Here is a 72,089-nt window from a genome sequence, read left to right on the forward strand (position 1 = left end):
TAGCAAAGGACACCTGTAGGCTAAAAATTTTGGCGTGGCAAAGCCCTCTATTTGGTTTAATATACAAATCTCCAAAACCACTTAAGCTACAATAACCCTCATGATAAATCCCTTCAGAACCCCTATCGACAGTGTGAAAATGGATGAAAATGGATGAAATCGGATGATAACCCCGACCACTCCCCATATCACGGAACTTATACCGGATACCCCTAAGTGTTTCTCTGTAGTAACTCATTGTCAAGAGAAAAAGTAAATTTAGATCCTCGACAAATTAATGAAAAAATATGTAATTCAAAATAATAATTAGCTTATGCTTTAAATGTTTTAGAATAAAAATTTGGTATATATCGTCGTTTTAACGTTCTGAAAATCTTGTCGCCCCAGGCCGGGGCTCACGGTTCACGGCACTAAATTTTGGTTGTTGTTCGATCTCGCTGTTTTGCAGTACCTTCTCATGATGCCGTAAAACACGTGTACCAAGTTTCTGCAACACATCTTAATTTTCCAACAAGTTTGTGCGTCTATCCGTGCAACAGACATTATATTCGTCTCGTCCCCGTGAACATTTATAAATTCATAAGTATATAAATATGTGCGTAACTGTATATCTATCTCGATTAGTTTAACTGCCGTCCCTAAATAAAGGTGACAGCGGCAAATTACTGCCAAAAACTCCCATGTCCATAGATTTTGTAAGGCGTACCTAATAAATGCGGCAGTAACGCTGAGCGTTTAAAAATTCGATTTTTATACCGCTTTATATAGCTGCAAAAGCTAAGAAATTTTAATTTTTTTGAAAAATATCTTGTTGCGTGAAGTTTAATGTTTTTAAAGCAGATATACGAATTATTAATAAATAAAATCATTTTGCATTTCATATCTTTTGTACTAGTTTTAGAATTTATGTGAGAATTTGACGTAAAGTCGCCACATAATTAAGGCCAGTAAGGTGACACAGATAACAGTTAGGTGAGCAAAAGTAATGTTGGGAAAATATAACTACAAGTAGGTGAAGTTAATATGGGGTACAGTAAAGCTGGGATGTAATGAGGTATAGTCATGCTTCTGGGTAAGTAGTTACAGTCGTAGCGATTCCCGATTGAAGCCTGGAGTCACGGCTAAAACAGAGGGAGCTTCAGCGGAGCCACTCCGACATATTCGGTTTAAGGGTTCGCTGAATTCTCATTGCTTCGTCTGTTCACCAGAGATGCGGCTGCGAGCGGGCGTCGATTATAAATTCGTGTAAAACTTGAAGCTACTCGCTTAGCATGGTTGTGCCCTGGGTTTAGAACCCGCCACGTAGAAACTATTCCCAATGAAAAATAAACAAAAACCTCGGATTAAAGACCCCACTTTTGAAGATCGACGGTTGGTGCCAGTGTGAAGAAATGGGAAACAGGACCCTTATACGACCATATTGACCTCCCCGACTCATACCGAATGGTATATAACTGTCTGTAATGTCTCGAAAAGAAGATGGAAAAGAGACTCGATCTGAAGCAGTATCTCGTTTAGAAATTAAACGACTATCTCGAAAAGGGTTAGGAAATAGCAAAAGGAGGCAAGTCTTTGTTCATTCTAATATTCACAATTAAGAACGTCAACAGAAATAAATTGAAAACGTGTGGGATGTAGCAACTAAGGTATGTGGCACAAGTCTGATCATTGATGGGTGTCCTAATGAGATTTGAGTGAACGACCACAGGATATTTGTGGACATATTCTTTAATTACTTCACGAAATTAGGGTGATTGTGGACGATGAGGACAAAATGATTCGACGTCCGCTTCATCCAATGTGAAGGCGGGGTCTAGATGTAAAACTGGCTGTCGAATTCTAAATGAGTTTTGCAAACTCATGAAGCATTTGTTCGCGTTCTTATACTGACGTGAATAAGAACGCGAACAAATGCTTCATGGAGTCAGGATCTGAACTTTAAATTTTTTCGGTATATCGTGGTTACCCACCAGTAACGAACTAAATGATGACCATCTTCCACCCTTTGAGTTTGTTCGGGCTTGTTCTTATCAAAGCTAAGATATTATTACTTGCTTGAGACGAACCTGTACCCTGTACACGATATAGAACGCTCGGCATGGTGGCAGTAGCACAACTGATGCTAGCATATTACCATGTGCGGCTGTTGTCTTTCTACGTAAAAGTATTGGCGACAAAGTTCATTGCTGTCTCAATGTCTTCAAGACACTAGTTCCTCCGTTAAAGCCACTGTCGGTGCCGAGGCTTGAGCTGATGGCAGCCATTTTAGGACTTCAGCTAGCTAAGTTCTAAGGGCTGGAACTCTGCATACAAATTAATCGTCGGAACTTCTGGTACGATTTGAAGAACGTACTTTATTGGATTAGGTCCGACGTCAGAAAATTCAACCAGTTCTTAGCTGTACGCACTGACGAAATTCTAGAAGAACGTAGATGACGACGGTATGAAATATCACAACAATATCGAATTTAACAGCTCTGGAAGATGGAGACATGAAGTCTATCAGAAACTTTATATCCAACATTCGAATTGCGAACCCAACACTCCAAAAATATTGTAATAATTGTTGATGAAAACACGAAGAGGAAGACCTGGACAAAAGGGATGGTTTTTGATGTCATAAACGATGGCGATGAACAAACAAAAAGCGTTGTAATCAGAACTTCAAACGGCTTAATTACAGGGCCAGTAATGAAACTTGCGCGCCGAAATCTGAAAGTGAATTCCACGTCAGAGCATAGAGTTCACGGAGAGGTGAATGTTAGTGCGCAAAAACTCTAATTTTATAAAATAGTTAAACTTAAAGAATGTACAAAAAAATACAAGTACAACACTATTGATTTATTAAATTATGATTAAAATGTAACAATATCCCGCTATTTGTCTGTGCTAGCTCATCTGTGGCTTAGCATTTGCGTTGGCCCTTTCTCTTTTGAGTCGCTGGCGGAGTGGTAAATACACTTACAAGGAGCACAATTATTTTAGCGAACGATCGAACGTATTGTCTAGTAAACGAAACTACTGAAGTGAAATAAAGTTCGAGTCGGCTGAAATAAGTGTTTTACATTACCACCCGCCAACACCATGTCAAAAAATTACTATTTTTAAATAAAAACAAGTACGGTGTGTATCAGAATATTTTATACGCTTGCAGCTTGCAAGTATCAAATGCTTTCAGATACTGGCAAAGCTTTACGTTAAAAAATATTGCGTTAAAAATTTTGCATTAAATTGTGAAAAAAATACATGTATCTTCTTGACTTATGTTGAAGATTATTAACTTAGACTTCATTTTTTCCTATATTTCATTTCGCTTCAGCTAAAATTATATCAAATGACGTATATCTCATTTAGTATATATACATAGTATGTATGTATGCATGTGATACCAACTCAACCGAAGTGGTTAAATTTATTTATTAAAAAAAAAAATACATTAACCAGAAGATTGAAATTCATTATACTAGGGATAAGCGGTTTAGACCTTGATCAATTCCATTTTAATTCAACGCTACCACATAATTTTTAATCAAAAATTCATCCATTTAATTTCATTAAAATATTAAATTTGGACCTGGACGGTTTAAAGTCAGGTGGAAAGACGGAAATCATAATATTACTATATATGTTACTGTTATATACATACTCTGTTGTAAAGTACATACATACTATTATCAAGAAAGGATTCACACGTTGACCGTTATTTTCGGTAAAAAAAAAGTCCACTATAGGCACTGGATTGAGCAGTTTTGGTTCGATTTGGACAATTTTTGGTCGAAAGATAGGTCACTTTAAAGCGACTATTCGTGCAAAGTTTCAGCCCACTATATTAACTGGTGCTTTATTTGCACCATATACTGGAATGTGATCGAATCAGGTGACATTTAAAATTGTGTTATATGGGAAGTACGCGTGGTTTAAGTCCGTTTTCCGCCATTTGAGCACTGCGTGTTTCATCAAGGTAGTTTAATTTTTAGTCAACCGGATTTAAATTTGTCTCATTACTCTGATCATTTATATATATGTACATATATATTCTATATTTATCCCGATTAGTTTCTAGCGAAACGTATTTTAGTTATAAAATTCTTGAACTCTTATTATATTAGTAAATGTGTATTTTTATAACTCGTCAACTCTCAGTTTATACTACTGTGATCAAGTTGAAAGGTAATTTATACTTCGCGTGTTTTTCGAATCGGTAAATTTTTTTCTGTAAGTTGATATTACTATTAGTAAAAATCTATGTTAAATTGCACGTCAAAATATTCATTAGTATTTGAGATACGCGTCGTTTTGTGAGACTCTAAAAGTGAATACTACGATTTTTACTACATCAGAATTTATTGAACAAAGAAGTGCGATAATGCACCATTGCATTGGCTATTCGTGATCATTTCTCCACATTTGCAACTAATATCGTGCCGCAATTACCGTATTCGCCTGATTTACTTTCGCGAAACTTTTGGCTATTCAGCAAATTCACAATTGAAGATATATAATCTGAATCGAAGAAGGCTCTGATGGCCATCACGACAGAGGACTTTTCCAAATGCTATGATGACTGGAAAATTCGTTGGTATAAGTGTATTGCAGCGGAAGGGGATTACTTTGAAGGAGATCACAGTAGTACATACAGTCACATGAAAAATTGTATATTTAAATTTTTATTTTATTTAATATCTTACAACCGGACATTTCTGTCACTTGTTCTCTTTACCAGTGACCGTTTATACAAAGATGAGGAAATCAGAAAACAATAACAAAGTTGCGTATGTTTTTAACAAAAACATCGGAAACATATATATTGTACCGGAGAAGGAGTTCCAGCCTGGGGTCGAATCGTTACATCCGTGAACGTATCACTCGTCACGTAAAAGCCTGTATTTCGTAACATGACATACGTGATCGTAACGCTTCTATCGTAATCATGAGGACATACGTGAACGAGTATATAAACTTATCCGTTCGTTCGAATCGTCATTCGAACGCAAACTACCAATCGTAATAGACAAATATATATACAAATATGAGCAAATTTTTAAAATTTTTTAGTAATAAAGAACATCAACAAGAAACCAATAAATGGAATATCTCATTGAAAATTAAAAAAACAAAAATTTATTTATATGAACAAAATTATTGTATTTTAATTGACATTAAAAATAATATTATTTACAAGGTTAAGGACATATACATTTTTGAATTAAATTTATTAAAGAATACTTTATTTGAAGAATCGCAATGTTGAGGGTAGTAACTTATTGTAATTTTTATGCAGATGTTATGTAATGACTCACAAACGTTAGCAAATCTTCTACTTTTGTCGGGTGATACCTTCCTCTCTTGCCATATCCTAAAATTCTCCAGCGTGTTTTGAAGATTCCGATGCTTTGTTCAATGATACATCTACAAAGAAAATTTTGTTAATGAGGATTCATAATTTTTTTTTTTTTATACCTACGCTATTGCTACGATTTCTAAGCTATCTCCGCACTATTTTTTATCCCCATCACTTTCATTAGAGCTCAAATAAAAAAACAAAGTTGGATCCATTTTGATATTTTTATTTAGCTTTTGTTAGTTTATTGAAAATCTTGCAACAGTTTTGACAGTTCCACATCTAATGTGACCGAAAATACGATCCAAAGCAATGTGGAATTTAAAAACTATTGTGAATTGAAAATACAGTACGATCCGTTTGCTGTCGTATGTCATAATGCCAATCACCGTATACGATTGACGTATCACGTAATTTTCTGTCGTATGTTTGCACGGATGTAACGATTCGACCCCTGATTAGTTTTATGTGATACAATCAACCATTTGGTGAACAAACTTATTATACTCTAAAAATTCTAAAAGTTGTCGCTTTTGCTTTACAATATCTAGCTTTATCAGACATTAACATGTAAGCTCAATCGTATATACATATTATAATACTCATTCGATTATATACGATTGCTTCTGCAATCAAGTTTTGTATTATATGGTTTCAGGTCATGTAGTTGCCCAAACACAATAAAAAAGTGTTGATGAAACAGATTGAGAGAATTTATAACAATGTTGAGATTACTGCAAAACACATTCTTGCGGAATCAATTACAAGCCAATTAGATATTGGTCACATTGAGTTGTAATCACACACATGTATTGATATGAACAATGTCCACTCGCAATACAAGAATATAAAAGATCACACATTCACATCTGTGCATACATAACTGCATAATTGTGCATTCGTGTAAAATGTGGCATCTGTTGTGTTGACCTTTGAGCGTGTTAAACTGATTGTGAAGTGACTGTGATAATTGGTAATTACAATATACACAAACACCTTTGAACATATAAATGTCCGCATATTGTGAGTTCGTATGTGTGCAGGTACGTATGTATGTTCATGCGAAAGTAAGTATTGCACATTGAATAAATCACTTGCAAAAGCCATAAACGTAAATGACCCATAAAATGTAGTGTTTTAAATTTAAATGCGCAAGTAATGTAACGTGATAACCTTGAGGTCAAAGAATAAACCTCCACACACACACCCCTACATACTTATACATCCGTGTAAGTCTAGTATTTGAAACTGTTGTAACATACAATGAATGTTGCTGGCCACACGAACAAATCACTTGAATAAATTCAATAGAAAATTGCGTGTTCGAATAAATCGAATTTGAAATATTATACATAATTGAATTTTGGTCTAACGAACACACGCATGCATGTGTGACATGATTCAGTGTCATCACCTACGAGCCAATGAGCGCTCGATGTCAAGTCTACAAAGCAGGCGAACTTTCGAAGAGTCCACCGGCCAAACGGCGATCGAGTGAGTCGACTGTCATCTTCAATTTCAAATTCAATTATAAAACAAATTGGGAAATCAACCCAAATAAACCGCGGCATGTGGGCAAAGTGTGCAGTGTCCAAATGCAACAAGGGGATTTAAAAATGCGTAGGTTGGGTATGGCCTCCATATGAAATTGAATTCAAATGAAATGTTAACATGCAACACCGCAAGGCGAAAACAACAAAAACTGCAAACAAATGCGAAGTCAGAACCGGTGCTTACAGTGAGCAGAACAACAGGTCAAGCAAAACCACAGAGAAACGCGACCGCAGCATGTATCCCATGCCGCCAAAGAGTTGCTGGCTGCCGATCACGCTGCTCGGGTTGTCACCTTCATTGGTAATCCTTGTGGTAATACGACCACTTGTAGGTAAGTTACACTGTGCATGTCAGTGTTGCCAATTGCTCTTACCTCCCACCGCCACTTTGTTTCCCCAATTGCGTTATCGAATTAGTTTAATGCGATTCATTGCGGTACTTCCTTCCTTACCAACGCTGCAATAATCGACCCTCATACATATCTGCAAAAGAGATCATTGTATATGAGTACCATTTGCTGGCTCATGCATGAAACACATAGATGGCTACAAGCAACAAGCAGTACCTGTCAGAAATGAAAATACACACGTTCTTATGGCAACAGTTATTTAGACGAAAGTACGACTCCACGGCAGAGGACTTACAGTTGTCGCTGTCGCTAACTTAACACCGACGACAATGGGCAGCTGTAGTGTTGTCAAAGTTTTAACAAGTCTAACGAAGGGAAGCATAAACTTGCTCTGAAATATCATTTAAAACAAACGAATCGTCCTAGATTTAAATTTCTTTTAAGAGAACAGTTTTAGTACGGCAATAAAGAAGTTACGTACATCAGCTGCTTAATATGTCGCTGGCGTCTTCAAAATGTTCAAGAAGCTGCCTTCAAGACGACATTTGCAGACAAAATATGTCGCTATCGCGCAGTTGTCCTTGTGTTCAAAGTATCATACGCGTATATTGAGAACAAACAGAGTTTCTGCTGCTGATTATGTATTGCGGCGGAGGGTTGTTAAAATGTATTGTATTGGCTCTACGCAGAAATGATTGAATGTTCATCAGTTGGTGAGAAGCGGTTATTTTCCGCTCTTATACGGTAGACAGGAGTAGAATTGACAACGTTGCAAAACAGATGTTTTATCCTCAGCATTGACTGCTAGTTCGAACGCAGTTAGAGACTACTCGTCCGTAAATCTCACTGCCACATACGGTGGTCCCTTCAACTTACCAACAATTTTTCAATTCCAGGGGGTAAAAAAAGTAAAAAATTTCAAAAATTATAAACTGACGAAGTGAGGGGTCTCTAAAAATTTCCACGTGACCACACCCATGATTTCAACCCTCCTAGTTATCTGAAACCAAAAAAAATAAAGATGATTAATCTAGTATAATGTCGCGATGGCCGAAACTACGGAAAAGTGGGAAATATTTGTTTTCACAAAATGGCGACTGCCTGAAAAAAAAAGTTTTTTTGGATCACTTTTTCTGAATATTTCGAATTTATTAAAAATAATAAAAATAAAATTTGGGGATGGGGCTAGTTCCAACCATAGACAAGCCTATAAAGAAGACTCTATAAAAATTTCAAGTAAATCGGTCCAGTAGAACCTGAGAAATCGTGGGTATCGTTCCGAAAATGTCAGTTTTTAGAAAAACGCGTTTAAAGTTTAGGAGACAATTCTAGTGAACACGGACGCCACGTCACAAAATCGGCTGTCTCTCCGAAAATAAGTCTAATTTTGAAAAATCCTTCCAAGGTCATATTTTTGAAAGTCTAAACTTTCAAGATACGCAAAAAAAAAATCGAAAAATCAAAATCCTAGACAAGAATACCCCCTTCAGTATTTCTCTTCATACAATCCCACTCGCCTTTACAGTATGAAAAATGGCAACTGGCATTGATTTCACAGAGTGCGAACAGTTTCGATTTATTTTCTATGAATTCACCCTCAAGTCGAATGTCACTAACTGACCTTAGGGGATTTGGCAGAAAATCAGCACAACGTTAAGGTGCCAATTAAGGGCTTTTTAGTATCAATTACAAAGCAACATTTTGACACACCTCAGGGCACATAAACGGGCTGATGAGGCGGTGAAGCTGGTAGAGAAGTGCGGAAGAAAATGTGACAGATTTCATTCTCAGTACACACAAGCCCTATAATATACCATTGTGATACTCGTATACACGAGTGAGTATAGTGTGGTCAATAAGCGAGCAAGGGATCAGAAAATCGTTATTGTTTTAGCTGTTGGCATTTAGCGGTGATTCATTAACAGCGAAAAGTGTTGGTGAGATAATGTGTCTAAGGATATAAAAACAAATGGATGACGAATGTTCACATATGTGTATGCATACATGTATATGTGTATGTAAGTTTAAGTTGGTGCTGCTATTTATAAAACAAATTTGCGGATAGTAATCGAAAGTAATTGGAAATTTTGAAAACTAATACTTTGCAGTGCAGAAATCCACAACTACTAACTTAGAAATCAATTATTTTTAGTTTCAGAATCAACCATTCACATTATATAATAGTGTATCACCATAGCCTGCGAGTCTACAACTTCAACTTGCTTGGAGCTAATTTGCCCATTAAGGCTAATATTACATAATGACAGTTTAGACAGTACACCGAGATGCTTATGTATCTATGTACATACCCTTGTGTATTTACGTAATAAGAAACACATGTGACATTTCACTTTCAAAAGTTATCATTAGCATTACAAATAGATTTCCACAGGCTGTCAAAATCACACACACACACACACACACATATGACCGCTGAGTCGCATTTCTTGCCACACTCACATACGCCTGCAACTCAACCCGCGTTCACACCACACCGTAGCTAAAATGCCACCCAATTTGGTGTCCAATTACAAATTAAAATTCCCCGCCACCACACAAGAGCAACGGGGGAGGAGTACAATGGAAGCATGCAAGAATCAGAAGAGCGAACAGAATAAATTGTCGCTGGGCGTAGTGTTTGGTTGCAAGTATACTGTTACGCATATTACACCAATAGATCGGGCATGCGTGTGTGTGTGTTTCTAAGTGCGTCTGAAAGTGGCTTCATCGATGAATCTGCGAAGAATTTCAACCAGGGTGTGTGTGTGTGTCAATAATTGTGAGGTAGGCTGCACGAAGGCATGCACCTTTTTATGGGTCACTGCTTCGCCCCTTAAGGGAGTCGGTGTTGATTGTTGACAGTTCAGGCGCAAGGTTTCCAGATAAATTTAATTTAATGCGCCCTTTACCGTTAGTGAGTGAAAGGATTTCGCAGCATCTTGCTACTGACACAGTGATGATGGATTTTTGTTTTAATTCGAGTACAAGGCGGACGACAACTAACGCCTCAGAACAAATGTGTACCATCGCGTCAGCGTTTTACAATTCCCTGAATGGTTTCCTGCAATTTGTAAGAATATCGACGACCTTATGATTTATTTGCCACATTAACAGGAATTTAAAATTAAGTATGTACACAGAGTTGTACATTTGTACATACAATGTACACATATACATATATACACAATAGTCGCTCATGAGATCTGCTGTTTAAAGCATTTGTCTTTGAGAAGTGTCAGCATTAGTACCGTTAGGCTCTGCTTCTGTGGTGATGTTGCCGCTACCGGTGGTAGACGCGGCATTTAGTGATTAATTGCTGGTAATTATTGTGATTAATTGCCTTATTAGTGCCAAGTAGTTCCGCTGATGAGAATGCTTTATTGGTATCAAAATGTGTTTGGAATTATCGCTGGCTTTGGTTGGGGTAATAAATAATTTTATGTTGTTATGAGGCGCGTGATAGGTGTATGATTTGAATCTAATTTTGAAATATGGGAAGACAATATTGAATACATACATACGTACAAAGTTCTTTTATGAGCTACAGATCGGAAAACACGTAATTTATATATCTATGAAAATAGCCCTCAGTGACCCGGCCATATATGCCAATTTTAAGAAATGTATTTTTAAGAATTTATTTTTTCCTTTTAACAGAACTTAAAATTGCATTTGATTATTTCACTTTCCCGTATACAAAATAAAAAGTTATTAATATCACGAGATAAAACTTTGCCCGAATAGTGATTTTTTCATTATCAAACATATCTCTTCTAATTATATGTGCATAGAAAGCGGTTTGGATATGACTTCTCACCATTCAGCAATATATTTAACACTACACGAAAGTGTTGTTACGTACTAAGGTACCACCACTTAAGTTAGCAAATAAAAACACTGACTCGGAATAGTTTAAGGAAATGCTATCTAATGTTAACAATCACTCAAAAATAAGTTGTAATTCCGAGCTAGATAACGAAATCATGATTTCACAAACACAATTCAATATGTAGCCTGGAGTAGTACACCAATTAAAAGAAACGTCACAGCAGGTTATAAGTATACCAAAGAAATTATATAAATGGTAGCAGAAAAACGTCGATTTCGTCAAAAGTGACAACAAACAGGATGTCCATCTGACTAAAGTTGTCTTAATAAAGTGTGTAAAAACTTACCAATAAGATAAAGGCATTTAAAAAAATATAACTCTTAGCAATTATCTGAAAAGTTTATCTAATGATCATAGGAATGATTATTGACTTTAGAAATGTACAAAATAATTTTCTCGACGCGTAACTCAGCATCATCTCATTAGAAAAGCAGACCAGACATGGACCAAGAGCGATATAGAGAAAGCAAATGTTTTTTCAGAATACCTTGAAGGTGTCTTTAAACCATATGTCACATCCAAAACAGCAGAAAAGGAACCTCATTCTTACGAAAATTACACCGAAATTCCACAAATTACTAACGATGCGGTATGTGCAGAAAAGAAAAAAACTGAAATCTAAGAAATCCCCTGGGTTTGTCCTTATTATAAGCAAAATACTAAAACAGCTTCCTCAAAACGGTTTAAATTACTGCTATAATGAACGCTACTATTAATCTACAATACGTATCTATTTATTGGAAAACTGCAGAGGTAAGCCAGCGCATAACATTACTTTGTATCAGCCCATATCTCTCCGTTCAATACTTTCAAAGCTTTTGGAAAAACTGCTTGCTATGCGTCTTTACAACATAATTGAAGAGACGAATCTGATACGGGTGCATCAGTTTGGCTTTCGCAAAAATCACTCCACTATTGTCGAAGTACATAGAATAACTCGAGTCGTTGAAAATGGCATTGAAGAAAAAAAGTTTGCTCGACCGTTTTCCTCGACGTTTCCAGTCTTTCATAAAGTTTGCCATGGTGGGCTCCTAAACAAAATTAAGATGCTTTTACCAAAAAATATTACAAAATTTTAAAATCATACCTTTCGGACCGTTTTTTTTGAATTAAACATGGAGATATGTACTCTAATTTAAAAGAAATATAAGCTGGTATTCTTCAGGGTAGTGCGTTAGGCCCTTACTTTACCTAGCCTTTACATGTGATCTACCACACGATGACAATTGTATTACAGCAGCATTTGCAGATGAAACTGCGCTTTTGTCTATCGGCAAAACAAAAACTGCATGACCCTGGACACAAAACTTAGATGGAGTGCACATGACAAAAAGAAAAAAGAAGAATTAGAAATAAAATTCAGAAACATGTATTGGCTATTGGGTAGAAACTCTGCTCTATCCACATATAACAAAATTCTTGTCTACAAGCAGGTGTTCAGAACAGATTGGATACAATTTTGGAGTTGCTCAAGCTCTAGCACTGTTGTACAAATCCAGCGATTCCAAAACAAAGTTTCAAGATGCGCCGTCAATGCGCCTGGGTATGATCGCAGTCACGATCTTGAACGCAATCTCGGAATTGACTCAGTTGCCGCATCAATCAATCAATATGCAAAGTTTCATATGCAAGGACTTTCTGACCATGTGAACACTGAAGCCAGAGCTCTTGTCGCTCAAAGTGAAAAGAAAGAAATACTTAAGCGCAAAAAAACCGTTTCCCCTTATACAGTAGCCAGACTCTCTGCAATTTATACGCAGAGCACCATTAATTATTTTGTTTTATACAATATATAAAACAAATTGTTTCTTAGTTTATTTCATGTTAACTAGTTGCAATGACAATGGAATAAAAAAACATATGAATAATGCCTTTGAAGTATGCTACCTTTTGACTAAAAATTCCCCAAATCGAACCAATATGTTTCAAACCCCTGGGTACTATTTGGACACAAGTACTATACCTTTAGTTGACTTTTTACCGAAAATATCGGTCAGGGTTTATTTTAATGTAGGAGATAATTCTTTCTGTCTGTGTTTCAAAAATGACTTCAATTCGGTCAAAACTTCCCTTAGCCGCCATTTACATAATATTAAAATTTTCTAACTTCCGAGTGACTCTATAGCGTATACGTCTGACAATATGTGAGTTATGTCAATTAGACCCAAGTCTTATCCAGTGATGAATCAACGCAAAAAATCCACTCCTTTTTAAAACGCTCCATCCGAATGTGTTTTAGTTCCACTGTTAGCGAATGCGGCACCCATTGTGCACACCCAACCCATTTTTAAAACCCAACATTTCACTTTAAATATGGCTCACACTGCCTAATGAGATGTGCAAAGCCTCTACTAAATCTCTCTCAGTCAATCGTCGATCTTACAAAACCATATCCTTTATTTTCTCTGTTGATGCGCTTTTTGGACGTCCTTCACGTGGACCGTCTCCAAGGCTTGTATGACCGCGTTTAAATTCAGCAACCCTACATTCGTTCGTGAATTTTTTTTTGATGCTACACCTTCCAAAAATAAGAATTTTTTCGCTGCACGATATTAAATTTTTTCCATTGTAAAAAAATACTGTGACACGGCGACACTACAAGTATATGGCATGTAAACAAAGAGTGAACGTTCATATGAAGAGTGTCTTAAGAGCACAAAAAAAATTTTTGGGCTCTTACCGAACGACAAAACTTATTGAACAACCTTGTATTTAAGGTTCCTGAGTGAAGTGGAGCCTAAGTGGATCTACACTTCATATAAGATTGTTGAGCTTTCAATAGAATTACTCGCCTTCGCTCCTCTACAAAGGGTAGGTACATAGTTAGTTACCGTCCATATCAAGATATTTAAACGGTTCGAAGTCGTTAATTGCGCACAGTAATTTATCCTTCGTCATGATATACTAGGTAGGGAAGAAATCTACGCTTCACCAAGTCTGCTAGTGATTCCTTACAGCATCCAGTCCACTCTTCACATATTTTGCATAGTAACCTAGGGTTAGTCGGTAGTTGGGTACTTGGATAGTTATTTCCCTAGCTTAGCTACCTATGTATGTGTCCTTTTCTAACTTGCGGCAGAAACTCTTCCATGACTCCCTCTATCTTTTACGTATTTTTTTATGCTATTTAGGCGCATCTTTATATTTCCTTCAGCAGGACCCTTCATGGGCCATCTTGGCCCGTTTGAAAAGTTCCTTAACACTACGCCTAAGTGATCCGAGATGCTTGCAGTCTAATGTATGTACTAGATATGTATGTATTGTGACATTAGAATTTTTGATATATCGCTATTACACACATTGAAAATCAATAAATTAAATCATAATGAGTCCAATAATTCACTCAATATTAATCCACACCTTGACTTTACCTTTTGGTACCCTTAAATAGTTGTAAATAATAAATGGGGGAAACCTTTACGTTTTATTAAGAAATGTATATCTTAATGTCACTTAAAAAACTATTGATTCTGTTTTTTATTACTCTATCGAATAACTAAGGAAATAAATGCAGAAAGCGGTACCAAGAATGCCGGAATAAAGTTTAGTAGTTTATAATCAATAAAACAAATTTGATTTTTATCCAGTATACAGTTAATGGAGTACTAGCATGTAGAAATTCAGCGAAGACACAACTCCCGTAGCGTGCATAAAACAAGCGTTTGCTACATACACACACATTTAAATACATGTGTGCCTGAATCTGTTGTAATATATGTATGTACATACATGTCCTCATGCCATTTAACCCAATTTCTGCAATAAAATTAACTCCAAGCTATGATCCTCGCTATCTAGTAGTTACTTGTATATTGCATTGCAACTCTCCCCTGCCAAGGCGACTGTAAAACCATACCATTGCAAATCCAGTGCCAAGTGTTTCGGAAATTAATGGTTTAAGTCGAAAGTGTTTAGCAAAAGTGCTTAAAATATAAAAGTATAGACCCAGAGTTTGCAGGAAAGGGGAGGGGTATCAACGAAACCAGTTTAAGACCATGAACTGCTCAAGCACGCCGCCAGCCGCCCAGCACCCAACCAAGAAGAAATTTTACTTGACTCCACTGCTGCTGACCACCCATCTATTATACCTCCTCTAAAACGTATACATACGACTGCAAATGTGTGCCACTGCATCGACGACCCTTCGAGAAAGTGACCGTAAATTATGCAGCTTTTATGTTGGCAATTTGTACGATTATCCAAATGCGATGCTGTGATGTCTGGCAGGCGCAGGGAAACCCAACACCATGGATGGCACCGTTTTGTAAATGATGGCGCACAAGTGGACCGCATATGTATTTTAGCAGCAATGTGTGTGTAGTAAAATAGTCTTTTCGTATATATGCATGTGTGAGTGTAGGTATGGATTTGTGTGAATTCGCTATAACGGCCTGTTGTCGTGTAAGCAGTCGAAATACGTATTAGCCGCTTTCGTTTACTGGTTGGCTGGCTACTCAAGCAGCAGTGACTACTACCACGCTTCTGTGCAATTTGTAAAAAGGGATATGCTGTGCTTAAGAAGGCGTGTAATTGAAACATTCAAAAGACAATTTCCAAGTCTTAGCACAGACACACTTAATGGCTGGCGTAAATGATGACAACAGGGGGCTTAAAAAGGACGAACTTCCGAAGCTAGCATTGGCATCCACAAACTAAAAACAGAAGAGATGTGCATTTTCGAAACAGTTCCTCTCACATCAGAGGCAGTGGAAGGAATTGTCGTAAGCATTTGTACTGTTGTTGCTGTACAAATGTATTGAGAAGCAACAGAAACCAATCAACCAAAAGGACTATAAAACACGGATCACCACTTGCAACTGCACCGGATATCGGAAAGTGACCATAAACTGTAGTAGACTTTTTTGATTCACAACGGTGACTTGTTATATAAATACTTCAGTATGTTATATGAAAATTGTTATACTATCTATAATAGAATGCCATTTATGTATATGTCGTCACCTAAAATGCAAAATAACGTAACTTAAGTTTCCATAAGTTTTCAGGAGAAGAAATAGACGGCATAAAACAGAAAGTCTTCTTATTGAAAAAAAAAACAAGAAATTTGGTTACAACTTCCATCTGAATTTCAATACGATATATCAAAGATTGACCAATATTTCCAGTTAAAAGTCAGCTATGAGATCCTGATACTTGGTATTCCGAAAAGATTCCTGGAATATCGAAATTTAAAGTTGAAACCCTCATTATTTGTACGAAAACTTGTTCACTTAATTTTATTAAAATATCAAAAACGTTGACTGACATAAACAGTTTAAAGTAACGTGGGACTCGGAAATCACTCTATCGGGTATAATGGAGGTAAGAGAAGGTCTGGACTGATTGAGTTAACTTTTTATATTACTCAGTTATACTCGAGAACATGTCTGATGACATTTTATGAATGTAACTCACATTAGCATTTGCTCATCTTACATACAAGTATTTACTGATATACACCTTCGTTTGAAAGTTTGAAACTCTCATATTATATATATGAGGGCTAATGAAAGGTTTGATCCTATTTTAACAAGTTTTAATATTGCGACATATCATTATCATAAAAAGATGACCTATGACTTTCAGGAAGATACCACAAGTTGTTGATTAATATATGAAGGCTAAAGTCCCCAATCGATGACGATGGAGCAGACATTCCATTGTCCGACCATGAAGAAGTTCGAATAGCAATTACTCGTCTGAAGAACAACAAAGCAGTGGGGGCCGATGGATTACCGGCCGAGCTATTCAAACACGGGGGCGAAGAACTGATAAGGAGCATGCATCAGCTTCTTTGCAAAATATGGTCGAAAGCATGCCCAACGATTGGAATTTAAGTGTGCCCTGCTCAATCCACAAAAAGGGAGACCCCACAATCTGCGCCAACTACCGTGGGATAAGCCTCCTTAACATCGCGTATAAGGTTCTATCGAGCGTATTGTGTGAAAGATTAAAGCCCACCGTCATCAAACTGATTGGACCTTATCAGTGTAGCTTCAGACCTGGAAAATCAACAACAGACCAGATATTCACCATGCGCCAAATTTTGCAAAAGACCCGTGAAAGGAGAATCGACACACCCCACCTCTTCGTCGATTTCAAAGCTGCTTTCGACAGCACGAAAAGGAGCTGCCTTTATGCCGCGATGTCTGAATTTGGTATCCCCGCAAAACTAATGCGGCTGTGTAAACTGACGTTGAGCAACACCAAAAGCTCCGTCAGGATCGGGAAGAACCTCCCCGAGCCGTTCGATACTAAACGAGGTTTCAGACAAGGCGACACCCTATCGTGGCTTCAACCTGCTGCTGGAAAAAATAATTCGAGCTGCAGAACTTAATCGAGCAGGTACAATCTTTTATAAGAGTGTACAGCTGCTGGCGTATGTCGATGATATTGACCAGGTGGAGAAAGATCTGGCTTCGCTTGGAATATCCAATTGGCGCCGCGTAGCGAAAAGAAGAAACGACTGGCGCTGTTGTTAACTCGGCTATAATCGCGTAAGCGTTGTCTACGTCAATTAAGAAGAAGAAAGTCAACAGGATATTTGAAAATCGTTATAATAGGTATATAGGGGTTTACCGAAATATTGCCCGGATTTTTTCCATTTTAAGAATACAAAATTACTCAATTGCAAGTACATATGTGCGTATATATACGATGTAATGTTAATTACATCCGAACTGAGAGTTTTAACTAACTTGAGAGTATTCTTAACAAAATTACCTGAACAATTTTAAAAAGCTATACATTTGTTATTGATATCTCGATATATTGTCGAGACCGTATATTCCTTATATAATGAATCCTGCCCCCCTCGTTGAGTTTTCTCTCATGTTATATTATTATACGTATTAAATAACTTCTGAGTAGTTGAATTTACATATATCGCCAAGAATACTTCACTTAGCCAATTTTTCTTTCAGTAACAGAAATTTTGGATGTCGTTTGTCCCTCGTCACTGACATTATGAATATAGTGATATGTGTTAGTTAGGCCCATTTGACATAGAGCAAAATGGAGGAAATAAGTTAAAGGAGCCCAAGACATATTGTAAATGTTAATGGAATACCAAATGTGTCTTTAATCCATTCGTTAATAAGATATAGCATTTTTCTGAAGCAACTTGTGTTAGTTTACAAAAAAATGGATCATAAAGCATTTCGTGTAATAATAAAGCATTGCTTTTTGGGGAACCGAGGACAATGATGCTCTAAAGAGGAGAAAGTGGTTGTACAAAGTGGTTGCCTCGCAAGTTCATAATCCAACAGAACAACGAATAACTGATTCTGAGTGTTTGAAATAAAACCGAATTTTTGCGTCAGTGTGTGACAATAGAAACATAGCTCCATCATTTCTCACTGGAGTTCAACCGACAGTCATTCTAGTGGACTGCACATGGTGAACCGGTTTTCAGGCGTGGAAAGAAGAAAAAATCGGCTGGATTACTGAGCCAGTTATAATCTATTTCACTGCGTATTTGGTTGCAGTTCTTTTCTACTATTCCAAATACTTAGCAATTGTATTAGTTTTGAGGAAGAATCTGTTTAAAATTGTACGCATATATTCAAGGGAAGGGGGATGATTTGAAATACAATCTTTGTATTTATGAGTTGAATTAAATTTTGACAAAAAGAGATAAAATGTATCCTATGTCCTTACCCTGGTTCTAAGCTACCTTCCCACCAATTTTCAGTTAAATCTATTCAGCCGTTCTTGAGTTATAAATGGTGTAACTAACACAACTTTCTTATATATATATGTATATAGCCGGAATAAAAAAAGCATGCGTCCGAAATTGAATGATTCAAATATTTGACAAATAAAAATACTGAAAAACAAAACAAACAAAAATTGAAAAAAAAAATTGTATGGAAAAATGTTACTTTTTGGTAATTTTCAAATTTCCCTTAACATTTAGGAGGATGAAAAATAGATGTTGTCCGATTCTCCACCCTAGCCGATATGCACGCTAAGGTTCACGAAGATCGGTCGAGCGGTTTCAGAGGAGTTCAATAACGTACACCGTGACACGAGAATTTTATAAGTATGTATATTAGATATCAAAATTATCACGATGGCGCGACGTGTTCGTCTCTGTCTATATATGTCCGAAAATATTGACGTTGCAGATGGATTAGCATTTTTTATTAGTTGTCTTGAACGATGTAACAAATCCCTCCGTTTACTTTTTTTTTAAGATTGCAATCTAACCATCCCTCGTTTCTTATTGCTAAACGTCAAAACCTCCTGATCTTTGACCATCGATCTATGTAGTTCAGTAGGCACTTAGCAATTGCTCTCTCACTTCCAATGAAAGATGAATTGGGCATATCTTTATCTCTGCATTCAACCATATTAGACATTTTACGGACCTTAATTATTAACGAAATTAACATTTTATTTTTAGTTTGTACAAAAATATTAAAATCTTAAGAAATCTTGAATTTAAAGCGACTCTCTTAGTCTGCGACTGCACTAAAGCTTCTAAATACTAATTTAATCATTCTATTTCAAAGAGCAAAAACATAGATAGTACTGAAGAGTACCGTCGGACGACCATGGGTTAAAGTAGTATTACATGGAAGGAGACCTGTTTGTTGTCCGATTTCGCCCATTTTATACACAGTTTAGTTATGGCACGATATGAGTTTTCGTGCCAGTGGTCCGATTACGCTATATATGTAGCAAGTTTCTTCAAGATTTACTCACATTATCATCTGCTTGCGCAGACAGAAGTTACGAATATATATATGTACATACCGTTGGAGCTGATAAAAGCGTTATAATACGACGAACTCAATTAACTAAACAGGTTCAGTTGAATCCGAACATTGAAGCTGCATTTTGTATTCTGTCGAGGCTGCGACTGTTAACTTACATACAGGGTTTGTCCGGAAAGTAATTGGACTGAGTCGATTTAAAAAATTATTGAACCAATCGTTACAATACGTTTGTAGGGCATCTGCGGAAGGATTGGGATGCTGGCCTTAGTTAGGTAGTTGTTCAGAAGAAAGGCGGTGTGAGCCGGGGTGTTGTCGTGGTGCAACTTCCAATCGGTCGCGATGTCTTGTCGGACCCGATTGACCCTTAGTTTTAATCTCTTGAGGACTTCCACATAAAACTTGGCGTTGATGGTTTGTCCAGGAAGAACAAATTCATGGAGGATGATGTCTTTGATGTCAATGAGTTTCACTCGTTTTCACTTTGAATTTGCTCATTAATCAGCGACCTTTTCCCGGCCCTCCAAAAAAGCCTGGTGCCACCGAAACACACCACTTCTTGCTAAAGCAGCATCTGGGGAAGCCTGCTTGATCGTATCAAACGTCTGTCGCAGATTTACCGAGTTTCACACAAAATTTAATCGCGTACCTCTGCTTTAACGAAAGCTGCATTTTCGGCTTGCACTACTCTCCAGGTGCTCAAAGGCAACTGACCAGCCGCTCTTTCGTTAGATAGGAACGCCCTCTACCGAAGCCAGTCTGTTCGCACACACTGTGAAGTACAGTCGCGGCGGAAGAAAATCACTCCTATTATTTTCCGGACAAACCCTGTACATACATGCAATCGTGCCTACTCGAAATATACATATGTATGTAGAATGTAGTACGTTGTATGCTTACCCCGCTGGAAATCGTGTTAGTTCAAAGCTCAAACAGAACTGTCTCATTAGCAAGTGGTACTGGCCTGCCTATTCTGTATGTTCTACTAACATTATTTTAGAAAGTACATTTTACTGATCTGATCACCATCAGCGTGCATCATTTCTATTTGCATTAAATTAAAAATCAACATGCTATATGAAGTAGACACTGTACATTTTCTCGCCGGTCTGGTACTTTGTTTTTCTAAACACTTTCAAACGAGAAATAAATTTTAGGAACAGTTATATGAAAAATGTAAAACTACCGAGTATAAGTATATTTACTACCAGCTCAAAAATGCTCAGATAATTACATAAGAACAAGAGCTAATAATAATCTTAATTCACAATCCACTAAATAAAAAAAAAAGTTTAATTAAATTCAGTAGAAAAATAATTATGTTATGCACCTTTTAAATGGAAAATACAATAAGTATACATACATACATGTACATATGTATGTACATACGATTTACCTAAAAATGTAAATATCAAGAGGGGGTTTTCTTGCATCCCTTCCCACAAAACATGATGTATGAGTGACTAAGTGTGTACAGTTCCCGCAATCGCAGTCGCAGTCACTTGTAATGTCACATACTGGGAAATAAATACGACAAATCGCGCTCTACTTTGTTCAGTTGAAAGTCGTGGTTACACATTAAGTGATCGAAATGAAAATACAGATCTGCCATATAATTGGCATTGCCTTCGTTGCAGCCTCCTTAAATTGCGCTTTTGCAATTCAAGTGAACACTTCATTGGGCAAAATACTGGGTACAACGCTTAAATCCCGTTTGGGAGCAGACTTCTATGCCTTCCGAGGTATACGCTATGCGCAATCACCTGTAGGAGAATTACGCTTTCAGAACCCTAAACCATACCCGGCTTGGAAGCCAACAGTTCTCGATGCGACTGAAGATGGTCCCATGTGTCCACAAGTAACGGAAAATATAACCGATTTGTCGGAGGATTGTCTACGCTTGAATATTTATACTAAGGATTTATACGCCAAGAAACCGGTTGTAGTATATTTGCACCCAGGAGGATTTTATGGTGTATCAGCGCAGAGTAAAAACTTTGCTGGTCCGGAGAATTTTATGGATCGCGATATTGTATTGGTAACTCTAAACTATCGCTTAGGGACATTAGGATTTTTGGCTTTGGGCACTGCTGAAGCGCCCGGCAATGCTGGTTTGAAAGATCAAGTTGAAGCACTACGTTGGATTCAGAGTCATATTAGTAACTTCGGGGGGGATCCAAATTCAGTAACACTTTTCGGCTACAGCGCCGGTAGTTTTAGTATTGGTTTACATTTGATGTCCCCCATGTCAAAAGGATTATTCCACCGCGGCATTATGATGAGTGCATCGCCATTGGGACAATTTAACTACGAAACACGACAGAAAAGATTGAGTGATAGACAAGCGGAATTGTTGAATTGCCCGAAAGAGCCTTCATCCGACTTGGTAAAATGTCTAAAAAAGGTAAACTTAAATAAATATTCTGTAAGAATTGTGCTAACACTGTAAATAACCTTGAGTAGTAGCAACCGTTAATGCATTTAAAATAAATTATTAATGCATTGTTTTTTGTTTAACTAATTAGAAACCAATGATGGATTTTGTGAATACTTCGGCTCTAATGTTTGATTTCAATTGGAACCCTGTTTTGAACTGGATGCCAGTGATCGAAGAAGATTTCGGACAAGAACGCTTCTTACTGGAGAACCCTTACAAAACTATACAAAGTTCCAATTTCCAGAGAGTACCAATTATAATTGGTATAACGGAACATGAGTTTGTCGGCGGAGCCTATTGTAAGCAATATTGAAAAATATTTAAACAAAACATTCATCACTTACTATTGTGTAATACATAGATATACAAAAAAATGAAACCACGAGAAGATGGTTGAATGAGGAGTTTGAAAAATATGCACCCATTGTACTAATGTATGAACGAGACACATTACGTTCCAGGAGTATAAGTAAGACAATGCGATCTAAATATTTGGCGAATGCCACCTTGGAGTTGCCAAACACTTTAGACTCTTTCGGGAAACTCTACTCTGACGGCATTATTGGCTTCGAATATCACCGATTTTTGGATCTTATCTCTCGTCTGACGACCGTCTACACATACCTCTTTACTTATAAGGGTCGCTACAGTCATTTTACTTTAAATAACGAGGTTTATGGTAAGTTGCATCGACCCAATCTCTTATACAATATCCGTAGATCTCTATCTAATAAATATACATATATTAAAGGCGCCGTACACCATGATGAATTATTATACCTCTTGCATGTACCCGTTAAGACACCGCTCTTCAAGAAAACAGATCCCGAAAATGTAGTTATTGAAAATTTAACTCGCATGTGGGCGGAATTTGCCAAAAGCGGGTAAGATATTTTAAAAATTCACAAAAATCGGATCAGTCTCAAAACTTAAATATCAAATAAGGTAAAGAATCTGATAGTTTAAATAATGAAGATGACAGTGATTGCATCCAACTCAAAAAAGGAGAGTAGATACGAAACATTTTGTAAATATATTGTATTTATTTTTAGAGATCCGAATAGTGCAACCGATGAGTATTTGAAAGATATCAAATGGCCCCCTTATACTGAGGATAAGAAGTCTTACTTAGTAATTGGGAAGGACTTGGATATTGGGGAGGGTGGAATTTTCACACAGCGATTCCAAATTTGGGACGAGCTATTTCCGGTGCCTAAATTCGCCTAAAGTACACTAATAATGTACATAGTTATGTACATTGAGAGTGAAAATATATTAAATTAAAATTTCTATGAGCAAATTTGGAGTGTATAATTCTGTACGTATATTCACATTAGGGCTCTTAAAATTATTCGAATAACCTGAACACCGATTATTCGAATATCCGGTTGTTGTATAGTTGCTCTTCTGCGAGTATTTGAATAAATTAAAATTGTCTATATACTGCAAAGTTTCTATAAACTTCTATGTGTACGTATAAAAAATGTGTAGAAGTTGAACGCTTACTATTAGAATAGCCAACAAAGAACAGCTAACCGGATAGTTGAAAATGAGCGGTGAATCGAATAGTCTAAAAATGTGCTACTTGCACAGGGTAAAGAGTTCTCAAAATTCCTAATTTACATCAGATATAATCAAATACTAAAATGGTTGTCTGCCGGCATTGTAATCAATATTTCTGTTCTGTTCAAATTGTTTTGAGGAATGACTGTAGTGTTGAGAATACGGTTTTATTACTGTATGTTATTAAAAGAATAATATCTAATTAGTATCTAATAGAAAATGTGAAATTTTGCAAAAGTGAAACAAAGTTAGAACGAACGGCCTCAAAAATTTATAATATATTCTTCACCATCTCTTATCCAATATACACATTTCTTACATTTTTAAATATATTTTTTTACGTTTTTTTTAGAAAGTTATCCAGTTATTGAAAGCTCTCGATAAAACACTTCCGAAAGTAATTTTAAAACTTAATTTAAATTTAAAATCGACCCTATTTATTAGGAAATATTATGTTCTACAAGAAACCGCGATAAAAAAAATATTCTAAACGATTCAAAAGTGATGGCACTTTTATTGAAAAACAAGATTAAATGCTAACTTCTGTTGCACCGAAGCAACATACTAAATATTCTATGCAATAACTTGATTTCCATCCGCGTTGTCAGCAGAACTTCTATCAGGATCATCTGAAATAAAAAATACGTGTTTTAGTAAAGAAAATAAGCTAGATATTGGACGAAGAAAAAAAATTAAAATAGGATTTTTGGCAGACGTTTTTTAAAAAAAATGCAAATTTCGATGAAAATTTCTCGACATTTTTTTTTTTTAAACAGTTGTAACTAAAAAAAAAATCCTTCGTTCAAGACCTTGTAAATGATATCTCGAAGACCTTCAATTTCATCAAGATCGGTTAAGTAGTTCGCGAGAAATCTTGACAACCGACTTTGAAAACACAGTTTTGAGAAAAACGCGTTCAAAGACGGCAAACTTAGTCTGACTAGCCCCGAGGACACAAGTTCTCAAGGCTGTATCTCCGAAACTATTAGTTGGATCAACTTGAAAGTTTAGGACAATATTCTAGAGATATTATAGAATTTAATAAGACAAAAAAAACTGAAACTGTGGAACCCATGTAACCCCATAAGATAGCTAAATGCTATAATGGTGGTTCGATAGCGATTTCGACAAATAAGCTACTTCTTACAGAGAGCAATGGACTTGTGCAAAATTTCAGATCGCCACCTTTTAAAAATATACTAAAAATCCTGTCTTGCAAGAATATTTTTTCTCTGTAAATAGCCTAATTTTTAGTCATAAATTCGATAGGTTTGTCTTATTTGTATCATCCTCATATACTCGCATAGATGCAAATTTGTATCCGATGTGTTGGGTTCGACACTCGCAATACTAATCGATTGCAACGAACTCGATTTCTGGCAAATTCTGCAAATATTTGTGTGATTTAATCGAAATTAGCGTCGCAAAATGTCAGAGGGACAGGCAGCCGAAAGATTGATCATCGGTTGATGGCAAAACAATTGTTTGATGGCAACAGAAGTGGCTGCAAAATTGATAGGACATTAGCCTGTGGTGAGTGTCCTGCACATATGTGAGTACACCAAATACGCGCAAGTAACAGCCACGTGTGTTCAACCATTTCGTTATCACCAGCGTGACACACTCGACCCAGCTTCTTCACCCACACTGTGTATTCAACAAACTAAAAGTTCAAATTTATAAAAGAAAATAAGAAATCGTCAGGATAATCGCTGTCCAACAACTTTTGCATGTAGCGGAAACATACATTCGCATGCAACGAATTGTGGCCACCAGTGTGGGCTAATGGATTTTTGATTCCAGCATTTTCATCAATACAAGTCACAGTTGATGGCGAATTCTCGCACAATCCTCCAGTTTGCGCATAAGGCGCAAATGACCGTTAAATATGTGTATATACTATACATATGTATATGAAAAGTGTGTGCGAGTGGTTGCATTTTTTATCACTTATGTAAACAAGCAATCAACAGTCGCAGCATTTGACGCTGACACTTATTGCTCTCATTGGTTTTATGGTATGGTTTTTGCGATCGGTGTAGGAAAGTTATTGCCAAGCACTGCGGTCAAAAGAAGACGGCTGCTTGTGCCAATATTTGCATTTATGATAGATTTACGAGCTTGCAACATTTGGTCATTTACCCTATTTTTATTTCCAGGGCTGTGTATTAAGTTACAATAACAATACAAATGGATTTTTAAGTGGTAATAAGAAAAGGCTTTGCAGAAGCTATACTTGATATAATATTTATAATTATTAGATAACAAACTTAAGAATTTGTTATTGTATATTTGGACAATTAGACATTGTCACGCCCATAAACTCACTTTTTCCGTAAAAACATAAAGTGATGGGACTCAGTGGCCGATTAAGGCACGTAACGCAGGTTTAGAGAGTCACTGTTTATAGAATCACTGTTGAGAGGGATATGTGTGATTGTAAAAGAGTAAAATATGTGGTGGTGGTCCTATCCTCAAATAAATTTAATGTAAATTAGAACTCAAAGAGTACTAAAACTAAAACTATATATTATAAATACGATAACTGTGATGAATGTGAGAAATGAGGGATTAATTTAAAATCTGAATAGCAGACTTTAACAGAACTTCGTTCTCATATTGGCATTGTATCATCTTGACACAGTATAGAAATGGAAGAGATCTGGCTACAATCACATCCACTTCTCTCATGTTAGCTTCTGCAAAAATGATTTCGAGGAGAGGTCGAAAAATAGATTCGAAAAACGAGGCTTGGGACCAACTTAATTTTTTATTAATATTTTGAAACTTTCAGAAAACATAAATAAAAATTCCGGGCAACTGTCACTTTTACGTTTTGAGAGGGCAACACTTTGACAGGCCGAAGATAAGACAGCATTGCAACATTTATGTGAGAAAAGAAAACTCTATAGCTAAATATAGCGTTAGAAGTTGTGTGGTATGTATGTACATTATGCTATCTGTTCTCTTTTGACCCGAACTGAAAAAAAAAAATCACGTATTTTAATGTCATCTTCAAAATATGCTTCTGAGTCAATACAAGTATACCAACGCCGTATCAAAATTTCCATACACTTGGTATACGCCTTGGATTGGACAGTCTGGACGTCATATTCATAACCCACCACCAGACACATCATTACTGTTTTTTTATATAAGGTCCTCAGCTTCTGTTCCATATAATACTTTTCCCAAATTTACTCGACGTCGTTTTGCAGGATTCAGATATTTTGATACGAAGGTAGCATTGGCGCGGTTTATATACAAAACATTAACCAAAATACGCTCAGATAAAGCTAGACGGCTTCAAGCTAGAAATACATATTTTCTTTTCTAACCCAAATGCGTCTAACCCATACAACGCTAATTCATATTCATAAAGAGAGTACGGGATCTTTACATTTAAAGCAAATCATGAAAAATTCTTTTCGGGAAAAATTCGAAATGCAACCTTTACTAATATTTAGAGGTTAGTACACAATATGAATACTTTCGAAATTCCGGTTGATTTTATATCGTATCTAGCAGTCAATATGTGCGATATCTTAATGAGATTCAGAAAGAGTCTCTTCCTAATAGCATTGTGTACTTCTGCCTAAAAAGCATAAAATCAGATGAATACTTCCCCTAGCTCACATACGAGTATACCTAATACAGTGAAATCGCTATAATTCGTACCCCGTTAATTCGTAAATTAATTAAAAATATTAGAGGGCGGGGCTATGCCCACCTATTCAAAATTTTTTAACCACAGGTGTCCCTTGCTACTGCGATCCCCTGTGCAAATTACAGTTTAAAATCGTAATTTAGTGCTTATTTATGGCACTTTATATGTTTTCGGTTAATGGCGATTTGTGGGCGTGGCAGTGGTGCCATTACGCCCATCTAGAACTCAATTTTTTTTGTACTAAGGTACCTGCATACCAAGTTTTATCAAGATATCTCAATTTTTCATTTGTTTATATTATGTTTCAAATAATTTGGAAAGTTTTGCATAAATAATAATAAATGAATTATTCATATTTTTTTAAGTATTTTGAGTATAGTTGATTAATTTTTGTGTGAACCCATCCAATAAGTGTGCAAAGAAATTTAAAAACCGTGCTGAAAGAAATGTTTATACTCTTGCAACCAGTTGCTACAAAGTATTATAGTTTTGTTCACCTAACGGTTGTACGTATGACCTAAAACTAATCGAACATCCGGGCAACAAAAGGTTATATACATACATATGTATGTACATATATACATATGTATATGTATATGATCAGGGTGACGAGAAAAGTTGAAATCCGATTGACCTTCTGTCTGTCCGTCCGTCCGTGCAAGCTGTAACAAGAATCAAAATTGAGATATCTTAATAAAATTCTGTATGCAGGTTTCTTAGTACAAAGAAAAGTAAGAGTACGTAGATGGCCGTAATCGGACCATTGCCACAAATAATTTGGCATAGGTGATTGCAGTATTCAGGGGCGCCAGTGGGCAAAAAATTATGAAAAAGTCCGTTCTCTAATAAGTTTAATGCATATATCTCCTAAACCACAAAAGCTAAAACCACCAAATTTGCTGTACCGAATATAAAGATTTCCGAACATCCGACAGACTTTACTCTATATGATTAGTTTTTTAGTATGTTAGTATGACATGTTAATAGTATGTGGTATTGGGAAAAATAGATAAAATCTGGTCGATACTAACCCAACTTCCATATATTACATAGTTTTCTAACAAATCTTATGTGTCTGTCAGTTTAGAAGTTATATATAGTATATGTACTACTCAAATTGAGAGGTGGAGTTTTTCGAATCGGTAAATTTTTTTCTGTAAGTTAGCTCAGATAACCATCACGACGACGATTTTTCCAAGTGCTATGATGACTGGCAAATGCGTTGGCATAAGTGTATTTGCAATTGACAAAATTCACCTTTCCATTTGATCACAGAGCATCTTTATGTTCTCTGAATCAACCTTCTTGTGCTGAGCGCATAGATAGCGACAGACTTCAAGCGACATTTGTCAAATATTAAAATACACACGTTCTTATGGACACAGTTATGTAGTCGTGCAGTTGTCTAAATAAGTGTTTCCTTAAGAACGTGTGTTTTTTAATATTTGTCAGATGTCGCTTGAAGTCAGTCGCTCTCTATGTGTTCAGCACATCTCTGTTAACATTCTCATTTTTCAAGTTCACATTTAATAATTCGTCTGATTGAACACACCCATTAAGTTAAGTGCAATTCATTCGTGTCACCCTGTTTGAAATGAATACAATGAGGCATAGTTTGAGGGGCAAGAGTTTTTCCACGCTCAGAGTGACCCAAATGCCTATCTATTAAGATGCCAAGAAGTTTTACTATTTTTCTAAAAGTTTCGGTTCCAAAACTTTCATAATTCTACCTGTGGGTTCGAAAAATGTATTAAAGATGAAATATTTTATCCTGAAGTTTTATAAGCATCTCTCTCTCAACTCTGGATAGTTTTAAGCTTTTGTAATTTTTCCAATAATCCTCTTTTTGAAATGATTTCATGATTCTGAGCAGCCAACTTGTATCTGTCTCACCGATGGAAAATCCAAAAAATATAAAGCTGGTAAAATATGTTATGGTATTCCGTTAGTAAACCACACCGCCACCACAAATGTGGCAAAAATAGTCCGTAGAATTTTGAAAAGCTTGCGAGGTTCTATAGGTATAAAATAAACAAGTAAGGAAGGGCTAAGTTCTTGTTGCAATACGCTTATGCCAACGAGCCTTTTAGAGCCTCCCAAAACGGCGCGTATCTCAAATACTAATGAATATTTTGATGTGAAATTTGGCATGTCATTAACAGTATCTACTACCAACTTACAGAAAAAAAATTTACCGATTCGAAAAACACGCGAAGTATAAATTAAAATCAAATATTTTTCCTAAGTTGAAATCGTTTCACAGATTTTTTATTATTTTTATAAACCTTTTTATATTAATTATTTGATTAATATAATTAATTCAACTTTCATTATCATTTCTCTCATTATTTACACTTTCCTCAAGTAAGGCAATTAATTTATTTTCGGTATTTTAATTATCCCTAATTTATCAAATTTCACCCCTTCAACAAAACCCGAGTGTTCATCCGTGTATATATGCATGTATATGTATATGTATATAGCAATAAAATATCAGCAAAATTGTTTTTATTTTTTTCGTGTAAATATCAGCAAATATATTTGTGTCGTTTCGGTTCAACTAATTGCTCTTATTGTTTAAATGTACGTGTGTATGTATTGATGAACTCAGTATGTGCGGAAGTAGTGCATATGTACATACATATATGCAAGCCTTCCAAGTCGACAGTGTAAAAGTGAGTATTAATTGTTTTTTATGATGTTTTTTTTAATTTTCATAAGCACAGTGTGTCCGTTTCATAATTGCTTGGCTCAAAAGTAAACTACACAACTAACGACTACTTTGTTCAACATGCAAATTTCATGTATGTTATTGGTTTTATTAGCAATATCATTTAATTATTAAATTATTATTGAAACGCTTCAATCAGCACTTAGAACAAGACCATTGTAGCTACATAATTAAAAATTATCCATTAAAAAGAAATACAAAATAATTAAAAAGAAAGTACATATAAATAATTTACCGGCGATATGAGGTCTGGAAGAGGAAGGGTATGGACGTGCTTGAATTTTTTTGGCTTAAATACGGTTTATCTCGATTTGTATACTAACAAGTTGTGCAAAGCAACTGTTCTGAATCGTTTAGTGGTTTCTTTTATTGTATTTTCTGAGAAATTTGTAGAAATTTATGAGAAAGTAGAGAAGATCCTACTGTTTTTTTTAATATTGATACTCTTACTGACAAGTTAAAGAGCAAAAAATACTAATTTCTATTAGAAAGGTAAAAAAGGAAATGAATCGTGTAAAAAAAAACAAAAAGGAATTTATCAATTGCGAATACTTTTAAAGACAAGCGAATTATGCCAAAAAGTGATACCGTATCCTTTAAAATTAAAAAATCTATTCTATACAATAAAACAATAATATTAAATTGTCGGTTTTGGTGTGCATATATTTAGACTTGAGGATTTTTATTGAAAATTAAGATTTTAATTTAAGTAAAGGGGGAAAAAATATGGTACTTTAAATAAAAGAAAATACACTGTGTTTGGGAATTTTCTTTTACCTACCAAATTTCGTAAACGAAAACACATTTTTGTACATAAATTTTGAAAGTACAAAATTTTTGTTCTTTTCTTTACTTACAACTTTGTATTTAATTTTTTTGTGTGATTAGTTTTATCGATAATCGTGAAAACCTTTTTTAAGCATTTAAAAATTCAACCACGTCCATCCCTTTTTCCGTCCCGACCTCAGATCGACGTGCATTATTTTTCATTTCATTTTTGTTACTTTATGTTTCTTTTTGAATCAGGTTCAACATAATATGTATTCTTAACTTTTTACCCTTTTCAAAGGCTGTACTGGCCTATTATTCAACTTTCGTTTGGTAAATATCGAATAAAAGCAAAGATAAAACTTCCATATTTTTTATACTCAAGAAATCTTCCCAAATATAACATAATACAAAAGAACCTAATTATGGACCTAAAACATAAATATACAATTTTTATTACAAAGAATTTACATCATATAAGAAACAATACTCGTAATGCAATGTGTTCAAATGCCGCTAGTTTTATAAAAATACTGTATTTTGTTAAGTAAAAGGAGAGCTAATACAAAATAGGGTTTTTAATAACAATAATTCTGCATTTCATCACGCTTCTAATAAAAAAAAATACTCTAAAGTTTAATTTCAGTTTTTTTTTACATAAAACATTTTTCCGCTTAAATCTTTTATTACTTTAAGAATAATATTTTGCTTTAGTTGCATTGCTGATTTAAGTGCTTTCTGAGAATTGCATAACATAAATTAACATTACTTAATAATTATTATATTTATAAACGAGTTTAACTGTAGCATGCACAATGTACGTATTCACTAAAATTATAATAATTCAAGAACGCATTAAAACAAAGAAATTGAAATTAAATAATTGCGTTTATATAACTCGAAACTGCGGCGTAAGAAACTTACTCAACTCATGAAAGTGCGTTATCACAAAACAAGTTACAATGCATATGAATATATATTAAAAAAATATATAAATTTATATAAGTATGTATGTATATAACGTACAAGTGCGTTGCGTTGTCAATACTGCAAAATTCCTCAATTGTTAATTTTTGGGGCATGCTCCCATCAAAGTCATTATTGTGTTGACCTAACGCACTTTGTCCAGTTCAAAATGTGTTCATATCTTGTACTATATGTATATATATTACTTAAGAACTATAAAATATTCCCTTTTATTTAATATTTCCCTTTACAGTGCAATCAGCTTGGTAGCGCATTGATGCTCCGCCCATAGCTCCTGCAATTGAGCGCGACTATTTTGTCGTTCCGATGGCGGCGTGTAGTCAGCTGATGTTGGTGACAATACACCAGTCTGTGGAGAAAAAGAAACATTAGCGAAAAATATTTATAAGGTCCCTTGACATTTTCGGACAAGGCCACCAACCTTTGACGCAATTTTACGAGGATCCAAATTCAAGCCAATATTTTGCATACCTTTGGCCAATTTGGACAAAGGACTAACCACTATTGTGCGCGATAACGGGCTTGCCAATTGCATTAATTTACTGGAATCGGCCGGGGTACTACTCAGCGGTAGGTTGAGGTCTTTGGCTGCTGCACTGTTAGTACGAAATCAAATGTGTTTGGTATTTAGTAAACTTTATTTTTAACTTTCGTTTTTAGGTTTACCACTTCTTAATAACCGGAATATAGTACATACATACGTTTACATAATGTATGTGTAATAATTACAACTGAAGGGAAGGCACTAAATATGTAAATGTCTTAACAAAGCGACTTCATGCAATTGTTTACATACATAAATACAAGGCATGAAAAAAATAAATAAATTATTAATTTCACTATTTCATTTATATGCATAAAAATGTCACGTTTTGTCCGGAGTAAACTCCTAAGATACTGGACTGATTTTACAAAAATACAGCACTCTGTGTTCAGGGTAATCCAACTTAAAAAGTCAAAACAATTTATAAATAAAAATATTATACATATTTTCAAGCATAATCAGTTGTTCAAAATTAAAAAAAAAATATAATAACTATCATTTTCAGTAAAGCGCCAAATGGAAAATACTTTATTCTTTTATTGAAAAATATCAATAAATATTTGTATCTTTTTCAAAATTAAACCTCAATTACAATCCCTTGGATTATACGTTTTAATAACGAATTCGTATTAGTATAAAGATAAAAATAGTCTAGTGGGTAATATTATAGAATGTTATTATTACTAATGTTTTCCTTTCGCTAAATTTAAATTGTACATGTTATTCTGTACAAAATACGCCCACTGGAGAGGGAGAGATTAAATTAAAATTTGGTAGTTTGGTCACAAAAAATTCATAGTCACATACAAGTTAAAGTGCCCACACACGAGCATACAAGTGCGTTCGATCGGTATGTGTGCGCTTGCGGTTTATCGTGTATGGGCTTGTTTGAGCCTTATCACACGAGGCAACTTTTGTTGCGGAGAGGGGAATCGCGCCGAGTTTCCAGTGTTCAGCAACTCGCTTTGTGTTCTTATTCGTAGCAGTTCGCTGCGACGTTTTTCGGCATTCGTGTTCTTTCTTTCGTAGTACATAGTTGCATTTGCGTATATTTTTTTGTAATTAATATTTTGAATATATTTAAAAAATTTAATTTCATCTTTTGGTAAGTAATTTGCAAATATGTATACAAATATTCATAATATAATATAAATATTTTAGAAAATGGAGTATGAGGAAAAAATCGAATTAATTAAAGATATTGTGAAATGTATGGAGGAAGCCATACTTATTGATTCAGACGATAGTAAAAAGGGTGATATATGTTTGTTTTAATAAATAAAATGTATTTCTTAATTGACAGAGCTAATTAATATATGTGATAGAGTGGCCCAAATACCTATAAGGAAAAAGAAACGACAATGGGTTAAAGTAAAGAGTAGACAATGGGTTAAAGTAAAGTGAAAGGGAATGAGAAAAAAACTCGAGCAGAGTTGCGCAACACAAGTTGCTCGTGTGAAGGTAATGGGCGACAGCAAAAGAGAATCGCCCGAGAATTAGCAACTAAAGTTGCCTCATGTAATCGCAAACTTTGCGTACCGGTCCATGTTTGCGAAAATGTTTGATTTTTTACGATCGGTGCGCGAACATGTTTATCGTGTATGGCGTTGTCGGCGCACAAAATCTCATTTCTCTCGTGTCGCCGAACAGTGAAGATAGCGGATAATGGCAAGTGTTAAGGGGAGAGCCTGCTTTCGAGGCTTCAAAAAATCAATTTTTTGAGGATTTTTTTTGGGAGGGAAAGAAATAATTGATTCAAGCGAAATTTCTAGGCTTTATAGTTATATATTTGAACATCTTTCACAAATTTTTTGGATACGAAATCTTTGATATTCTGCCTTTGGGAAGGAATTACCCGATGCATCTCGCATGTACATTTTTCGGACGGCGGGCAGGATGCAGGCCGCAATTTCTATCGGAAACAAAAAATTCAAAGAGATTCATATTTTTTTTATTAATTTATCTTCTAGTTAAACTAGAAAATTCCAAACAAAAGTGTAAAATTTAAAATTCTATTAAAAATTGAATAAATAGTGGCTTTTGATCAAAAGAATTTTACTTTATGCTGTTTAAAAATATGTTAAAACTTGACTTTTCTTAATATTTTTTTTAGTTTAAATATAAGATAATTTTATGTCAATGATAATAAACTTTGCCCTAATTCCATACGACGTTTAGTTTTTTTTTCTATCCTGCCCGCCAATTAAGAATAATCGTAAAAATGAAAAACCAAGAAATCACGCTTCAAAGTTTTCGCTTTTTGCCTAAGCGCTCATACATATACTACACAGTGTAAGAAAAATAAAAGTTGGAATAACTTATTAACGAAATACAATGAAATAGATAAAAATGCGCATTAGAAATAAATTCCAAGAAATGTTCCGCTTGCCTGTCGCACATGTTAACTCTGTAAAGAACGAACGCAAAGTCGTGTATGGGCAAACGAATTCATACCGATCGAACGCACTTGTGTGCTCGTGTATGGGCGCTATTAGCAATCATTCCGCAACAACAAGCTGTCGTCTGTTATTGCAAGGGGAAGTTATCGTGACAAATTAAATAAAACAAGTAAGGAACGACTAAGTTCGGGTTTAACCGTACATTTAATACTCTTGCGACTTGCAAGGATCAAAGCCGGAGTTATACCTAACGGTACATAAGGTTTGTTTGTTTTATGGGGTCTAGAGCGAGTTTTCACCCGATTTTTCTCGTTATACCTTAAGCACAAAAGTGCACCGTTATTAGAAAAACACGCTTTGTCAATTTTATTAAGAAAACTCACATACATATTTGCTTATATATACAGTATGAAGACGCTCGAAGTTGGAAAATCTTTCTTTAGGTAAGGGCTAAGGGAATTATTAATCCGATTCAACCCATTTTTGACATACCGAATTGCAATAATATATCTCATAGTCTGTCCGATATTTCCTATAAAAAGTTAGTAACATGCACTGGGATCTCCATATTCAATTTATAGGGACTAGAACAGTTTTGGTCCCATTTTTACAATTTTAGATTTGAGATGGCAGGTATGCCAAAGGCACTAATGTTACGTACCGAATTTGAGTAAAATTGGTCCAGTAGATGGGTTTTCACCAAAATAAGGGCGGTGCCACGCCTATCGCTCAAATTTAACACCGACTCCTATTTTTAATATTTTTTAACAAAACCATTATATCGGGAGTGATCGGGGTTATCACCCGATTTCATCCATTTTCACTCTGTAGGGTATCCTTATAGGATTTGTTCTGAGCGTATTTGGTTATTGTAGCTTTACTGGTTTAAGGGATATGTACATTCCACCTATTAGAGGGCTGTGCCACGACCATTTTTACAAAAGTTTTACCCCACACGTGCTCCTTTCCAAAGAATATATCTTAATTTTGATCCAAGTTATCGCTTGCACAGACTGACAGTCTATCTGTAACTCCGAAACCAACTCGGCTCATCATTCTGATCAAATATCTATCTGGATTAGTTTTAGGTGATACAAGCAACCGGGGAAAAAACTATTATACTCAGATCAAAAAATTAATTGGCAGCATGGAAATATGCAGAGCCGTCAATGATACTGAAGAACACACTTCTTATATACGTCATATCCTTACCAAAATCGGGGATACTCTATGTAACAGTCAACGTTAAAAAAAAGTTAACAATAAAAAACAAAAAAAATCCTTCTTCTACTTAATAACCTCTTGATTTCACAAAAAGAAAAATAATACATTCAAGAAAAGTATACGAGTATACATAACAATGTGCAAGCTTTAGATGAAAACCATTGTATTTTACAAATTCTCATGATAACTACAGCAACATGCGTTCAAATAAACCTCTAATAGAACTACTCGCAAAAAAAAAATCTTTTTAACTAATTTTGAAGATTTTGAACAATGTAACAAAGGTTCTTAATGGCACCTTTATTGGAATTATTGGAATTTTTATAATGAAACAATCACTGTAGGGAACATAAACTACAAAAATTAGCAGAATACATCCCACCAAACTTTACCTCTTATACTTGCAAGCAACTTAACCAAAAAAGGGATTAAGTCAAAAAACTAATTTACATATATCTCATACAAAATCTCAATAAGTTAGACCATTTTAGTAATATTTCTTGGGCTAGCATTATTTATAATCCTTTATTTTTACACCAGATCAGAACACAACAAAAAATTGTGTTCAATTTGTTCCTACAGATATTAAACCAATTGCGAAGAATTTCCCTCAAAGGAAACAAGGAGGATGTGTTACGGTCAGCAATCACCACGCAACAACAAACTTTCGTCTGTTATTGCGAGAATTAATTCCCACCCTTGAATAACCACTTCAGGCGACCTCACACCACGCAATATAGTCAACCAATCAGAAGCTTCAAACGGAAACTGCAATGACAGTCCGTCCGCACAACTTGTGTTCAATTGTTGTTGACAACTTCTCGCAAGCAAAGAACTTAAAAGTTAATGTTTAATAAAAATGAATTTGGTACATATTTTCGTATACATATATGGAGCACATTACCTCTTTGATCTCTTATTAGGAGCACATAGATTATTGTGCGGACGGACTGTCATGGCAGTTTCCGTTTGAAGCTTCTGATCAGAAGTGACATTGTAAGATGGTTAACCTTATGTATCAAATAAAGAAACGAGCTCCTAATAAAAGGTCCAAAAATGTACATTACTATACATATTTTTTAATCACAAGTAATATGGTATTAACTGGCGCCCAACGTGGGATTGTAGTATTATTAAAAGGATACAAATCAAATAACCTTGTCAGTTAATGCCAAATAAAAATAAAGCGGACATAGCGATGTAATAACACCTTCATAGCAGGATAAAGTGAAATAACGAATTCAATTTAATAAAAAATAAAACATTAGTAACAAGTAAGGAAAAGCAAAGTTCGGGTGCAATCGAACAATTTACACTCTTGCAACTTGCAAGATTCAAGCCAGGGAAATACTTTAAGGTATAAAACCTCAACCAGAGGATCGAAATCGAAGCAATTTTATATATAACTTCTATACGGACAGACACATCAGGTTTATTAGAAAACGAAAATCGTTATATGAATTATTTATGTATTTTCACTATACCATACTACCATACTATTAACAAGTCACATACTATAACATTTTTGACATACAGACATACCATTATCAGAGAAGGATTATCCTTTACTTTCAATCATATGTCTCACACATTGACGGATATTTTCGATCAAAAGTCAACTATAGGATCCGGGGTCATTTGTTCATTTTGGTCATAAGATGGCACACACTAAAGGCATTATTCACGCAAAGTTTTATGTCGTTATACCATATTGGCAGTGGTCCGATTACGCCCATCTACGAACTCAATTTTTTTTTTTTGTACTAAGAAACCTGTGTACCAAGTTTCATCGAAATATCTAAATTTTTACTCAAGTTACAGCTTGCACGGGCGGACGGACAGACAGACAGACTGTCAACCGGATTTTAACTTTTCTCGTCATCCTGATCATTTATATATACATTACCCTATATCTATCTCGTTTAGTTTTAGGTGATGCGTACAACCGGGTACTGCGTCGAATACTTTCAGAGCTGGAGTGTTTTCGTAGATTCGTACGATATGCCTTGCCAGCTGAACTACATATGTCAATGCCGTCGTATATCTCATACCGCTCATCGTTCCATCGAATGCGATATTCACCGTGGCCAACACGCGAAGGACCATAAATCTTCCGCAGAACCTTTCTCTCGAAAACTCTTAACATCGACTCATCAGATGTTGTCATCGTCCATAGACGCGACTAGGTTGCAAGAGTATAAAAATAAAAAAAGGACCAAGCGAGGATACAAGACCTACAACAGATGATCCTGGATCTACAACAAGCTTTGGCCTTGGGGGCACAAACGCAGCCACATGTAATAGTAGCATTGTCAGATTGATTGGGCTTATGTAATTCTGCCCAGAAAGTGGATTTAAATATATTCAATTTTTCGGCAGACTTTTACGAATACAGAAATTGGCGGAAGATGGCATTTTATAGTATGCTGTCGATAATCAATTCATAACAGAAGATATTTATGCTGACGCACTCATAATGATCTAAGGAAAAGCAGCACAGGTTTTAATAAACAATAGCAATAAACACAATTTTGATGCAATCATTGACCGCTTTGACGACACATATACCGAGCAAGGCACATTATACTTTTAGAGGAGGACATGATGAAAGTTCGCCAAAAAAACTCTCCACTACACTATTATGATCGCCTCAAACAAGCGACAAGCTTGGTTATACTAAAAATTGTAATAACAGACAAAAACGAGTACGTAGTCAGCGCTCTAACTAACGAAGTGCAGTCGAAAGCCATTCGTAACAGGATTACAGAGTATAGCTATATGCAAAACTCTCTATGCTCAACGATGTTCCACTCTCACCATATGGAATTGTATGAACGATGCAGCACGACTCTCCATATCAGCATTTACTATAAATCATACACCACGAGGAATGCGTACCCCATTAATACATCCACGACAAAATAGTAATGAATCCCAACAAGGGGTCGAATCAACGGAAGTTGACTCATCAGCTCAATTCCGTCGATCAGCAAGTGTTTTCAACCAACCTACTCATAATGTTCAACAACCTCAAGTACTAGAACAACGGCCAAACCCATTAAAGATAAACGTTACACGAACAGGTTTATGCCTACTATGCGAAATAGAGACGAATTATCCACCCATCATCGAACTAACGGATCTAGAGTAAACCAGATCACAGAAGAAGATCAGGACATACGATCACTTTATAACGAAACCCCTAGCAACATGCCATCTTTCGAAGAAAATAATTTTTTATAAGACGGCACGGTTGACCAACAATGCAACACATTGGACCGAATGTGCCCAAAAAATAAGGTGACATTTGAATTTAAACTGCGCGCGTCGAAGGATTTGGAGAATTATTTTTTTTTAGGTTGGTGGTACTGTCAGTCACATTTATGTCAAATTTCATGTCAAAATATTCATTAGTGTTTGAGATACGTGTCGTTTTGTGAGCTGCTAAAAGTGAGTTTTTCGTTTTTTGCGATGTCGAAATTTGTTGAGCAAATAATTTGCATTAAATTTTGTTTACGGAATCAATTTTCTGCTGCGGATACGTTGAGGATGGTGCAGAAAGCCTTTGGTGATGAGGATATGTCTAAAAAAAAATATTACATGTGGTATAGTGAGTTCCAAGCAGGCCGTGAACGTGTCGAAGACGAAGAGCGTCCAGGGCGACCATCAACGTCAACCGACGACCGATTAACAATTAGAGACCTTGCTGATGAAGTTGGCATATCGAAAGGCTCAGTCAATACCATTTTGAAGGATGTTTTGAGCCTCAAGCGCGTCAAATCTCGACTGGTACCGAAAACATTGAATTTTTTGAAAAAAGGCGTCGCGTTGAAGTGTGTGAAACGATGTTTTCCGACTACCAGGGTGTCATGAAACGCATTATAACTGGCGATGAGACTTGCATCTATGCTTACGACCCCGAAACAACCGATCAATCGAGCGAATATCGTGCCAAAAGAGAGCCGAGACCAAAAAAATTGCGCCAAAGTCGCTCAAAAATCAAGGTCATGTTGACTGTTTTCTTCGATTATCGTGGTGTTGTGCATTATGAATTCCTTCCAACCGGTCAAACAGTCAACAAGGTATATTATTTGAACGTTATGCGTCGTTTGCGTAACGCTATCCGCCTAAAAAGGCCGGAATTGTGGAAAGACAATTATTGGTTTTTACGCCATGATAATGCACCATCCCATATAGCCCTCGTAATTCGTGATCATTTCGCCAAAAACTCCACTCATATCGGTCCGCAACCACCGTATTCACCTGATCTGGCGTCGTGTGACTTCTGGCTGTTCACCAAGCTCAAAAGACCGCTCCGGGGACACCGTTTTTATACGACAGAAGAGATTCAAGCCGCAGCGAAGACGGAACTAAGGGCCATCCCGGACAGTGACTACAACCAGTGTTTCGAAGATTGGAAAATCCGTTGGCATAAGTGCATTGCATCGGGAGGGGATTACTTTGAAGGGGATGAAATTGATTTGGAAGAATAAGTAAAGAATTTTCAAAATAAGTACAATGTCACCTTGTTTTTTGGGCACAGTATTACAATATTAAACGACACTGGAGGCACTAGTAGTTACGTAAATAAAACATATAAATACCATATACCAAGAGCAATAAACTACACAAAAATATTAAAAGAAATACACTTCATGGAAGTTCAATCATAACACATAAAGGGAAATTTGCCTTTTAGTATTCGATTTAACCTTCTTAGAAATAGATAAACTTAAAGATTTTGGCATTATCCTTGGAAAGTTGCTTTAAGAAACATGAAAGCTAAACTTGATATTTTTGACCAACTTAAAAAATAAAACACTCAACTTTACAGTAGGAGAAAAATAATTTGAAGAAGATATAAAAAAAATTAATGAAGAATAATTATAATAATGAATTATTCATTTTCACAACTGCGGTAGAAGCAGAGACCAGAACAGAAAGTAGTGAACCTGTTTGGGATAGGCAATATCCCTATCCCTTCGCTGATCACGAATTTGTAAAAAAGGAAATTCAGAAACTGTTTGAAAACTTTCAAAAACTGAATAAGCACACAATCTCAGATAGATACCCTATCCTAGATATAACAATGACTCTTTAGAGATTGTGTAAAGCTAATTACTTCACTACACTTGACTTAGTATCGGAATTTCACTAAATCAGAGTTATAAAGGAAGACAGAAATAACAGATTTTTCAATCAATAGAGTTAAGTATGAATTGCTTAGACTACCATTTGGACTCAAGCATGCAACTTCCGTCTTCCAAAGGAGTATATACATGTATAATATACTCAAGTCCTACATTTGTGCAAATATCTCCCTTCCGCTTTTTTGCTCTTTATTCAATGCTTTATAAAAAGTGTTATAGTGATCGGATTTAATTCAAATATGCGCCGTTTCGTTCGATAATCTGTTTCCATCTAGTCGACAACTTCATAAAACCCCCACGTGAAAGCCCCACTCCTTATTTGCGAAAAACTCGGACAGCCACTTTTCACAAGCCTCTTTCGAGTTCAACTTTACACCAACAAGCGCGTTCGCCATGAACAGGAACAGGTGGTAATCACTTGGCGCTATGTCCGGTCTATAGGTGGATGCGATAAAACCTCCAATTCGAGCTCCCGTAGCTTCTGACGTGTCATCAACAAAGTGTGTGGTCTGCCGTTGTCTTGGTGGAACACTACACCCTTCCTGTTGGCCAATTCTGGACGCTTCTAGTCGATCGCCTGCTTCAAGCGGTCCAGTTGTTCGCAGTAGATGGTAGAATTAAGCGTCTGGCCGTATAGGAGCAGCTCATAGTGGATGATTCCCTTCCAGTCCCACCAAACACACAGCAAAACCTTCCTGGCCGTCAATCCCGCCTTGGCCACTGCTTGGGACGATTCACCGTCCTTCGCTTGATATTATCGTATGTGGGTCGAGTTCGTTCAGTTTCAGCAGCATATCGCAAGAGTTGATTCGGCGCAGAAGGTTTTTTTGCGTCAAATCATGCGGCACCCAAACATCAAGCTTTTTTGTGTATCCAGCCTTATGCTGATGTCGCTTCTTCTGGGCGATGTCACGAGATGCCACATGCCGGTCTAACTCGTTGTTTTTCATGATTTTATCGGTATTCGTCGTCAGGTCTTCCGCCGGCTGGCTTATCCATGGTGTCGTTTTCACCCGCTCTGAATCGTCGAAACCATTCATCCGCATTTCGAAGTGATAGAGTACCATCCCTCAAAACACCATTAATCTCACGGAATTTCGGCGTTAGTGAACTCCATGTTTACACGTCTATAACTGTTGAACGAAATATCCAAACTAATCATGCATAGCGTCGTTTTGTAGGTTATGTTAAGACCTTTCAAAGATGTATGATATTGCCAGATACGATATTTGACAACCTAATATAATATATATGATGTTTTTTATATATTCAGTTACACCTGAACAACATATGAATACGATACAAGAATATAAAGATTTCGGACGAAAAACCACATTTATTTTCAGGAAAAACCGAATTTCTAGGTCATATGATTAAAACTGGAAAAATAACGGTAAATACTAATAAGTTGAAGCCTTAGGTACCTATTAAGAGCCAACAAATTTGAAAGAACTCAGATCATTTCTAGGAGTAAGATCCTACTAAAGGAATTTTATAAGCAAATTTATACAAATTTGCGAAGCATTGACTATATATTAGGTAGTCGAAAAAGTCTTTTCGCATTTTGTCAATAGAAGTCGTTGCAGTTGTATATCTCCAGTGCTACCAAACAAATTGTGTTATACCATATAGTGTTGGAAAGGTGAGATTTTAAGCTTCATTTAACCAAAAAACAAACTAAATTCGGGAAAGTTGAAAAAAAGATACAGCTGTTCAAAAATTAGTGAAAATAATAAAGAAGTTAGCTAAATTTTGAAATTTTTTTATAAAAAGGGAAGAATGCCACGCAAGCCACCAATGAAATTTGTGAATGCTCCTTTTGTTCTGGAAATTTGATGTGAAGGATTTACACTGATTTAATAAAGTCTCTAGCGTAAAAGTGGCAAAAAGTGGTCGACCAAAATATTACTTTTATTGTAATGTGAAACATCATACGAGTAGTATTAATTTTCAATGGAAAATTATTAAAAACATTATTGATTGAGAGCGAACAAGCATAAATCCTTTTATTGGGTATTGAAAGGTCAAAAGTCTGCTATATTAACATACCATAAAAATATTTAAATACATCGTTTCTCCATATATTAAACGACCTCTATATAGTAATTTTTGTTCGAACCTATGTACCTACCCGACGTATTATAATATACATACATATGTACGTTCTCTGGAAATAACTCAAACCTTGCAACTGTTAAATTCTTACAATTATCCAAAGATGAATTTTTCTAAAAACTTTTATTTTTTCTTCAACTCACTCATAGTTGGACAGTCCTACGTTTCGGAGCGCAGCACTACGTATTCACCAAAACATTTAAAATTAGCCTCCTTTTTTTGTTAATGCATAGATAGATATTCCAAATACGCTTATATAGTATGCGCAAACTCGAAACTAAAAGAAACGTTCACGAAGTTCTCTCAGAAATACTCACACAAATATATCGGTATTGTTCAGAAGTCATGACCGACAAGAGGGACAAGAGATATTCAAGAGAATCAGCGAGAAGCCCTGTTCAATAAACTTAATACAAAGCATACATTATCCACAACCAATCACTATACCACGAACGCTCAAGTAGAACGGTTACATTCATTCTTAATTTTAACGAAATTAATATTTTATTTTTATTCTGCGACTGCACTAAAGCCGCTTAAGCAAAAATATAAAGTTACAAAAAGTAACGTTAATTGATGCTTTTTATTTTATTCTTTGAAGTGCCATGCTACTAAATACTAATTTAACCATGCCATTTAAAAGAGCAAAAACAAAGATGGTACTAAAGTAGTTAGTTCAAAGCTAAAACAGAACTGTCTCATTAGCAAGTGGTACTGGCATAACCCATTCTGTATGTTCTTAACTAACACTATTTTGGAAAGTACATTTTACTGACCTGCTTCGCATCAGCGTGGGTCAAATCTGAGATAGGTCCCAGCTTTTCTATTTGCATTAAATTAAAAAATCAGGGTATATGAGTTGGATACTATGCAATTTCTCGCTTGTATCAGCTCCCTTGATCATCTTAGTTTTACACCCATCAAATATGAGTTTGTGGGTTATTGTTATTTTTTGGTCCGTATTAGCTTATTTTGGACGGCCGTGATTTAACTTTTTTCACTACAACTGTGACCTATACAACCCCTAACGAATGGTTGTTCCGCCTGAAACAGACCCCGAATAGAATGAATACTTAACTTTTCTACAGGTTTGGTAATTTGTTTTTCTAAACACTTTCAAAAGAGAAATAAGTTTACGAAAATTGTAAAAATGCGAAAATGCTCAGATAATTACATAAGCGCTAATAATAATCTTAATTGACAATCCGCTTAATTAAAATAAAAGTTTCTTAATTAAATTCGGTTGGAAAATAGAAATAATTATGTTATGCACCTTTTAAATGGAAAACACAATTAGTATACTCTTGAACTTGAACACTTTGTTAGGCAAAATACCGGGTAGAACGCTTAAATCCTGTTTGAGAGCAGACTTCTATGCCTTCCGAGGTATACGCTATGCGCAATCACCTGTAGGAGAATTACGCTTTCAGAACCCTAAACCATACCCGGCTTGGATCCCAACAGTTCTCGATGCGACTGAAGATGGTCCCACGTGTCCATAAGTAACAGAAATTATAACCGATTTGTCGGAGGATTGTCTACGCAATACGCAATGCTATATTGGCACCCAGGAGGATTTTATGGTATATTGGCGCAGAGTAAAAACTTTGCTGGTCCAGAGAATTTCATGGATCGCGATATTGTATTGTTAAGTTTAAACTAACGCCTAGGGACATTAGGATTCTTGGCCTTGGGCAGTGCTGAAGCGCCCGACAACGCTGGTTTGAAAGATCAAGCTGAATCACTACGTTGGATTCAGAGTCATATTAGTAACTTCGGTGGGGATCCAAATTCAATAACACTTTTCGGCTACAGCGCCGGTAGTTTTAGTATTGGTTTACATTATATGTCCCCCATTTCAAAAGGATTGTTCCACTGCGGAATTGTTGAATTGTCCGAAAGAGCCTTCATCCGACTTAGTAAAATATCTAAAGAAGGTTAACTTAAATAATTATTCTGTACATTTGTATCTTGCTGGATGGCGCTAGCAACCGATGATGGATTTAGTAAATACTTCGGCTCAAATGTTTGATTTCGATTGGAATCCTATCTTTTACTGGACGCCATGATCGAGGAAGATTTCGGACAAGAAAGCTTCTTACTGGAGAACCCTTTCAAAACCATATAAAGTTCTAATTTCCAGAGGGAGGTACATATACAAAAAAATTAAACCACGAGAAGATGGTTGATGGTTGAATAAGGAATTTGAAAAGCACCCATTGTACGGCACCTTACGTTCCAGGAGTATAAGTAAGACAATGCGATCTAAATATTTGGCGAATGCCACCTTGGAGTTGCCGAACACTTTAGAGTCTTTCGGGAAACTCTACTCTGACGGCATTATTGGCTTCGAATATCACCAATTTTTGGATCTTATCTCTCGTCTGACAACCGTCTACGCATACCTTTTTACTTATCGATACAGTCATTTTACTTTAAACAACGAAGTTTATAGTAAGTTCTTTGATATTAAATCCATAGATCTCTATCAAATAAATATAGATATATTAAAGGCGCCGTATGACTCTTCGCCACTCTTCAAAAAAAACAGATCCCGAAATGTAGTTATTGATCATTTAATTGCCCCCTTATACTGAGGGTAAAAAATCTTACTTAGTAATTGAGAAGGACCTGGATATTAACAAAGGTGGAATTTTCACAGAGCGATTCAAAATTTGGAACGAGCTATTTTCGTTGCCTAAGTGCGCCTAAAGTCCACTATGGCTGATTATGTACATTTAGATTGAAAATAAATGAAATTAAATTTAGAGTTTATAATTCTATACGTATATTCACATTAAGGCTCTCAAAATTATTCGAATAACCTGAACACCGATTAACCTTCTATTGGCGTAGACAACGCTTACGCGGTTATAGCCGTATTTACAACAGCGCCCCAGTTCTTTTTACAATATGGCGCCAATTGGATATTCCAAGCAAGCCAGGTCCTTCTCCACCTGGTCTTTTCAATGAAGTGGAAGTCTTCTTCTGCTTTCCCCGGCGGGTACTGCGTCGAATACTTTCAGAGCTGGAGTGTTTTTGTATATTCGGACTACATGACCTAGCCAACGTAACCGCTATCTTTTAATTCGAGGCAGAACCTTTCTCTCGAAAACTCGTAACGATAGATATATAGAGATGGACTTTGTTTGTTGAGAGAGGCATTTACTTCTCAATTGCCCACTCAGTCCGAAGGAGCACCTGTTGGTAAGAGTTATTCTACGTTGGATTTCGAGGCTGACATTGTTATTGGTGTTAATACTGATTCCAAGATAGACGAAATTATGTAAAACTGCGAAGTTATGACTGTCAACAGCGACGTGGGAGCCAAAGCGCGAGTGCGACGACTATTTGTTTGATGACAGACCCATTTGCTTTGCTTCCTTATCCAGTCTGGAGAAAGCAGAACTAACGGCGCGAGTGTTGAGGCTAATACAATATCATCAGCAGCAGCTGTACACTCTTATAGAAAATTGTACCTGCTTTATTGAGCTCTGCAGCTCGAATTATTGTCTCCAGCAGTAGATTAAAGGAGTCGCAAGAAATGGAGTCACTTTGTATGGAACCTGGTTTGGTATCAAACGGCTCGGAGAAGTCCTTCTCGATCCTAACGGAGTTTTCGGTGTTTCTCTACGTCAGTTTACACAGCCGTATTAGTTTTGGAGGGATACCAAATTAAGACATAGCGACAAAAAGGCAGATCCTTTTTGTGCTGTCAAAAGTTTAAAATCGACGAAGAGGTGGTGTGTGTCGATCCTCTTTTCAGCACCCAACCCTGGAGAGTGGATGTTTCGCCTTCTCTCTTTAGCTCGCCTTCAAACGGATGCTTTTGGCTACCCTTGGTCTAAGACCGGAAGTTTTGAGCTGCTTGAGCCATATGTAAAAGAATCGTTTCCGGCTACTTTCAAGTGAATGGCGCTCAGAGAACGGTTAACGACCGTTACTCGAATAGTCGACGACTTACGACTATCCGGATACTGCAAACCTAATATTATTATTCGAATAATGGCCTATCTGGTTAGTCGATTATTCGAATACCAAGAGCTTTAATTCACATGTAAGAAATATTGAAACTTTGTATGAAAAATTTATTTTGAAATGGGAAAATCGAGTTGCAATGAATTTTTTCCTTCTCTCTCCTTCGAAGGTCTTGAATTAAAGCTTATAACCAACAAGGCTATCCGAAGGAGGAAATCTGAAGAGAAACTCCTGGAAACACACTTCTCTGGTAGTCAGCAAACCACTGCGGAGATACAACCTAACATACCTGTACAATAACTCACATTTTACACTGGCCACTGCAAGCACTTACACTTACACAACATTGGACAAGCTTCTTGCGTAAATTGTCGCTTCTGCGACAGAGAGCCTGAAGCACCAGAACACTTACTAATTGACTGCACAGCAGTCTTCAGACGCAGGTTAAAAGCTATTGGATTCATGTTTCCAAATAGGGATCACATCGCTTCGCTAGCACCTAGCAGCATATTAGACTTTATCAATACACTGGGGCTATGGTGAGCCATCATCCAACTATCTTACACCCCAAAAAGCTGGAAAAGAATCAAAGTAGTGTTCCTCCCTAAGCCGGTCAGAACACGATAACGCAAAAGATTTTCGACCCAAGAGCCTCACATCCTTCATGCTGCAGGCTCTGCAAAAGTTAATGCACTTGCATATAAGAACAATCCTGGAGGTTTCCTGGCCCGACCGTTAGATGACTTCAATGACAACCAACCGGAACCTTACCACCCAAGCAGAGACAAAATAACCGGTACAACATTAACTACAGGAAAGTTATATGAGGATTATAAAAAACGTAAGCTTGGTAATGTACTTTTTTTGAATGGCGAAAAAACCCCGAGTACAATGCCTTGTATCCTTATACAGGCAATAATGTTTTTGCCTTTATTCATAATTAATATTTTCACTATATTGAATAGTTTATTAAAGTCTAGTTTATATATAAATATATATATCGGCGTAACTATAATGTACAATAGCTTTTAAGTAATATTATGAATTATAAAGTTATATCAACTAAGAAATTTTGCTAATAGGATTGTCTTAATGCAAATGGCAATACACATAAACACTAATACATATGAAACCCTACACATCAAAATAAACATAAAGAAAATGCTGGTCTCCAGCTAGCCACCAACAATGAAAATATTCATGCTCATCAACAATAAAATACCGACCTGGTACGTTGCACTGCTGACTGCTCCTCCACTTCAGGTTGTACACAGATTTGCGGATTTGGCGTTATTGGACGCACCGGTTGCGCATTCTCCAACAATCCCGTTGGCATAGTAACGTGATCGGTTACCGACGATATCGAAATGGCGTTGACATCTTCACTATTTTTAGCCATGCTATCCCTCTGCACCAAACGATCCAACTTCCCGTCCGAGGGAGGCGACTGTTCATCTTGTGTATTTCCCATGACAATGCCAACGGAGGGCAAAAAGTCGTTTTCATTAAAACCCGACTTTCCAGAACCAACCTTATTAGTTGCAGCGAGCGCGAAGTCTACATCCGAATCGACTTCGGGCTCATAAATACTGCTGTCGTTCTCATCGCTGTCTGTGCTACTGTGGGAATTGCGCTGCGTACGACCCACAGAAAACGTAGCTTTCTCAGCTTCCACGGCATGTTCTATTGAAGTTTGTGACTGACGCATGACCTGTGGATTTATTTTGGCTATTTCATTTGCCTGTTTCTGATTGTTGCTGCTTGTATTGGGATTTCTGTTTTTATTCGGATTAAGTGACTGTCCCAATCTGGAAAATTGACCAGCCACATTAAATATTGCTTTCGAACTGATTTGTACGAGTTGAGATTCGGACAGATTGCGCGGCATGCCCTAAAATTAGCCGATAATGTAACGGTAGAAAAAATTGACATTAAGGATACTCATTTAATTAGGCATTTACATATATAATAGCGGCAACGTAGCAAATTGTCAACTTGGGTTAGATGAGCCCTCGGTGGCAATTTTGTAATAAGTCATCTGTTTTTGATTTATACGTGATCTTATTTTTTTATGTGATATTATTATTTTACGGAGTTTACAATAAGTGCAACAAGTATGCGACATTAAATGAGTATTACTATTTTATAAAGTTACCTTTGGTACTTCCAGCATTGGATTTCTACTTTTTCGACGCTGCAAAACACCTCCAGTGATATATTGAACATCAGACTTGCCTATATTGTCAATGGCAATGCGGAACATATCAACAATGGACATAAGAGATTCTGTAGATGTAGGTATGGAAAAATTATATACCATGAAGAATGCTGATGCCGAATGCCCAATGCTTACCCATAACTTCTTCCTGCGTTTTAATCACATAAACCATATTATTAAAGAATCGTATATTCGCAGAACGAAACATGTGGAAATATCCGTCCACTCCGTCGACAGTATAGTTGAGCCTTAAACAGAGCAAAGCTGGGGCAGAGCCTTGAAACAATTTCGTTTGCTGATACATGCCCAACTCTATTAGCGTGATATTCTGTAACTGCACTTTTTCGAAACGCACAATCTTATCCAAGTGTGAATCATATTCGGCTACAATGTAGCAATCATCGGTGAGCAACAACACAGTATCCACGTCGGTTTCGTTCAGGTCACCAGTACTACAAAATAAAGTAAAGTTAGTGTTGATGTAACTGGGAATAACTCTCCAAAAATGTCTACATACGTTGGATCGGCATCGATAAGACCCCACGACCCCACGGGATATTGCGCGGAACCAAGCAACAAACGACGACAATCATCCACGAGCAATTTTGCTTGCTCTGCACCCTCTAAAGCGTCGGTTTCGTCAGGTACATTCTGACCGCCTAACGCATTCAATGACTCGGCGGAAACTTGATTTCCGAGCATGAGATCGATGGTGGCTTGACGATAGGAATCTTTAAAACGCGCTAGATAATAACTGAAATTTAACCACAAGAAAAGAAGCATGACACAAATAGTGAAGTAATAAAAAATTACATAGACATAAACCAAAATAAAAAACTATATTAAGCGCATGCAATTAAATGGTGATATTGTGACAGTAAAGAGAACTTATAAATAGCATAATAACCAAAGGAAGAAGAGCTTAAAACAATATTAATGAAATTCAAAGAATAATACCTTTTTAAATGATAGAAGTAATACAACGGAAACAATAGAAGCAACAAAGTTAACTAAATAACTAGATTTCAACTGCGTTCTTGGTTTAGGTGGTGCGGCGCACCTTGCGTTTACGATATTTTCCAGAAAATGCAATTCCGGACCAAGCACACCGGCGTGATAGTAACCGTGTGTAGGCGCCGGGGCAGACGAGCAGAGAATACATAATATTGTCTTCATAACTTCATCCTCTTTCAATTGATCAGCTTCGACCAGCTTGCCTTGCATTAAATCAATTATGCATTGCCGGAAGGAATCAGCGAAATTTTGAATGAAGAAACTACGAAGAACGAATTTTTAAAGATGGTATTAAGAAACGTTGCTTTCAATGAAATGCAGGTTTTGCATTGTAATGTTAAATGCAAGTATATTGAAATGTATAATACGATGCATATGAACTGGAAAGTAGCAAAACATTTGGAGCAACTATGTGTTGGATAAACAAAAAACAAATAGCATAAATTACAAATAATAATACGTTTCTAAACGCATTTAATTAACCTTAACTATAAATGTATATCAACTTCAATACGAATAGCTTCAAAAATATATACAACTAACCGATTTGCCGAATTCATGCCGTCCTTCATCATGCCACTTATTTTACGCTCGCCGGTGCGCGTATAATCGCCCTGAAAGCAAAGAAAATATAAATTAATGTCAAAATGTACTTATATGCAAATAAAGTTGCATTGAGCACCTTTAGCGCATTTGTGCCCGCATATTGTCGGCTTATTATATCACCATTGTTGGCCCAAAGTATCATAAATGGTGATTTTAATTGTTCCGGTATCGGTGTATATGGTGGCGATAAGCCCAACTTAACCAGTTGAGATTCCAGCACAGCCTTGCCTATTGCCGTCTCTACAACATTTGTGCGATCCAAACAATCCATACAATTCACCCGAAATACTGATTTTTGATTACAAATAACACCACGCTGATCACGCCAATGAAAACCCATTGCGCCTGCTTCGGGAGCAAGTGCTTCCACGAGCGCAGAAACATTTTCGAAACGCATGCCACGACTGCAAAGGAATGTAAACAACTATATCTGAATATGTTATAGCCATAAATTTCGAGATACGTACCAGTAATCGTGGAAATCAAAAGTAACATATGTCAAACGATCATTATTGTATAATACGACATGTTTTGCGTATGTGTCGCCAATCAATTTCTCCTTACCGCTCTGCTCAACCAAATTGACAATGCAAACACCATCATACAATGAAATTTCTTTTGTAAAGTGCAATTCGAATGCCTCCTGCGTTTCTTGTTCACCTTCAAAATTATGCGAAAATAAAGTTAATACTCAAAGAGATTGAATTCACCACCTACCCCTGTCCAAACGTGGCGGAGGTCGATATTTGTAACCTGGCTGACTCCAAAAGATGGGCACTGAACCACGTACCTGTGTGAATGACAAATGATGGTGACGAAAAGATAATATTTGCTCCGTTTCGACATAATTGGCGCAATTGCCCTCCTCGTCGACGCCACGTCGCTTATATCTAAAAAGGTAAAATAAAAGCAACTCAGTAATGAGGAAGGTAAATAAACATTAATGCAGCAACACTTACCTAGTGCCTGCGCGATATCGTGACCTGCGCGATACCAGCGCCAATGTAAAGCATTCATTACCTATCACGCAAGGTTCCACCTGCACGAATCCTTGTATAACTGGCAATATCCATGTATTGTCCTACAACATGCGAGTTTACATTCATTTAAATACAACTTCATTATTGGCATGCGGATAAAATACTTACTTTGAACTTCAAAAGCTCAGCAATCATATGCATATTCCAAAAGAAACGCTCATCACTTTGTTGCCTTTGTTCATCGCAAGCACTTTGTCGCTGCAAATTATTGGTGATGTCGCTGTCTAAACTGAAGTAGAAACTATCTGTATCATCAAATATCTTATGCAGCTCTTCGGTGATGCGCTTTTCAATACGCGAAGGATCACGTATACCCACAGAAGACTTCACCTGATTGGACGCCAAAGCAGCAGCTTGCTGTGTGGTATTCTTAATAGTGTTTCCCGCATTCTTTACAGCGCCCCATGTTTTGTTCATCAGCTGTGCACCTTCAAACAGCCTTGTTTTCGTGGTGGAAGTGGATATTTTGTTGGTGCTGCCTATCGTGGAAGTATTCGATGTTGGCCGGTGTGTAGGCGTGCTATTGGCGCTTCTACTTGGACAAATGTTGAAATAAATAATTTATAATTTCCACTTTTTAATTTTGTTCTCACCTAGAATGCCTTGTGCAAGAAGTCAATACTGTGTCAGGTTCGTCGGCGTTCAAAATGCAAATCGATTTGATTTTATACACTAAACTTGGAGCATAAAGTACCCCGACGGGAGTGGCCTCCTTCACAATCACCAAGTGCGGTTCGTAGACATTTGGTAAGCTGATGACACCCACAATGCCATGTGTAATGCCAATACACTCGATGTCATCCACTGAGGACAAGTCCCAACCTAAAAATACAGAAAATAACGAATTAACTGGTAGTAAAAATGCTTTGATTACAATAATCTCCTAGCAACCAAGCCCAACAATAAGATACCATGTAACTTATCTCAAAAATAAATACACAATAAAATGTTTCATTAATCAACAGAAAACAAAAATCGACAACAATCAAAAGAGATAAGGCGTTTTTTTTATAGGCGTTAACCGCATATAAGTCTGCAGTAATTACCGGGTTTATGTTTTTCAAAAAACTCAACTTCAAAAACTGTTGACAGAGAATAATTCTTGCTTGCTTTCGTATTACTTACAAAAACTATAAGAATGATTGATTCAAAATAAATATATTAGGGAAATGGGACAACTAATACGATTTCTGATAAATACAAATAAATCATATTTGTATATTATATTAAAGTACTTAAGCAATCACATAATAATTAGACTTGATATTAACATGTCCAATTACAAAGATTTCAACAATATGAGAGTAAGTTCGCCAGCACGTACTTAGGAACTGTAGTCGAAAAGAAAAATTGTAACGTGTTTTGTATCTTATGGTTTATATTTAATCAAGAAGATACCATTAACTTTGGTTGCACCAAATACCCTTCGCAAATAAAAAATTCTATATACAAAAATATTACAATATTTATATTTTATAGGAACTTAGAGGTTTCCTTATGATACCCTGTTCAGAGTATACAAATATTGTCCATACAGTATTTATGTATAATGATTTTCATAAAAACTATTTAGTATTGTAAAATCTGATAATATAGAAGTTATGTATGTACGAATACAAAATACTCTTTAATCCCACATCAATTTTGAAATTGTCAATGTCAGCATGCCCCCATCCAGAAACCAGACAATTCCTAGCAAACGTGTAAACATTCGCTTTTTCAGATATAAACAAAAATTTCGATTTTATACAAATCGCTTTTTTTAATACAAAGGGTTCAAGTGATTTCTTACCGTATCCTTGAGAACAATCACAGCCAAGTATATACATATATGTATGTACATATGTATGTACATAGCAACACAACGCAAGGTCGAGTTTAGAATATGAGTTAGCATGTGAATTGCGTGTACAAACTTCTTATTTCGTTTCAGACTCATACTCTGTATTTGTTTGTACTTAATCATCAATTTTTGAATCGCCAATTTGAGTTGTACTTTAATCTCATCAATAACATACAACAGTAATTTAACGTTTAATTTTAAGAAACAAACTTTGCGTCTTGCATCACTAAGCCCAACATTGCTGTCAACTCTATCCAGTATCGGCATGGGGAAAAAATAATGACGAAATTAAGAACAATATTTTCCTATACAATAGATGTGTGGACGACACATAGAACATTAAAATGTATATGTGCACTATATACTCCAATTAACAATATTTGAAAGTAAATAAACGCGTTTCATGCCAAAGCAGAGCGTATTATAGTATTGTATATGTAATCCAGTTTGCCTTCAACTGAATACATATGGATATTAATCGATGGAAAAAAAAAAATAATTGATGCGTAATCAAAAATATTTTCTATGAAAATTGTACATCTATGAAATTCGTTTTATGCCCAAAGGCAACAGTGAATAAAATTTCTTATCATGTTATCTAATTGAAATTATATATGTAGGTATAGATATTCCTACCTGCTTTAATTGTAAACTCCGAGGTTTTACGATGCCACCACAGACTTTTTTCGCGTTTCACGAAAATGTAATAATTATCAGTTTGAAAAACTTCCATTTTCACAGCTCACACAATTACACCACTCTATATTTAGCAAACTTTCTAATTACTTTTATTTCTATTTAACAGCTCCATCTATTCGCATTTTTCTAAAAGCAGACCATTCAAAATGATAATTTGATCTAGCGTATGACTTCCAAGAAAAACTCGAAGAAATATGAATATGAATCAGTAAACAAATGACAGAAAAATATTTGTCAAAAGACACAGCTGATTGGTGCTGCCACTCTTAATAAGTAAGTTCAGCATTGCCGTTTTGGTCCGATTGGTCCAAAATTGATAATTTCATTTGATTTTGGCAATAAGCGCGGTAGGCATAACGGGGCATCTCGACCGCAAAGATTTATTGTATACTAACTGTATTGCTGGAGACTCAGTTTTCATTTCTATGAAAATTTCCTACCTACCCGACGCCTTTTCGCAAATGATTATGTTATGATAACAAATGCCCGCATACAGATTTGGCAATGGCAATGATAATAGATTTGCCATAAACTTTAGCCTGTCGAGATGCCCCGTAAAAGGTTTTGGTAATAGTGCCCATACACGAGCACACATGTGCGTTCGATCGGTATGAATTCGTTTGCCCATACACGACACACAAATCCATTTTGAGTCCGTTCTTCACAGAGTTAACATGTGCGACAGGCAATCGGAACATTTCTTGGAATTTATTTCTAATGTAGCATTTTTATCTATTTCATGGAATTTCGTTAATAAGTTATTCTAACTTTTATTTTTCTTTCACTATGTGTGTATATATATGAGCGCTTAGGCAAAAAGCGAAAACTTTGAAGCGTGATTTCTCGGTTTTTCATTTTTACGATTATTCTTAATTGGCGGGCAGGATAGAAAAAAAAACTAAACGTCGTATGGAATTAGGGCAAAGTTTATTATCATTGACATAAAATTATCTTATATTTAAACTAAAAAAATATTAAGAAAAGTCAAGTTTTAACATATTTTTAAACAGCATAAAGTAAAATTCTTTTGATCAAAAGCCACTACTTATTAAATTTTTAATAAAATTTTAAATTTTACACTTTTTTTTGGAATTTTTTTAGTTTAACTAGAAGATAAATTAATAAAAAATATGAATCTCTTTGAATTTTTTGTTTCCGATAGAAATTGCGACCTGCATCCTGGCCGCCGTCCGAAAAATGTACATGCGAGATGCATCGGGTAATTGCTTCCCAAAGGCAGAATATCGAAGATTTCGTATCCAAAAAATTTGTGAAAGATGTTCAAATATACATATAACTATAAAGCCTAGAAATTTCGATTGAATCAATAATTTGTTTCCTTCCCAAAAAAATCCTCAAAAAATCGATTTTTGAAGCCTCGAAAGCAGGCTCTCCCCTTAACTCTTGCCATTGTCCGCGATCTTCACTGTTCGGCGACACGAGAGAAATGAGATTTTGTGCGCCGACAACGCCATACACGATAAACATGTTCGCGCACCGATCGTAAAAAATCAAACATTTTCGCGAACATGGACCGGTACGCGAACAAGCCCATACACGATAAACCGCAAGCGCACACATACCGATCGAACGCACTTGTGTGCTCGTGTATGGGCGCTTTAAGCAATAATTTTTGCAATGATTTCTTTAGCATGAAAAGAGTCTTAAGATTTGTTCACTCAAAATTTTGTAATTTCTTGTTATTCACGCCCGGAACACATACACCGCGACAGACTGCAAGCGACATCTGTCAAATATTACAATACACACGTTTTAAAGGACACAGTTATTGAGGCAGCTGCACAACACCATAAGAACGTGTGTATTTTAATATTTGACAGATGTCGCTTGCAGTCTGTCGCGCTCTATGTGTTCCGGGCGTCATACTAACCAAAAAATTTATATGAATGGGAACCGTCAGCTCAATGTGTTGAAAATGAGTACTACATTTTCTCAACCACGTAATTTGCAATTAAGTAGACGTTACCGTAAAATAACGAAAAATTATATGTATCTATTTTCCGGATACTGTCTTCTTTGCGTTAAATTTAATTATTTATACTGCGGCATGCTTTTATTTTTAAGTTAATAAAAGTTTTTCTTCAAAAATTTGTTAAATATAATTTATTTGACAATTGTAAAAAAATCTTACGTTTTTATTTACTGGGTTGAAATCCGGGTGACTCTTGATGAAACTACGCGTATACTCTTTTCTTGACAAAGAAGTAAAGACGAGTTCGTAGATGTGCGCAATCGGACCACTACCACACCAATAAACGCCACTAACCGAAAATGTAAAAAGAGCCATAACTAAGATCTGAATTAAGATTTAGAACTCTAATTTGGCATAGGTGATCGCAGTAGCAAGGGGAACCTGTGAGCAAAAAAGGGGTGTGGCCCTGCTCTCCAATTTAATGTTCATAACTCCTAAACAACTAAAGCTACAACAACCAGATTCTCTAATGGTAAATATATAAGAACTTCAACCGATAGCGTGAAAATTAATGATAACCGCCACCGCCGTCCACCGCCCTGTTTTAGGTAAAATCACATATCTAGGGACCTGCTCAATCGTTTTCAACCAAGTTCGGTACATAGAGTGAAAATGACAAATATCGGCTTACAAGTGATTCCTTAACTATACAAATCAAGAAGCAATTAATATATCGTGAGAAAACTTTGCTTTATGACTAAAAATTACAAAACTGTGCAAGCCTCTTGGTACTGAATATAGGACCTAGGGGTTGTAGTTGACTTTATAGCGGTCGATGTGTGAGATATATAACTGAAATTTGGAGAGAATCCTTTTCGGTATGTCTGTTTATTAAAAACGCGTCAATACTACCCTCATACATAGACCGAATATAAAGTTTTTTGAATTGCTGGGTGATTTTTTACCGCATATATCCGCTAATACGTGAGCTATCTGAATAAAATTGAGGGGGCGTGTTTTCCTTGTAACGGTGAATTTTTTTGCTTAGAATGAATAATGTCGGCTGAAAACTTGCCCTACACCCCATATAACTAACAAACCTTATGTAACTGAGGGTATTTCTTTGACTTGGTTATGCCCGAACGTAGCTCTTCCTTACTTGTTCTCCGTTAATCTTAATAAGTGGAAGAATAAACTTGCGGTGTGATCTCACTGTTTCAATCAATAGTTCTTTTTTATTATTGGAAGCAAATGTATACTAGTAACAATGTAGTAATATTTTTGTTAACCTAAAGTATTTAATTCTATGAAAATGTTAAATATTATTTGGCTTACAAAAACTTAAAAATTTTTTAAACTTGCACATCTCTTGCAAAATAGAATGACTCTTTTTCGAGGATTTTTTGACTATCAGTATCAAAGATCGAAACTGAGCATCATTTTAATAAATTAATTTATTTTTCAATTGTTGTTCAAAACCAACGAACTCGCACATTTCGGCTGCCTTTTTTTGTCAACGCAAAAATTTGACAAATTTTCAAATCTATCAATTTATGATTCCACATATTCCTTTCAAGAAACTTCTTTATCATACATCACTTTTTTTGGAAGGATATATAATATTCCTGATGTTGCTTCAATATTTTTTAATACTCATGGTGACTGCAAGAAGACAGTAAGAAGAAGAGCACGGTTCTATCAGCTGATTTGCACAAAATTGTGCACAGGTGATTCTTGCATATAAGTATGGCGTTTAATAATTTAAAAAGAATAAATGCTTTATTAAAAATTTCAAACTTTCGGTGTGTGTTGAATGCTTTCAAGCAATTACATAATGGCCAACAATATGGCAAATATGAACATAAAAGCAGGAAGAAAACAGAAAGCAGTCGGGGTAGTATTTGGAGATCCAATTTTATACCGATAGCTGCTGTTTCAGCATTATCAGCTTACCTAGTTTATAACCAAAAGGACTATATTATACCACATGTATCTGCTTTCACATCTCCTCCGCTTTCAGGCCGACGAAAGCAATATAATTTTCTTGCTGACGTAGTGAACGCATGTGCACCCTCAGTGGTGTATATTGAGATTAAAGATATGCGCCAATTTGACTACTATACTGGAAAACCAGTCACTGCGTCAAACGGTTCAGGGTTTATAATCGATTCTAATGGACTTATACTAACTAATGCACATGTAGTTATCAATAAGCCGCACACGATGGTGCAAGTAAGATTAAACGATGGTCGCACTTTCCCTGGTGTTGTAGAAGATATAGATCAAACATCTGATTTGGCTACGGTTCGTATTCAGTGTAAAGATTTACCAGTCATGTCTCTAGGGCAAAGCTCTACATTGCGCTCAGGTGAATGGGTTGTGGCTCTTGGTAGTCCTTTAGCTTTGAGTAATACAGTAACAGCCGGCGTTGTTAGTTCGACGCAAAGGCCGTCTCAAGAACTTGGACTGAAAAATCGTGATATTAATTATATACAAACCGATGCAGCCATTACTTTCGGAAATTCAGGCGGGCCACTTGTAAATCTAGATGGCGAAGCTATAGGTGTAAATTCAATGAAAGTAACAGCGGGAATAAGTTTTGCCATACCAATTGACTATGTGAAACTTTTTCTAAATCGAGCTGAAGAACGTAGAAGACAAGGTGTTAGCAAAATGGATTATCCCGCTAAACGTTATATGGGAATAACAATGCTTACGCTAACACCCGACATACTTTTTGAATTAAAGAATCGTACACAGAATGTGCCAAGTGACTTAACCCATGGCGTTCTGGTGTGGAAAGTAATCATTGGATCGCCTGCACATACGTGAGTTATCGTGAAATTAAGTGCTTACATGCATAACCTTTTGCTCTTTTCAGTGGTGGTCTTTATCCGGGTGATATAGTTACAAAAATTAATGATAAAGAAATTAAAAATTCATCAGATGTTTATGAGGCTTTAGCTTTAAAGACAAAGTCGCTTGATATAACGATTTTTCGTGGCTTGAAGAAGATGACTGTAAAAATTGTGCCAGAAGACCCTTAAAACCGCGTATATTCACGATTGTTTTCATTCATCACAATCATATTTCCCATGGCCGTTAAAGTTCAACTGCACTGCCTCAGATAGCTGGCAGCTAAAAAAATTGCCGCCATTATTTACCCATACATATATGCTTATAGTAATTTTATTTTAAGCAGTAAATAGGTTCGTTCAAGAATGAAAGCAAACAAATATAAAAATAAATTAAAAGAATTCAATTTATAAGTTATTTGACGAAAACCATTACATATTTGGTATGTTCAATATCTGCTAATATCTAATCGACTACCCATGCACGTAATATTCGGAGTTTAAGTTTCTCTAGACCGAGCTGACAAAATATCCGAAGCTCTTATGAAAGTTAAGGAACCCCATTACATTAGCTGTAAATGGCTTTTGTAAACAAAATTACGTTTGATTGATACTTTTGCGTAATAAGGATTTTCAATTTTTCCTAAGACCACCAAAGTTCAAATATGTTATCGACTGCAAAATACACATTTAACCTTTGATTGTAAATATTAAGAGTTAAACTAGATTAAGACATTTTAGGGAATAGAGAATCAAAAAAGTGTAAATAAATAAAAAAATCTTACCACCGATAAGCGAAAAACTAAAAAAATACATACATACATATGTATATAAGCAATGATTTTGCTTTATTTCTTATTAATTTTAAAATAGAACAAGTAGGGAAGGGTTAGGATCGGGTGTAACCGATCATTTTATACTTTCGAAATTTCCAAGACCCAAAATAAATACTTACATACGTTCAGGCTTTGGCAAAATTTATATTGTATAGAAAGCGATTCTTTGTGAACTTCATTAAGATTTCTTACATATTGGTCAATAGATGCGGTATAAAATCAACAGGAAGTTCGAAAATATTTATTTTAGCTATATAGGGGCTAAGGAAAACCGATTTTGTCCATTTTTGCACAAGGGCAGGCTGTTATCAAAATAACGTTCTCCCCGTTTTTCAGCACTAAGCCTCACAGAATGACTGATATGTTCCGCTAAAAAATCACGATAAATTTGGATATATTGGGAGATTGGCATTAGTGCGATCAGCATATGGTCAATATTTATTTATTTATTTATTTATTTAAGTATATATACGCCAAACGGCATTATACAACTAAAAGATTATAAATTATATAATATTTGTTATGTAATTAAGAGGGAGGGATTAATAGTATTTAATACTAGTATGAATAAAACTATGAATTGAACAAACATTGTAAGTATAGCAAATTAGGAAGGAGGAAGTGAAAAAGGTTAGACTAGGGATATTGCAGTAGACGTGATTTGATATCCGGGATGAGGGCACTGAGTGATCCGCTATAGAAGTCCACATCACTATGTAATGAGTTGACGAGCCTGGTCAGTCGGTTGTGAGGACCTTTGAAAACGTAGCTCTTGGTAGTTTTCGTAGTCTTCAGGAGGCGGTTACGTCTCAGAGAGAGACCCACAGATGTAAATTCGAAAATGCTGATGATGTCTGGCGCATCGATAAGGCCGTTCACGACTTTGAAGAAAAATGTCATGTCAGCTACTTGACGACGTTCTTGCAGGCTGTTGATGTTATAGTGCCTATATACATCAGACACTGTGTTGTAGCCACCAGGAATACCATATCGATAGCCAAGACATTTACACAGCTTTGATTGAATTTTTTCAATACGGCTAGTGGCAGCATCGGTATAAGGCGACCAGATTACAGTTCCATATTCTAAAATTGGCAGAACCATCGATGAAAAAAGGCGTAGCAGTGAAAAGGGATTCGTGAAATCCTTACTAGTTCTAGTAATGAATCCCAGAACCTTAAAGCCTGGAGAGTGATCTTCTCGATATGCTTGTTAAACGCCAGTTTATTGTCTATGATGATACCCAGGTCCTTTACATAATCCACTTCACTTAACATTATTGCAAGGATATTTTTTCATTGTAAAAAATTGTAACTTGGATCTAAAACGAGAAATGTTAAAATAAACACGATAACGGAGCGAAATACGTTTATTATATCGTGATGAACTGCGTGTAAAGCCGAAAGTAAACAACAGTCAACCGTGTGGGTATTTTCAGATGAGCCCAATCCAACAAAAGTAATTCGCGAACGCAGCATTTCCAAGCAAACTGTAGGAAAACTGAACATGTCGCAACTACTTATATCACTAGTCTGAAGGGTGCACACCCGTTTGTTTTCCAAAAACGAACCGAAAACGGATCCCTCTTCACCACGATAATGCGAGCTCTCAAACATCTATCACTCAAACCATCAATTTGATAAGCCATCCACCGTATAGTCCTGACTTAGAACCGAACAACTTCTTTTTATTCCCGTAATTGGTGCAAACTTTTCCATTAAACAAATATTTTAAATACCAATAAAGTAATTATCGATAATTAATGTTTGTTTTTGTTCTCCAATCCCGTTATATAAAAGACAACCCTCATAGTTAAACACTAAGACCTGATTGGGTAGCGATTTTTACATTTTTATACTCGATATAGATATAGGGTTATATACATATGTATGTACATATGTATATACTCGTACATACATATATAAAAATGATCAGGATGACGAGAAAAGTTGAAATCCGGAAATTTGCCGCCGGGATAATATGACAAGACTTTATAGCGGTCTATGTCACTTTGTGAAAATGAATGAAATGGGACAACAACGACGTCTACTTCCCATATAGTACAATTTTAAATTTCATTTGAATCTTTCACTTTCCAGTACACAAATCACGAATAATGCCTTTGTGTATGCCACCTTGTGACAAAAAACTGTTCAAATCCAACTAAAACTGTTCAAGACCCTAGGTACCGAATATGTGGACCCCCGTACCTATAGTCGACTTTTGTTCGAAAATGTCAGTGAATGTGTGAAATATGCAATTGAAATTCAGACGGAATCCTTTTCCTACAGTAGTAATTCTGTGTATCAAAAATGGGTGAATCGGGTCAATACTTCTCTGAGCCCCCATATACCTAATATAAAGATTTTCGAACTTCCTGGTGACTTTAAGTTGGATATACATATCAGCCAATATTTGAGTTATTATTCATTAATTACATTAATGATTGGAGAGTTGGGCGCCCATCGCAATTAAACGACGTTTTGTCCTTCAATCTCAGACTTAAACATCCGTGGCCAACGTGCAAAGGACCATAAATCTTTCTCAAAACCTTTCTCTCGAAAACTCCTAAGGTCGACTCATCAGTTGTTGTCATCGTCCAGGTCTAAAGCCACACTGATAAGGTCCAATCAGTTCTACAAGAGTATGCTCCGGTCTTGAAACCTTCTGTTAGTCTCCGCATCCTTTCGTAGAATTTTTGATCATTACCCCTGTCGGTTAGGTTGTCAAGATCTTCATACTCACGCATTTTGGCCTATCTCTTTTTCTGTCTGCAAATGCGTCTCGCTTCCCTCTTCAACTCTAGGTATCTATCCCATCCCACACGTGCTGTGGTCGATCGTAACGTTGTAGGTAGGTAGGTATTCTGTTTTCCCTCCGCTGCGACACGGCACTCCTCCACGTACCATCTGTTCTCTTGCTTTTTCCGAAAACCAATGGTTTCGTTTACAGCTGTACGTAAGGAGCTTGAAATTCTACAGTTCCCTTATACCGATTTGTTGATGGAGTGTAAGCCGAGTAGAAAATCGTTCGGGTGTCTGTTGTGATTGCAACTTCTCGACGTCGAACCTTCCTTGTGTTTGTTGGCGTGCGTTTTTTGCTGCACGGAGGCGGGTGCGAATCTTGGCTGCAACAAGATAGTGGTCCGAGTCGATGTTAGGACCTCAGAGCGCACGCACATCTAAAACATTGGAGACGCGTCTTCCGTCTATCACAACATGATCGATCTGGTTGGTAGCTTTTCGATCCGGAGACAGCCAGGTAGCTTGACGAATCTTCTTATGCTGGAATCTAGTGATACAGATATTTCGGGCCCCGGCGAAGTCAATCAGCCTCAACCAATTTGGGGATGTTTCCTGTTGGAGGCTGAATTTACCGACTGTTGTACCAAAGATACCTTCATTGCCCACTCTTGCGCTCATAGAAGGCGTCTTAGGTTATATCGTGCTTCTCTTCCGTCGAGGCGTGGGTGCAAATCAGCGATATGTTGAAGAACCTCGCTTTGATGCAGATTGAGGCTAGACGTTCATCCACCGGAGTGAATGACAATACTCGGCGACGGAGTCTCTCTCCCACCACGAATCCCACACTGAACTTGCGCTCCTTTATATGGCCTTCACTCTAACGAGGACATTAACCAGCTGAGTTGCGGGACGTTCCCAATTAAGGGACTGGACCTTCCAGGTGCATGCCCTCAAATCGTAGTTCTTATTTCGTTTGCCATGGCCGTTGTCAGAAGGGGAGTCTCTCATCCGAGGCTGTCGATTAGTTTTCATTGGATTTTTTATGTGGCGGGCTCCAAGCCCAGCGCACATCCGTGTCTTTCGCCTTCCCGCTTTAACTTGCCTTCAAACGGATGTTCTTAGGCTACCCAGAGCCTTGAGCCATATGTAAAAGAATCGTTTCTGGCCACTCTCAAGTAAATGGCGATCAGAGAACTTTCCTCATTTGCGTGAACTTCTAAACAGTGACTCCATCCTACATACTAATATTAGGAAAATATTCTCTCTGAATTTCAGTTATATGCCTCACACATTGACCGATATTTTCGGTACAAAGTCAACTATGTTTTTGGCGTATTTAGTTATTAATTTATGGCGCTTTTTTTAATTTGTAACAGTACCGTTATATGGGGAGAGAGCGGAGTATCATCCGATTTTATCTATTTTCACGCTAGAAGTTCTTATAAAGTCTTATATCTTAATTTAGTGCATAACTAAGCTAAGGTTTCTTATACGTTTCAGTTAATAGCGTTTTGTGGGCGTAGAAGTGGTCTGATAACACCCATCTAAAAATTCGTACTTTTTTTAGCCAAGGAACGCGCATACCAAGTTGTGTCAATATATCTTAATTTTTACTCGAGTTATACATACCTTGCACGGTTAGACAGAAACCCTTACTTGAACTCGTCTCGTCATTCTGATAATTTATATACAAATGTATATTAGGGCGGGTCGATTTAAAAATCGCCCATTGTTCTATGAAAATCATATTCCAGGGATCAAAATAAGAAACTTTGCCGAACGAACCATACCTCTAAAACGAATTTTGATGTCCATGTCCCCCAATTTGGAGTGCTCCAATCGAGTCCAAATGTATGACCGACCCCCACTAACTTTGGACGGCCGATCCACCCATGCCAGTGGCACACCCCTGGAACTCCCCTGGGGGGTTCCCCATACAATCATTTCAAAAAATCACCATTTTTGGCCTTTACATGAAAAAATCAGCTAAATGGCTATGTTTTTTCTTTATTCTTATTTATTTATTTATAATAATATTTATTTTTTCTCTTAAGAAATTTATTTAGTCAGAACATATATAAATGAAAAAAATTAATTTAAGTGAGTTATAGAAAAGAAACTAAAAAAAATTATTGTTTGAAGTCTTTTTTACTTTCAAGTCTGGGCAATTTCGCACGGCTCTCTAATGTCGTCGCCATAACAGCCTCTACATTTTCCAGTATAACCCGTTTGGAAACGCTAGCTAGCAATCGAACATGTCGTTCCGTTCCTTGTATGTGTGATGGAATTTTTGGATCATTAAACGGTGGATCATCTTGATTTAAATATTCTTTCAATGTATCGTACGGAATGCTTCGCGTGAATGGTGGTTCAAATACGATATTTATATCATTCAAATTGATCATTTCCGTAAAACTTGTGCAATTAAAGTTTATATCTGGTTTTTTATAAACTCTAAGTTCCATTGGCTCGTCAACATCGGTTCGATAGCGTAGAATTTTCTTGATGGAACAGTCGCGCTTTTCTTTCCTATCATCAAACAACATTGATAACAAGATATTTTCCGAATGCGCATAATATGAATTATCTTTAATTACTTGATTGACAATTTTGCGTAAACGAGGTTCTAGAAATCGTGACCAACCAATGAACTTGAACAATAATGCACTGCCGTACACGACAGAGCTGTAATATTTGATATTGAAGTACATTGGCACATAACATGTAATTATAAATTCAACCAGAATTCTTGAATTTGCATCTGGATTTTCCGTTGTCACATATAATCGCAATAATCTAGCGGCCTTGCTGAGCCACCGAGAGTGTACAATTTTCCCTGGTTTGATGTTAGCCAGATCCACCGGAACCACGCCGCTAGAAATTGCATGGGCCATGTCGTATAAGTACTTCGAATCGGTGGAAAATTCTTTTTTTTCTGGAGCAGGGGGCATATTTTGCAACTCAATTTTCTGGAAGCCGTCCACCACCTAAAAATATATAATAATAAAATAATTAAAAATGGTTGACAGTTATAATAAATGAGTGATAGCAATAACTTACCGGAAGAGTTTCACAAGTTTCGATTTGACGGCTCAGTTTTCCGGTTGTCGATCTTGGTCCAGTGCTGGTTGATTTATCCAAAGCTTCAAACAAATGCCGAAACGGAAGTTCGTTGAAGTGTAGAAGGCAAACAAAGCAATGCAATATTCTTTTTAACAGCAATTCGAATCGTCGTATAATTCCACCGTGTGGGCCAGTGTTTGTTGGCTCACCGTCAGTGCATATTCCAATTAATGTATCCAGTGATATATTTTTATCGTTGAAAAAACCATTTAATTTGGTTGTTTTGTATTCAGCGGTTTCATGTTCCAGTCTTACGTAACCAATCAATTCAGAATTGGGTTCTCTCAAAATAACAAGATGAGGTTCTTTTACCATCTCATTTAGAGGACATTCAGAACGAATTGGAGATCCCCATTCAAAATAACAAGATGAGGTTCTTTTACCATCCTAGTATGATACTTCTATCAATTTTATCTATCGTTAAAGTATCATCTTTTCTGCCATCGAATGAAAACGCTAACAAATTGGTTTCATCTAACCGTTTGCGAAGCACTTCTTTTCTGCATTTCTCTTTTTCTCTGCGAACTTTTGATTTATCCATGATGAGAGGTTTCCCATGCTTATCTTTAATTTTAAAATCTTGCAAAAGAGCGGTTCCCAATGCTGACGCTACTCTGTCAGGCACACCAAATCTGTCACATACCAAGGCAAAGTTAAAACAATCGTATCTCTCTGTGTATTGTGAACTTATGCTTCTATCCATATCTTCTTGGCGGTGGCGGTGCGTATGTTGAATTATCGGGATCTTGGTATATTGGCATTGATGACATAGACGTTGCTCCTTGCTCTTCAGTTTCCATCATAAATGCATTCATTGTTAGTCTTCTCTGATTATGTTGATCGTGCATGAACCCTTTGAGGCGTTCGGGAACCCAGCCGCATGCACATGGAGCTGTCTTCAAATCGCATTGTAAATCGCATCTGTAAATTGTTGGGTGTTGTTTCTTCTCTTGATTTGCTCTTGACACTTGTCAATCAATTTATTCAATTTATTACAAACACTTTTTTTCTGCATTATTTCCATTCCAAGTTTTTCCCAAATTCCAATCAACTTATCTTGTACTTGAATAGTGAATGATTTATGGGAAAACTTTTTTTGTTCTGTTTTAGCACGTTCGCTTAAGTAAAAATAATATCTCAAGATATGCAGATGGGTTGGTAAATTAAAATCAGTCAAATCAGTAGACACACCAAAAACAGCAACATCATGCTTGGGTATATGACTCATTGGGTTTTCGATAGTTGTTGATGTAGTTGCTTCATCTTGCGGTGTAGAGGATGGTGAATTCATTGTAAACTTTTTGATTTGGAATGGTCACTTCACTTATTATTTTTTTGAAATACCATAGTGGTTATTGCTTTAGTTCTCCTCACTTTCAGAGGTAATAAGAATGAAATGGTAATTTCAATTCTATTTCAAAATTTACCCCTACCCAAAAGTTCGACCCAAATTGGGGGACATCAGAATTCGTTTCAGAGGTATAGCTCCTTCGGCAAAGTTTCTTATTTTGATCCCTAGAATATGATTTTCATAGAGCAATGGGCAATTTTTTTGCTTACCCACAAATCGACCCGGCCTAATGTATATACAATAACCCCATATCTATCTCGATTATTTTTAGGTGATACATACTACTCTTAGGTGAAAAGAACTATTAAAGTAGGGGTAATATGTACCTTTTGGAGCCTCTGAAGCGCTGAACACATATAGAGCGACAGACTGCAAACTACATCTGTCAAATATTAAAATACACACGTTCTTATAGACACTGTTATTTTGACAGCTGCTCGACTACACGACTGCAGTCCGACAGTTGTCGTTCTCGCTAACTTCAATATCCTCCTATATTTGCCAACGACAGTACGACGACAGTAGAGTTGACAGTAGAATGGAAGATAGAGAGATGAGGTAGAGTGGTGATGCCACTAATATGTAAAATGTAAAATTATTCACAGCTCTAACAAACTTGAAGTTATTTTACAAATAAAAGCATAAAATTGCTCTATTATATCATTTGTAATAACAATTGATAATTTAAAGCAAAAATATTGACCTATTTACTTATTTTTTGCATAAAAATTTCACTTTGAACAAAATATTAAAATTTCATTGAAGTGTAAGGTAATAGTATGGCCACAATGAAATTGTGTACATACAAAATGGACAACTGCGTTGTTTTGTGTGTACCGGCCATTGTTATGTTGCTGCCTTCTTACAAATGTTCATGTAGCAGCCTTCACGATGCCATTTTCAGTTCACTGTTGTGCTGCTGCAGTCTGCCGCGGTCATTGTGTTCAGCACTTCACGCACAAAGTTTACGTGAATGACAAGTAGATGTCGCTGCGTGTGTTATCTGCTAGACTTGTAAGTGCGTGAGTTATTGACAGTTACACATGTATTTGGTTATACGTACATGTTTACATATACGAGTACATTGTTTACAACTTAAGTGCAGCTAAGACAACATAAATATTTATGTATAGTTATAAGTACTAGTTGTAGATAGTCACACATGTGTACAAATACTTTTCATTATCAGTAAAAATAAGAACAATAAGAATGTAAATACAAATAGTCCCAAAACCATTAATATTTCCATTCCTTTGTTAGAAGTAGATATGTACACATAAGATTTGAAAAACAACTGACCTGCGCGTCAGTATTAGCATAAGTATAAATAGAAGTAGTTTGAAAAAGAATAATCAGAATAAAATTGACAACTGAGCGAAAAGCACCACGCGTTATCCTATATATTTAATTGGCGCCCAACGAGTTTTTGTAAGTCTGTTCCCAAAATCCTTATGTCAGGATAATAGAACAGCAGAAGAACACCCTAAAAAATAAATCAAGTGAAGTCGACAAATCGGGCATCGGAGAAAAATAGGTCAACAATCCCACGCCAAGGCCAATCGGGAAGGAAAAAGAAGTCAACAATTCCACGCCAGGACAACGGGACATGAAGCTGTACTTAATGTAAGCATACCTATTATAATAATATAATTATCTAAGAAAATTGAAATTGTACGCTAGGAATAAGATCCAAGTTTTGTAAAAATAAACAACATTTTTGACAAGCGAAAAAAATAGGTGTAAAATGTCGTTAACCGCAGAAGCCATTACCGATTTAGTTACTCAAATCACTACAGCTGTAGCGAATCAGCTGGAACAGCGCGTATCTGAACAGATTAGGCAGGTGCAAGCTAATGTTGACGCGTTGAATTTAAATGTTGCTCCACCAAAAGTTTTGAGGTACGAGGACATAGAGATAGATACAAATATCCAATGCGATATTGGACTCGATGTTGTGAAGACTGTACCCGAGTTTTCCGGTGAGTCAGTTCGATATCCATCATGGCGACAGTCTGCAAAAGCAGCTATGAAGCCTTATGAAAAATACTTAGGCTCAAATAGGTATTATCAAGCCATAGCCATAATACGAAATAAAATAACAGGAGCAGCGGATACCATGTTATCATCATTTAGCACGCCCCTGAATTTTGATGCTATAATAGCAAGGCTTGACCAAACATACTCGGACAAAAGACCGTTATATCTTCTAGAGCAAGAACTCTCCACTTTGCGACAGGGAAGACAATCCATTACGGACTATTACGATTCAGTAGAGAAGCATCTGACACTCCTTACAAATAAAGCAGTTATGCAATATAACGGGGAAACAGAAGCCTTGAAACTTCTTAATGAGAAGTATAGGAATGATGCCTTACGTGTTTTCATTTCAGGGTTAAATCGACCCCTTAATGATATTTTGTTTTCAAGTCGCCCGGCAGATTTATCAACCGCTTTAGCCTTAGCACAAGAATTAGAAATGAATCAACAACGCTACACATTTGCTAACGCATTCGCAAATAGAAACAGTGGTTCTTACCGAATGTCTCATCCTCAATATCGCACGGCACATAATCATGAAAGGACAGTCTTGTCACAACCACAACCAGAGCCTATGGATGTTGATCCCAGCTTTTCTCGGCTAAACAACACGCATAATAATAGGCAGCAAATGCGTTTAATAAATTTCAATCGTTCTAACTATAGAACAAGATCAGGAAATCCCCAAAGACAGAACAATAACAATAGTAATAATAATAGACAAAATAATTGTGGTCAGCATGTGAATCATTACCAAATATATGAAAGTGAAGGAATGAAGAATACTTCCAAGGATAGTCGCACTAAATTTTTTAATAACAATTCTCAATTGCCGTATGTGTTAATTAAAATACGTAATGGGAAAGAACTTAAATTACTTATTGACACGGGAACAGCGAAAAATTATGTATTTAACCATGAATTTCTAACGTCAATCAAAAAACTGGAAAAACCTTTCAGTTTATCATCCATTAATGGTACCACAACTATTTTCGAAAAATGTTGGATAGAGGTATTTGGTACAATAACAGAATTTTATATTTTAAAGGATCTAGAAAGTTTTGATGGAATTATAGGATTTGATTTCCTTAGGCAAATTGGCGGAGTTTTAAATACAATTACAAGATATTTGAACTATAATAATGGCAGGGAACAGAGAAGTTTTTTGGAATGTGTTCAGATTAATACATTGCAAACTATTGTCGAAAATATTCCGCCCAGGGCAAACCTAAAGTTTCAAAATATGTTGAAATCATATGAAAAAGTATTTGCAGACCCAGAAGAAGCTTTACCATACAACACTAAAGTAGTGGCGACAATCAAAACAACAACTAGCGAACCTATTTATTCGAAATCTTATCCTTATCAAATGTCTGCAACAAAATTTGTAAATTCCAAAGTCGAGTCACTTCTCGCTAACAAAATCATACGCAAAAGTCGCTCTTCCTATAACAACCCAGTATGGGTTGTAGACAAAAAAGGAATTGATGAGACAGGTAGCAAAAAGCTACGGATGGTAATAGATTTTCGCAAATTAAATGAAAAAACTATTCCTGACCGGTATCCAATTCCTGACACAAATGTGATTCTGACGAATCTTGGAAAATCAAAGTATTTTACAACGATCGATCTAAAGTCGGGATTTCACCAAATTTTTCTTGCTGAAAAGGATCGAGAGAAAACAGCCTTCTCCGTGAATAACGGCAAGTATGAATTTTGCAGGTTGCCCTTTGGGTTGAAAAATGCTCCTAGTATTTTTCAGAGAGCGATAGACGACATATTGAGAGAAGATATCGGGGCACGTTGTCATGTTTACATTGATGACGTAATAATTTTCTCTCCCAATATTGAGACTCACATATACGATATAGAGAGTATCATTAAAAAACTGCTAGATGCTAATATGAGAATAGCATTGGAAAAATGCAAATTTTTCAGAACTAGCGTAGAGTTCCTTGGTTTTGTAGTTTCCGAGAATGGCCTTAAGACAGCTGACGATAAAACACTTGCCATACTAAAATTTGACGAACCCAAAACTCTTCGGGCATTACGCTCCTTTTTAGGACTGTCAGGATATTATAGGAGATTTATTCGAGATTATGCGAAAATTGCAAAGCCGCTAACGGAAATATTAAGGGGAGAAAACGGCCATATAAACACGAAGCATTCAAGTAGTAAACAAATAACATTGTCAAAGGAGGCTCAAAAGGCGTTTAATAAACTAAAAGAAATCCTTGCATCTGAAGATGTTACTCTTCGCTTTCCAGATTTTAGTAAACCTTTTGATTTAACCACCGACGCTTCTTCTGTAGCAATCGGAGCTGTACTATCGCAGGAGAAAAGACCTATAACTTTTATATCCCGCACACTATCT

At 36.3% G+C, this 72,089-nt stretch overlaps 3 protein-coding genes and 1 pseudogene across 4 annotated transcripts; 3 read left to right on the plus strand and 1 right to left on the minus strand.

Annotated features, from left to right (window-relative positions):
• Nucleotides 1-21,336: 21,336 nt before the first annotated feature.
• LOC120766970 (bile salt-activated lipase) lies at nt 21,337-23,740 on the plus strand. The gene is made up of 5 exons (XM_040092761.1): nt 21,337-22,257; nt 22,379-22,589; nt 22,652-22,969; nt 23,042-23,174; nt 23,343-23,740. Exons 1-5 carry the CDS (start codon nt 21,445-21,447, stop codon nt 23,515-23,517), a joined length of 1,650 nt encoding a protein of 549 aa, XP_039948695.1. The 5' UTR covers nt 21,337-21,444; the 3' UTR covers nt 23,518-23,740.
• Nucleotides 23,741-30,216: 6,476 nt separating this feature from the next.
• LOC120766969 (phosphatidylinositide phosphatase SAC2) lies at nt 30,217-55,037 on the minus strand. 2 transcript variants are annotated; one of them, XM_040092759.1, is made up of 14 exons: nt 54,774-54,870; nt 52,888-53,116; nt 52,403-52,826; nt 52,214-52,335; nt 51,972-52,144; nt 51,722-51,914; nt 51,331-51,658; nt 51,192-51,262; nt 50,152-50,388; nt 49,770-50,086; nt 49,572-49,702; nt 48,643-49,307; nt 32,428-32,602; nt 30,217-32,355 (listed from the first exon to the last, which is right to left on the minus strand). In XM_040092759.1, the coding sequence occupies exons 1-14, from the start codon at nt 54,868-54,870 to the stop codon at nt 32,233-32,235; spliced, it is 3,285 nt and encodes a 1,094-aa protein (XP_039948693.1). In that variant the 3' UTR covers nt 30,217-32,232. The 2 variants fall into 2 exon arrangements, with proteins under 2 accessions (XP_039948693.1, XP_039948694.1); XM_040092760.1 differs by lacking the exons at nt 30,217-32,355; nt 32,428-32,602; nt 48,643-49,307; nt 49,572-49,702; nt 49,770-50,086 and adding an exon at nt 50,592-50,910 and having other exon boundaries at nt 50,268-50,388; nt 54,774-55,037.
• On the plus strand, nt 44,705-46,150 carry LOC120766971 (annotated as a pseudogene).
• A 3,450-nt stretch (nt 55,038-58,487) lies between the features above and the next one.
• On the plus strand, nt 58,488-60,035 carry LOC120782786 (serine protease HTRA2, mitochondrial). Its single transcript, XM_040115254.1, has 2 exons — nt 58,488-59,597; nt 59,651-60,035. The coding sequence occupies exons 1-2, from the start codon at nt 58,516-58,518 to the stop codon at nt 59,814-59,816; spliced, it is 1,248 nt and encodes a 415-aa protein (XP_039971188.1). The 5' UTR covers nt 58,488-58,515; the 3' UTR covers nt 59,817-60,035.
• Nucleotides 60,036-72,089: the final 12,054 nt, after the last annotated feature.

The sequence above is a fragment of the Bactrocera tryoni genome, chromosome 1 (assembly GCF_016617805.1).
Source record: "Bactrocera tryoni isolate S06 chromosome 1, CSIRO_BtryS06_freeze2, whole genome shotgun sequence".
Classification (NCBI taxonomy): domain Eukaryota; kingdom Metazoa; phylum Arthropoda; class Insecta; order Diptera; family Tephritidae; genus Bactrocera; species Bactrocera tryoni.

What these genes read in the sequence shown, in the direction of transcription:
- LOC120782786 (XM_040115254.1), top strand. Translation starts at nt 58,516, where the DNA reads ATGGCGTTTAATAATTTAAAAAGAATAAATGCTTTATTAAAAATTTCA. An exon ending in ATTGGATCGCCTGCACATAC is followed by an intron (nt 59,598 to 59,650) that starts GTGAGTTATCGT and finishes TGCTCTTTTCAG; the next exon opens with TGGTGGTCTTTATCCGGGTG.
- LOC120766969 (XM_040092759.1), bottom strand. Translation starts at nt 54,870, where the DNA reads ATGGAAGTTTTTCAAACTGATAATTATTACATTTTCGTGAAACGCGAA. An exon ending in TCCGCCACGTTTGGACAGGG is followed by an intron (nt 51,915 to 51,971) that starts GTAGGTGGTGAA and finishes ATAATTTTGAAG; the next exon opens with GTGAACAAGAAACGCAGGAG. An exon ending in TTTGATTTCCACGATTACTG is followed by an intron (nt 51,659 to 51,721) that starts GTACGTATCTCG and finishes ATTCCTTTGCAG; the next exon opens with TCGTGGCATGCGTTTCGAAA.
- LOC120766970 (XM_040092761.1), top strand. Translation starts at nt 21,445, where the DNA reads ATGAAAATACAGATCTGCCATATAATTGGCATTGCCTTCGTTGCAGCC. An exon ending in TGGTAAAATGTCTAAAAAAG is followed by an intron (nt 22,258 to 22,378) that starts GTAAACTTAAAT and finishes TTAACTAATTAG; the next exon opens with AAACCAATGATGGATTTTGT. An exon ending in TTTAAATAACGAGGTTTATG is followed by an intron (nt 22,970 to 23,041) that starts GTAAGTTGCATC and finishes CATATATTAAAG; the next exon opens with GCGCCGTACACCATGATGAA.